The following is a 72,089-nucleotide window of genomic DNA, read 5'->3' on the forward strand; positions in this document are numbered from 1 at the left end:
TATATGTAAATCCCTAAAATTCGGACTTGACACCTATTTAAACATCCTTTAGTCATTGAGGCTAAACCCTAGCAAGCCTCTACAGCCCCATTTCGTCCCTTAACCTCAAATTTCCATGTGAGAGTGTTTCTTGAGCTTAGAAAGTGTATAAGTGGCCATTTTAGAGATTATCCAAGAAGGAGAAGATAGTGGGAAGCTCGATGTGGCATTGAGCTTCAAGATCCTGCATCTAGATCATCTTGAGGAGCTTCTGGAGGTATAAAGCCTTAACCTTATCATCTTATTCATTAGATTGAGTTAGGGTTTGCTATATTGTCCCCTTTTGTGTTCATGAATCATCTCTTGTGAGTTTGAGCAACTTTAGAGCTTAGGAAGAGTAGATTTGAGGTCCCTTGGTTCATTGGTACCATAAAAATGTAGTCTTGATGGGTGTTTTGAGCTCAAGCATGACTTAAGACCCTTGGAAAGGTCTTAATGGGTTGTAAAGGGTTGTTGGGAACATATGGAGCATGCAAAGGCATAAAGTTGCCAAGTTTTTGCCTTAGGACATCTTAATGGACTCAGATCTAAACTTGGACATTGAAATCCTAAGTATTAAGCACTCAGTGGTCAAATGTGCACATCTTGCTTGTACGTCGTGCGTACATTAGCGCATGTAGCGAGTACTGCTTGAAGGCATAATATGATGAGCGTACTGGAGGGGTACACAGGGCGTACGCACTCAATTTCGGTTTTGGGCTTCGTGTGCGCTTGTAAGCCCTTTGGGTCTCGTCATATTTTGGGTTAGTGGTCCGATTTTTATGCTTTGGGCCATGGTTGTTTTGGTTGGCCCTTATTGGGCCAAGTGGCCCATTAATATATTTGGACATGGATTTCGGGTCCATTAGCATATGGAAGACTCTTGGGTCATTATGAAAAGACTTGGGCTAAGAATGTGTTTGGACTTAAAAGGAAGGCCCATTTGAGGAGTTGGGCCCAATTTGGAAAATTGGGCCATTAGAGGGCTTTTATGGACTTTATAGTTTTGGGCCTTGTCGGTTTTGGACTTGGTACGTAGTTATGAATCTTGTTGGGACAGGGGTAAAATGTTCAATTTACCCCCAACTATGGATTATGGATCATGGTTTGGGACCCAATTGTTAATTGGGCAATATTTGGGTATTGACAGCTTGAGGAGTTTTCAGGGCAACAACTAAGGATTTCTTGCAGGGAGTTTCAGTAATATGAAGTGAGTCTCCTCACCATACCAATGGGTCGAAGGCACCAAGGCCGACCCATTTTGTGATATGTGGTACACTAGTTGATGTAGTGATATGTGGTATGCTAGTTGGTTATATGTTATGTGGTATGCTAGTTGTTTATGTGATATTTGCATGAAAAACCATGGGGGAGCCCATGACACCTGGATGTAAGACCACGTGGAGGAGTCCATTGCTTTCCAAGTAAAGACCATGGGGGAGCCCATGGTACTTGGATGTCAGACCATGTAGGGGAGCCCAAGGCTTTCCCGGTAAAGACCATGGGTTGAGCCCATGGCACATAGGTGTAAGACTATGTAGGGGAGCCTATGGCATCTTGGAGTAAGACCCTAGGAAGAGCCCACATCATCCTTATATGTTTATATGCATGGCTTATGTGATTGATATGGATTATATGATTATGTGGTTTATGTCGGGTATGCTCTGGGGAGCTCACTAAGCTTCGGGCTAACAGTTTTGTTTATGGTTTCAGGTATCTTTGGTTTGGAAAGTAAGGTTCGGGCTTGATCATAGTGCACACACTTGTGTTTTCCTCAATATGTGATTTTGGGACGAACTCTGATAAATGTTTTTAATTAGCAATGTTGTTTGGAATGCTTGGATTTAGAAGATATATGTGTTTTGACTAATAAAAAATAAAAAATTTACCCTGGATTTTTGGGTCGTTACAAGTTGGTATCAGAGCCTTGGTTTGAGGGATTCGGACATACTTCGGGTGTGTCTCAACTCAAACTGAGGTTTTGGTAAAGTTTTCAAAAGAAAAATGTTTTGAGAAAAGAAACTTTCTAAGATAAGAAAAGTGTATGGTGCATGCAATCAGCCGAGCTCAAGTAAGTTTTCCCAGAATACCCACATATGTTATCTGTTATGACTTGATTTATGAATTTATGAATCGCATGCTAGTTAGGGTTAGGAGAGATGCCTTTATATATTGTATGAGCTGGTAGACTTGCATGCTAGTGATGAGTAGTTAGTGATAGATTGGCCTAATATGTGTTGCTTTTTGCCTTGGGGATACTGGATGTTATGTTGGAATGAGAATGACTATTGGTATTAGTAACTGCTAAGTGTATGATTTGAAAATTATATACGGTTAGGGTCTTAAAGCCTTATAATAACCGATTTGGCCTTATTTCATGTTCCTTGTCTAGTTGTGGTCCTAGGGTAGAGTCTATTATTTGACAGTCTCTTAGATCCTGTTTTGTGTATAATTTGCATGCATAAGGCAGCCGGTAGTGAGGGTAGATGTGGATAGAATGAGTTGTGGTATGTGGGCTGAATATTCTATGATAGTTTCATGGGTAGGAGAGTTACTGCACGAATGTTGCTTGCTTTGTGCTTTGTGGAACTATTGCATGATGGGAGTCAGCTACTAAGTAAATATGACGATATTTCAGGAGGTGGATGGCTTGCATTATAGGGAGTTCTTCAGCCGTTGATGCCAGGGTGAGTTTGGGAACCTAGGAAAGCCCAGGATATGAGCTAGTGAGTTAGTGGGGTGGTTCGGTGGGTTTGGGAACCTAGGAGTTGCTTCTGTGGGTATCGTACTATTGTTTAGCGGATATTTGGTGCATCAGTGGAGTAGGTGACTTAGAGGATTCGGGTGGATTGTTGAGGAAAGTACGGATAGGTGTGGAAGGTTTCTTGTTATTTACTACTAAAAGCACTGGATCCATACTCGAATCGGTTAGAGTCTTGGAAAATCTAAGAAGCTTATGGGAAGGAGAATTCTTGGTTATGCGTAGACCGTGGGAGTAGTCACTTTGCGGGATGAGGACGAGCACACATAGGGAAAGACCAGGGTTTGGTCCCGACTCCGGTGGTGAGCCAGTTAGCGCAAGGAATGATCAGGGATTTGGGTTCGTGTTGCACTAAGGAGATGTAAAGTTTTTCCACACTAATCCCTACCCCTTAGGAGCTAAGGTTTGGTTCGCTTTGGATCTCTTGTATCAGGCACAAGGATTGACTGTGCAATCTATTACACTTTCGGGATTGGAAGCTGTTTGTAGCTCGGTTTTGGGTAGAGTTTGCTCCAGCTATTGCAGCTCATCTTTTGATGATTGAGTTGGTGATGGCACCAGGGTGCCAGACCCTGATGATATGAACCCCAGATTCTGAGGGCGAGATATCAATTTCGAGTATCTCGTAGATAGAGGATCAGGTCAGATGCATTTAGTGGAGGGTCTGGGGAAGAGACCCAAGATTTCTGAACAGGATTGGAGAGGCCAGCAGGGTCGGGTTCGGTGTAGCGTGTGCTAGAAAGGCACCATAAAGCTTGTCAATCCAGAAGTATGGGTTGATACGAGCATAGCAGATTGATCATGTCAGTAGAGATTATTCCCAAAGGGGCAAGAGAATCCATTTCTCCAACAGGTGGTTCGATGGGTGTGTTATCGTTTATGAACCTTTCGGTGGATATCGGTTTCTTGTTGCCTGGAATCTTATAGTATGTAGGGTTCGCGTTGTCCTTGGTCTGTGATTATGTCATCGTTGTATTGTATCTTCGGGGAGTATCTTACGTCTTTTGCATGCCATGAATCATTAGTGGGTTATTGATGGGTAATTTCTCGTATAGCAAGCTCCAAGTGTCGGTTGCATGTTGGGTGGTAGTCGAGATCAGTTCAGGGGCGTTGTGTGGAGGTTTACGGTCAGGATTCAACGGGTTAACTCTTTTGTATCTTTAGGGTTTAGTAGTCTTTCCAGTGATGTTGATTGGCGTTTAGGGGCGACTAGGGAGGTGGTCCATTGCTGAGGTTTTAGTTTAGGCTTTAACCCCCAGGGTTGCAAGTGTGGGGTGTAGTATCATCTACAATATTTGATATCAATAGTGTTATTGGGCTTCAGAAAGTATTCAGCAGATCTTCAGGGACTTGTGCAGTCTTTTGCGATGGTTAGCGACGGAACAATAGCATAGGTAAGCGCTGATATGCAAAACTCTAAAATTCGGACTTGACACCTATTTAAACATCCTTAAGTCATTGAGGCTAAACCCTAGCAAGCCTCTACAACCCCATTTCGTCCCTTAACCTCAGATTTTGTTGTGAGAGTGTTTCTTGAGCTTAGAAAGTGTATAAGTGGCCATTTTAAAGATTATCTAAAAAGTAGTAAATAGTGGGCAAGCTTGGTGTGGCATTGAGCTTCAAGATCCTGCATCACTACTAGAAAAACAGCCTTTTACGACGCTCATTGCGCTTCGTAAAACGCTCAGACGACGTGCAAATGCGCGTCAAGAAAGGCCCTGTCATAACGAGAGACGACGCGCATTTATGACACGCAATGCATATCATTAAAGCCGCTGTCAAGAAAGGCAATGTCATAAATGAAGATGACACACATTTTTGCGTATCATAATTTTTATTTTTTTTTTTAAATAAAATTATTTATAGATTTACTAATTTTCAAATTAAATTTGCATTTCATTTCTCATAATAGAAAATAAAATACCATATACAAAAAATACAATCCATTGCACAAAAGTTAATGTCATACTAAAATATAATAAATAAGAAAGATAATTCATTGCACTAACATGTCAAATACAAATAACCATCCCTAACTATATAACCTAATACTACATTGCTATTAAGGGACATCATCATAACTCACTGAAGGTCATGGAACAATGTTCTCGTCATCAACTCTTACACCAACCTTGCTTTAGTAGATGGTCTTGGAACAATGTTCTCGTCATCAACTTGTATATCTGCCAAAAACTTGAAAAAACAACAAATATTTAATGTTTATATATATAACAAGAACATATTGAAAGTCATAAAATAACACACGCTAAATGTTCATATTGTTTATTATTTTAGATATGAAGATGAAATAGTACTAACTACACAACATATGATCATTGAAAATTGAAAAATTATTCCTCATCAAGCACTCCCAAACTTTGAAGAAAAGAGAAAAGAGAGATTTTGGAACACAGTTTGGTTTTTGTGATCGAAGAGACTTATTTTGAATGTGATAAATTATACTAAAAGCTATGAGAAATACTGCAAACAGAAAATAACTGGTGTCATTGCATCAAAAAAACTTCATTGCACGCTCATGTGGCCAAAAAATGTAATTTACTCGATAGACATTTTCTTGGAACGGGGACCAAAACTGTTACAAAAAACTCGAGCAAAATTGCAAAAACCAGTTATACTTAAGGACCAAAATGTAATTTACTATTTATTATATTTGAAGTGTTTACATAAATGTATATAGTAATTTAGTATAAAAGGTAAAGATATTTAGTATTAACTAACAAAAGAAATAACTCTCATAGGGTGAAATGCAATGGCATTTACAGGGTAAACAATGTCTCTTCCAGCTTCTGATTTCCTTTGACACTTGAATGCATATCTGAATAAATCTTAAAACCATCAATTTCCAACACTAGAAACTAAAAGTAGCTGAAAGACAATTGTTTGTAAAAGTTGAAATATATTTTTTGTTTATGAAATGTGTAACAAAAAAATACATACTTTTTGGCTTGACCAGTCTCAGTAAGCTCAAAAAACTCCATTGCAACACGACCTTCCACAGAGCTAAGTGCATACCTTGCAAAACATTATCTTTCATCAATTAGGGTTTAGGGTTTTTTAAGATTTGGGGTTTAAAATTAGGTCAAAATACTAGTGCCATTAGGATAACATTGAACACATCTAGTTTGATATTTCAATGAAGACTCTCTTCTTTGTTCAGGTTGAGACATATTCCTCAAATCATACACATTAACATGTCTTCCAGTAGTTGCCACCACTACACGGTTTCCAACAAGTGATATAGAATAAACTCTCTCTGGTTGTCCATATGTCCCCACAAGAGCACGCTCCTGTGCACCTCCACCACGTGGGTCCCAACACTTCAAAGTTTTGTCTAAACTCCCTGTAATCACTTGCCCAAAAAAACACCAACATGTCACACACCTTTAACAAGAAAAAGAATTAAAAAAAGATAAAAAAATGATGAGAAGAATGAAACTAACCAGTTGCATAAGAGTAATCGATACAACGAACAGGGGCATCATGGCGTCCCAAAAGATCCTCCCTTTCGTGGTCAAAAACAAGCCTGAGAGATGTAAAAGGAATGTAGCTTGAAACTTAGTCAAGAAAAGGATAAGTCAATAATCCAAGAAAGTATATGCATCATTTAGTCATACTTTACTATGATCTCGTCTTAGGGGCTGCAGCTAAATTGTTAATAAGCACTAACTGGAACATGCACGGATGGATAAATAAAAACCCAAGACTAATATGGCACTAATATTAAATCAGATTGATCTTTTGCTCAAGGAAAGTAAATTGCTCCCAAACATAATAATAGCGGTGAAATGAAAGGAGTTTTATTAATATGAAAATTAAAACCCTGTCATTAGTATCAACACATCAAGACCAGATTTTACCATTTCATCTTTGTTTTCACCTTAATGATAATTGTTGTGTTCCAAATTTGTTAAATCCTGCTTGAATTGAATGAAAATAATATGTCATAGTTTTTTCTTTGTTCTGTAAGTAGATATTCTTTTCACTAGGGTTTAAGCTATAATCATTGTTAAAACTGATAAGCCCCCACATTTCTGTTATCTTTTTGCCTAGGGGTAGAATGGTCTTTTTTGGTATTATGGCTGTTATTGGCTGTTTTGTTAGTGGGAACAAGAGAAGAAAGGTATTAAAATACAATATATGTTATACAAGCATGGCATGGGATGTAATTTTTTCAAAGCATGGGAGGATTGGATTTAATGGTTATTAAATTCCAGAAAAGGACAAGAAAATGGAAGTAGTTTGGATGTTGCAAAATGTATCGATGTTTGTTTGGTGGGATTAATAAAAGGTTTGTTAATATATATATATATATATATATATATATATATATATATATATATATATATATATATATATATATATATTCTATGTAAATAAAATGTATAGTTAACAAAAAAAGAGAAAATATACCTGGGTGTAGTTGAGAAAATTCTTTTGCAACTCAGTCATAATGAGTGAAATGTCTTTCTTAGAGTCAAGAATGAGTTGCGCCTTTGCCTTTTCTCCTGAAATCACATATTTAGTTTTTGTGTCTAGACCTGATTGAATGCAAAATTAAATAAATAAATAATAAAAGTCAACCATGTGATGAAATTGAGAGTTTAATCAACTGTAGAATTATGTATATATTTACAAGCATTGACTTTGTAAAAAGCCCTGCTTATCTTCATTAATGTAGAATTAATACCACCTCAAACACCATTGTCCGAAGAGATTGTCACGATCACATTCTTCTTCACACTCACACCTGTCATAAAACAATAAATAAAATTTAATTCTGTTTCATTTTCTACCATTAATAAAATTATAAATAAAATTTAATTGTGTTTCATTTTCTACCATTGACAGTTTCCTAACATGTAAATGGAGACAAGACTCAAACAGAGATAGGAGGCTTCATGGTACACCCTTTACCCTTCCTTATATTAGTTATGCTTAAATGCAAATAAATAAATAAATAAATAAATAAAGCCTGGATCTGCTACTTCATGAGCGAATTCATTCCCCAATGTTTCATCATTTCAATGTTCAGATCTAAGAATCTTGACAGCAACATGCTCACCAAGGTACTCTCCATGGAATCTTTCAACAAATAAAATAACTGATATTAAGATACTTGTAAGAATTAGGAATGCAATTGGAAAAAAAAACAGTGTACACGTACAAATATCCACAAGATCCAGATGCAATCTTTTCTCCAATCTTCAATGATGCTCTGTTTATTTCTTCATCTCCAAAATGGGCTTCAGTGGCTAAAGCTTTATGTACAGCTGATATAGAATCTGAAGAAAAACCAGACCACGAACCCTACAATGTAAACAGTAATCCAGTTTGTGCATATGTTTTGTCTTAAAATAAGACCCCAATACCATTAAAAAAACACCATGTGATGAAAATCGTAGTAAATGGAAAAAGATTTTACCTCGCTTCTAGAAATTGCTTTCTCCATGGCTTCGTGTAAAGCAATTGATTCCTGAACACAAGGTTGCAGAATCAGAAACAGTTATATATGAGTATTTTGATGTTAGAAAAGAAGAGGAAGAAGAACCTAAAAACGCCATCCATCTACCAGAAATGATGTTAGAAAAGAAGAGGAAGAAGAATGAGAATCTGAACATATGAGGAAAACAGCCGTGTGAGGGATGTGGAGGCACACCTGCAGCAGATGATGAATCTCTGGAGGCACACATGTAGTAGATGATCAAGTTCCTCATTCTATTGCTTTGAATGGCTCTGGAGGCACACCTGAAGTAAATGATGAATCTCAAACCATGTGATCTTGATAGAAAAATAAAAACTGAATACAAATTAGGGATCACATAATCAAATCTCGAAAATTAAATCACCTTTCAGAAAACGGTGGAGCAAGTATCCTTAGAGGATTTGAGTTTAGGTGACCGACGTTTGTCTCGGGGAAGGGAGAAGAATCGGTAAGTGCCAAAGGGAGATAGGAACGGAAGGAGGCGAGATCTAGGGTTCGAGTATGAGATGTAGAATAGTGGAGTTTTTGTTGAGCCGTGGTCGCCATAGAGATGTAGAATGGAAGGAGGCGAGATCTAGGGTTCGAGTATGAGAAAGAATTATTATAGAGTCGTCGGTGATCGGATATCATCAGTCGTACTCCAGACTCTTAGATCCTTGGGTTCGATGGTGAAGGCGGCGACTTAGGATTTGCAAAGAGAAGGGAAGGATAGACCGATCGACCGGTGGAGATGTAGAAGAGAGAACGTGCAGTAGAGGAAGGCGGGGCAAGTTCTTGAAAAAAACCCTAAAAAAGGAAGGCGGGGTTTTTAAGTAATTGGGATTTCATTTTTCCCTCCGGATGGAACGCACTGCTATTAAATTTATAAAGCGACAGTATTAGACGACACACGTTTTATTATAGGTGCCCTCCGTGTTTTTTTTAGACACTAATTTCAGGGCACGCAAAAATGCGTGTTCTAAATCCTTTAAATTTTAAGAGAGATGACATTATTTTTAGGGCACCCACAAATATGCGTACTCTATCAGCGAGTGTCATTGTTTGCGCGTCATTAAAGGGCTTTTTTCTAGTAGTGCATCTAGATCATCTTGAGGAGCTTCTGGAGGTATAAAGCCTTAACCTTGTCATTTATTCATTAGATTGAGTTAGGGTTTGCTATATTGTCCCTTATGTGTTCATGAATCATCTCTTGGGAGTTTGAGCAACTCCAGAGCTTAGGAAAAGTAGATCTGAGGTCCTATGGTTCATTAGTACCATAAAAATGTAGACTTGATGGGTGTTTTGACCTCATGCATGAGTTAGGACCCTTGGAAATGTCTCAAATGGTTGTAAAGGGTTGTTGGGAGCATATGGAGCATGAAATGGCATAAAGTTGCCAAGTTTATACCTTGGGACATCTTAATGGACTCAGATCTAAAGTTGGACGTTGAAATCCCAAGTATTAAGCACTTAATGGTCAAATGTGAACATCCTGATTGTACGTCGTGCGTAAATTAGCATACGCAGGGCGTAGTGCTTGAAGGGATAGTATGTTGAGTGTATTGAAGGGGCATGCAGGGCGTATGCACTCCAATAGGGTTTTGGGCTTCATATTGGCTTGTAATCCCTTTGGGCCTTATTCAACTTTGGGCCTGGTCATATTTCAGGTTAGTGGTCCGATTTATATGCTTTGGGCCATCATTGTTGTGGTTGGGCCTTATTGGGCCAAATTGCCAATTAATAGATTTGGACATGGATTTCAGGCCCATTAGTAAAGAGAAGACTCTTGGGCCATTATAAAAGGACTTGGGCTAAGAATGTGTTTGGGCTTAAAAGGAAGGCCTATTTGAGGGGTTGGGCCCAATTTGGAAAATTGGGCCATTAGTGGGCTTTTATGGACTTTATAGATTTGGGCCTTGTCAGTTTTAGACTTGGGACGTAGTTATGAATCTTGTTGGGCCAGGTGTAAAATGGTCAATTTATCCCCAAGTATGGATTATGGATCATGGTTTGGGACCCAATTGCTAATTGGGCGCTATTTTGGTATTGATAGCTCGAGGAGTTGTCAGGGCAGCAGCTAAGGATTTCTTGCAGGGAGTTTCAGCAGTGCGATGTGAGTCTCCTCACCATACAAATGGGTCGAAGGCTCCAAGTCCGGCCCATTTTGTGATAAGTGGTACACGAGTTGATGTAGTGATATGTGGTATGCTAGTTGGTTATATGTTGTGTGGTATGCTAGTTGTTTATGTGATATTTTCATGAAAGACCATGGGGGAGCCCATGGCACTTTGATGTAAGACCACGTGGGGGAGCCCATGGTTTTCCAAGTAAAGACCGTAGGGGGAGCCCATGGCACTTGGATGTCAGACCATGTGGGGGAGCCCATAACTTTCCAGGTAAAGACCATGGGGGAGCCCATGTCACATAGGTGTAAGGCTATTTTGGGGAGCCCATGACATCTGGGAGTAAGTCCCAGGGAAGAGCCCACCACATCCTTATATGTTTATATGCATGCCTTATATGATTGATATTGATTATATGATTATGTGTTTTATATGAAGTATGTTATGGGGAACTCACTAAGCTTCGTGCTTACAGTTTTGTTTATGGTTTCAGGTATCATTGGTTTGGAAAGGAAGGGCCCATCTTGATCGCAGTGCACACACCCATGTTTTCCGCAATGTGATTTTGGGACGAACTCTGATAAATTTTTTTTATTGGCAATGTTTTTGGAATGCTTGGATTTAGAAGATATCTGTGTTTTGACTATAATAAAAAATGAAAATTTTACCGTGGATTTTTGGGTCATTACAAGTTGGTATCAGAGCCTTGATTTTAGGGATTCTGACATACTTTCGGGTTTGTCTGAACTCAAACTGAGGATTTAGTAATGTTTTGAAAAGAAAAATATTTTGAGAAAAGAAACTTCCTAAGATAAGAAAAGGGTGTGGTGTATGCAATCAACCAATCTCAAGTAAGTTTTCCCAGAATACTCACATATGTTATCTGTTATGACTAGATTTATGAATCTGTAAACCACATGCTAGTTAGGCTAGGAGAGATGCCTTTATATGTTGTATGAGTTGGTAGACTTGTATGCTAGTGTTGAGTAGTGAGCGATAGATTGGCCTGATACGTGATGCTTGTAGCCTTGGGGATACTGGATGCTATGTTGGAATGAGAATGACTGTTGGTATTAGTAATTGTTTAGTGTATGCTTTGAAAATTGTATACAGTTAGAGTCTTATAGCCTTAGAATAACTTATTTGGCCTTATTTCTTATTCCTTGTCTGGTTGAGGTCCTAGGGTAAAGTCTATTATTCGACAGTCTTTTAGATCTTTTTCTGTGTATAATTTGCATGCATAACGCTGCCGGCAGTGAGGGTAGATGTGGATAGCATGAGTTGTGGTATGTGGACTGAATGTTGTATGATAGTTTTATGGGTTGAAGAGTTTATGCACGAATGTTGCTTGCTTTTTGCTTTGTGGAACTCTTGAATGATGTGATCCAGCTACTAAGTGAATATGACGATATTCAGGAGGCAGATGGTTGGCGTTATGGGGAGTTCTTCAGCAGATAATGGCAGGGTGAGGTTGGGAACCTAGGAAACTTAGGATATGCTCCAGTGAATTAGTGGGGCGGTTCGGTGGGGCTGGGATCCTAGGAGTCGCTTCGGTGGGTATCGTACTGCTGTTTAGCAGATATTTGGTGCATCAGTGGAGTAGGTGACTTAGAGGATTCAGGAGGATTGCAGAGGAAATCGTGGATAGGTGTCGAAGGTAGTATTGCGCCCGTACTACTGAAAGTACATGATCTATACTCAAATCGGTGGGATTCTTGGAGAATCTAAGAAGATTATGGGAAGGAGAATTCTTGGTTACGCGTGGACCGTGGGAGAAGCCACTTTGCAGGATGAGGATAAGCATGCATGGGGAAAGACCAGGGTTTGGTCCCATCTCCGAAGGTGAGATGGTTAGTGGAAGGAATGCTCGGGGATTTGGGTTCGCGTTGGACTAAGGAGATGAAAAGTGCTTTCCGCACTGGTCCCTACCCCTTAGGAGCTAAGGTTCAGTTCGCTTTGGATCTCTTGTATCGGGCAACAAGGATTGATTGTGCGATCCATTGTTCTTTCGGTATTGGAGAGTATGTCTTAGGAGTTGTTTGTAATCCGAGTTAGGGTAGAGTTTGCTCCAGCTATTTCATCTTAGTTGTTGACGATTTAACTGGTGAGGCAGCCAGGGTGCCAGACCCTGAATCATATAAACCTAGAGTCCGAGGGCAGGATATCAATTTGGGGTATCTCGGGAAGAGAGGGCAGGATTTCTGAACAGAGTTGGAGAGGCTAGTAGGGTCAGGGTCGGTGCAGCGCGTGCGAGAAAGGCATCATAGAGCTTGCCAATCCAACTTGTAACATCCATAAAAATCATGCCAAATAAAAACTTTTTAAATCATCCCAAAACCAACAGTTATTACAAATTTGTTTTCAAAATAGTTCCATATCAAATTCTTAGAAACAAAGTCATAAAATGTGAGGAGTTGTACGATCAAACCTTTGCCTTCCCGCGATCATCCGAAGTACCTAAAACCAAAACTAAAATTGTAAGCCCGAAGGTTAGTGAGTTCCCCTAAAATACCAATACACAAAAAAAGCACATATACAAATAACGGCATGTAATGGGTCCACAGCTCTACAGACTGGATCCCCTCCCCCCCCCCCCCCCCCCCGGTTGGGCCTACAGTGTGAGTCTGGCTTGCCTTTCAGGCCCACAGCTCACATTTGGCTTGCCTCCGAGCCCACAACATAAGTATGGTTTGCTTTCGATCTCACAGCTTTTGACTGGCTTGCCCCCTTCAGTCCTAAGACTAAAATGTAACCGATCATCCCTCAGTAAGAAGAAGGAAGGAGAGTCGAGGTTTGGTCGACTGACTCTGGAGATGAAGAGGTTCGCAAACCTACTCGTGGAAGGAGCTTCATAGAGAAGAATGAAGTTTTGCAGTTCAATGGAAGGTTTTTGATGGTTACCAATGAAGTGTTAGAGATAAGAGGTTATGCAACTGATGGTGGACGTAGCGTTGATAGTTGTTTCGCTGCGAAAACCAGTTCTCGAGTAGATAACCGAGTGCGAGCAGGTGATCAACACGGTAAACTCTATTCTTGAATCTTTGAATATACTTGTGTCTAGATATGAAACTGAATTCAATGACTTAAAATACACATTTTCAAGTTTCAGTGATAGTTTAAAACAAACTCGCCTAACAAATTCTAACTTAACCGATCAACTCGGCAAGGTTTCGTCAAAAAGTGAAGAGAGACGCATGTGGATTGAAAAGTTGGAATCTGATTTGTCTAAGTCTAGGGATGAGTCAATTTATTTTCAAAGGGGTAATTTAGGTCTTTTAAAACAATGTAACATTTTTTGTTTGATTGACAAAAGACTTTATTTTAATATTACTCAGTTGCATCTTAATTTTGAGATTAGAAAGAAAATTCACAAAATGATTTTGCCATTCCTTTAATTAAGAGAGGACGAAATAGATGTTGACTGCTACAGGTGCAAATCCATCGTCTCATCAGACGAAGTCTCAGATGCATATAGAGTTGGACTGGACAAAATTGAATCTTTCATACAGTCCAAAGACCACAAAAACATGCTTAAACAACTTTTGGATGAAAAAAGACAAAGAGCAAATCAAATCCGGAACTGTACAAAAATTTGATTCATTAAGCACCAAGTTGAGTTCATAAAATAAACTTGATGTTGAAAACATTTCTAAATTCGAAGACGAAAGTGATATGAGTGAAATCTACGTAGAGGATGATGTTGACTGCTCTGGATTTGTTAAAAGCGAACCTGAACCTACAAAAGTTTTAATTTCTGAAAATTCATTTGAGTTCACGCGTATTTCTGAGAACAAATCCAAAGTTTTGACAGAAAAAGCAGTTGTTTTCCAAAAGGTTCGTACTATACCTAAACAAGTTTTTACAACTAAAGGACTGAACAAAAATCAAACAGTTGAATTAAAGTCCATGGTTGAAGATGATAACAAAGATGGTAACTAATGGTCTGCTCCCATCGACGATGCAGACGAAACCAAAGGTCTATCTAAAATGACCTCGTGGAAAATGAAGAGCCGATACGCAACAGAACCCCTAAACAAAGTCAATTCAAGCTACAAAAAGGGAAGTCCCAGTGGAAATAAGAACGTTCCAAGTGAAACATCGTCAGTTCGAACCGAAACCCCTACCAGAAAGCAAAAACCTAGGGCTAGTATTCACAAATCCTCTGAGCAGCTCGCAGCTCAAAAACGACAAAGGAATGCTAGATACAACAAAAATCTCAAGGAAAGAACGCAGTTATGGCAGTCTAAGAATCCCAACTTTGTTCATAAAGAAAAATCCAATCCAAATGCAAAAGTCTCTTCACCTGCAAAACCGAATAATTCTTAACGAAATCAATATCCACAAGTTTCAAATCAATTTTTTTTTTAAATACCATCCTTTCCAAATCATGCGAAACCTATGCAGAAAAACAAATTTCACTTCTCTCTTAACATGAATGTTTCACATTCAGCCAAGACTTCGCAGGATGTCAAAGGCAAAGGAAAGATAGTTTCGGAGCCTAAAGTTCCTCTCAAAAGATCTGAAACTAATCTCAAGAAAAATTAGAAGAAATTTGTCAAGCAGAAAATCCTAAATAAACAAAAGAAAATCCTCTAAGGATACGAACTCAAAAGACAATAGAATTATTGTTTTTCAAATCATAAAGAAAGATAAAACAACCTTAATAAAACGAACTTATCTGGTTGATCTTGCTATTACTTTTCCTGTGAAAACCTCAAGAGGACCCAAACAACTTTGGGTTCCTAAATCTGCTTGATTTTAGCAGGTAATTCGTGACAAGCAGTTTGACTCTGAATGGTACATAGACAGTGGTTTCTCGTGTCACATGACAGGTAGGAAGGAGGATCCGCGAGAGTTTAGAGCACTAAAATATGGAGGAAGAGTAAACTATGGCAACAATTCAGTTTGTGAAATCAAGGGTTATGGGATGATAACCAATGAAGTGCTTTCAATTCGCAAGGTCGCGTATGTGGAAGGACTGCAACATAACCTCATTAGTGTTTCACAGCTAGTAGTTGGTACAGGACTAAAAGTATCATTTGATGACAAAGGATCAGAGATAATCGAAAACAAGTCCAAGACTGTGATCTTGAAGTCAAAACGAAAAGGAAAAATGTATCCGCTGAATCTGAATTCCGTCAAAAGGAAGCCTGCGATTTGCTTAATTACGAAAGCACCCACGGATGATAACTAGCTATGGCACCGAAGACTCTTGCATCTGTTGGGTCATAATTATTGGTTTATACTTTGCTTTTCTAGGAAAATATATTTTTTCTATAATATAATATGTAATATTGTGGCTGTGTACGACTGCACATGTGTGTGCGGCCGCACACCCTGTGTACGGCCGCACACGCGTGTGCAGCTGTACACTCGTGTGCTGCTGGTGGCCCATGTCTCATATATATAGGGTGAGGAGTGCATGTGGGAGTGTACGGTTAGAAGAGAAAAGGCAAGAGAAGAGAGAGAAAGTAAGAGAGAATTAAAGTGTGTGTGAGAGAGAATCTATGTGTATGGAGCATCACTCAATTTATTGAATACATCATTAGATTCATATTCTTCTTCTTCTCTTTCTCTTCTATTTTGATCTGACATCATCCAATTGATTGGGATTTCACACCATCAATTGGATCTGATTGATACACAAGCAGTTTTGGGGACTTACAATTGGTATCAGAAAATAGACCCTTCAACTTTGGGTACGTTACACAGACTCAGATTGCACGTTATCACTTGTTAATATCACTTTCCAAAACATCTCCCTCAAGCACATTCCATAACCAACATACTTTCTTTTTGTTTTTCTGATTTTCTAATGTTTTTGGATTTTTTTAAATTTTCTAATTTTTGTTTTGGTTTTATTTAATTTATCTATGTTTTTGGATTTTCTAATTTTTCTATGTTTTTGGATTTTCTAATTTTTCTATGTTTTTGGATTTTCTAATTTTCATGTTTTTGGATTTTCGAATTTTCTCCCCCAAAATTTGTGCATAAAAAAATGAAAAAACAATGCGCAAATTTATCCTAAGATAGACATAAAAAAATTAATCCTCAAAACGGATCATTTTTAGAAAATTAACCAGCACATCGAATCGAGCTTTGTTAAACGGTTTGGTGAACAGATTTGCTACATTACTATCAGAGCGGACCTGTTCTAGCCAAATGAGCGAAGGCTCATAACATTCTCTGATAAAATGAATCTTGATGTCAATGTGCTTGGTTTTTGAGTGTTGGACCGGGTTTTTGGCAATTTGGATCGCAGCCTCATTATCACAGAAAAGAGTGGTTTCTTGAAAATTCAAACCGTAGTCCAACAGCTGATGTTGGATCCAGATAACTTGTGAACAACAAGCAGACGCAGCGACATACTCCGCTTCTGCTGTTGAGGTGGAAACGGTATGCTGCTTCTTACACTGCCATGAAACCAATCTATCGCCCAGAAATTGGCATCCTCCTGAATTCAATTTTCTATCAAGCTCACACCCTCCATAGTTGTTGTCTGCAAAAGCGTAAAGGTCAAATTCTGGATTTTTCGGATACCAAAGACCCAGTTTTGGGCACCCTTTGAGATACCAAAAAATCCGTTTAACAGCAAGTAAATGAGAGATTTTAGGATTAGCCTGGTAGCGAGCACATTGACAGACCGCAAACATTATGTCTGGGTGACTGGCAGTTAGATACATGAATGATCCGATCATTGATCGATAGTGTGTCTGATCTACGGATTCACCCTCAAGATCAGGGGTCAAAAGAGGTCTTTCCGCCATGGGTGTAAGAGCAGGTTTCACGTCTCGAAACCCGAACTTCTCCAGTACATCATCCACATACTTTTCTTGGTGAATAAGGATTCCGGTTGAAGATTGTTGGACCTAAAGCCCCAGAAACATGGTCATCTCCCCAAGCGAACTCATCTCGAACCGCTTCTTCATCACAGCTTCAAACTCTTTCCAAAGTTGTTGGCTTGTCGACCCGAAAATAATGTCGTCTACATAAATTTGAACAAGTATTTGATTGGGACCGACATGTTTGAGGAATAGGGTTTGATCAATGGTGCCTCGGGAATAGCCGTGGTTGAGCAAATGTTGAGTCAGGGTAGCATACCGAGCTCTAGGAGCTCGATGCAATCCATACAGAGCTTTGTCTAACTTGTAAACATGATTGGGAAGTTTGGAGTTAACGAAACCGGGTGGTTGGTCAACGTAAATCTCCTCCTTGACCTTGTCGTACAAGAAAGTTGTCTTGACATCCATTTGGTATATGGTGAAGTTCATGTAGGAAGCATAAGCAAGGAAGATACGAATGGCTTCCAAACGAGTAACTGGAGCATAAACTTCCGTATAATCAAGACCCTCATCTTGCCGAAACCCTCAAACCACTAATCTCGCCTTTTTGTGCACAATTACACCGGAGTCGTGTTGTTTATTCCGAAAGACTCATCGGGTGTCAAGAGATTTCTTTCCTTTTGGCAGCTCCACCAACTTCCAAACCCCGAGCTTCTCGAATTGATTCAGTTCATCATGCATGGCTTCAACCCAACTGGGCTCATTCAGAGCCATTTCGATAGATTTGGGCTCTATCTGAGAAATGAAGCAAGAGTAGAGACACGTGTTAACATCCCCACTTTGACTTCTCGTTTGAACGTTGTCGCCCAGCTGGCCAATGACGTTCTCAATTGGATGGTCGTGCTGAATGCGTGCAGGGATCTCATAGCTGATATCATTGATAGGGACTGGAAGAGTATGAATGTTAACCACTCCATCATTTGTTGTTTGATTCACAGAAGATGAACAAAGTTCGTTCGGAGGATCTGCTACAAACTCTTCAGCAATACTTTTTGGAAAAAGAAGTTCCATCAGATTTGAAGTTACAGCGGAAGTCTTGTGGTTCATGAACTCTCTTTCCACCGGAGTTAGAGTAGTAGCAACAGCATCAGGAAAGGTTGTTGAGGAGAAGACTCAGAAGATTCAGTGTGAACAGAGGGCACCATTGGAGGATCAGAAGAAATCAGTGGTGGTCGGTTGACGAATTCGTCTTTTTCATCTTCAATAATGATCTTCGGATTTTATGTAGATCCTTCTTGATTATCTGAGGACACATTGAATGATTTGAAAAGAGATGTGTAGTCAAATAGCCAATCAGGACCCACTCTTGCATCTGTCTCATTTTCTTCGAGCCAACGAACATCGAAAGATTATACAATCTATTTTGTCTTCTTGTTGTAATCCCTGTAAGCAGTTCGAGCAGCATATCCAACAAAGTAACAGTCATCGGCTTTTGCATTGAATTTGGGGTTGGTTTATATCCTTTCACTCATATTCGATCAAAGCGTTTTTAGTTGAAATTCACATCTACCAGATCGTTTTCCGGTTGGAATTGGAGTGATTGATTCTGATGGAGCAATGTTAATCCAAAATCTATCAGGTAATTGCAAAACTCTTGGATGGTAAATCAAGAACCCTAAATTTCAAAACCCCAAGAATCCCAGTTTCATCAATCAAAGTATAAATCCAAAATCTTACATCGATCCCGTTACATTATCAACTCCTCTTATCCAATGGCAAAACACTTTTCGACGATGGTGTATTGTACCATGAGAATTCTTCACCATCAACGGTGCACCTCCTGCTTTGTCTCCATGGAGGTAAGGGTGGGTTTGGGCCGTTACTTCGTGGAGCGGCGACGAAAGCTGGTCAGAAGAAGATGAATAACTTCGATGCGTGTCGGGATATGAGTGGTCGGAGGCTAAGGCACGTGAACGCGGAGAAGAAGGTGGAGGAATGGTTGGCTGAAGAGAAAGAGCAGAAGCTTGAGAAGGTGGCGGAGTAATTCATTAAAAAGAAAGTTAAGATGGTGAAAAAGGTCGGCGGTGGCGATGGGGCGGAAAAGTATGTAGAGAAGTATCGAAAGGATTCAGCCAAATGTATGGAGGATCTTGATAAGTCGGTTAAGGAATCACTTGCTGGTGGATTTCGAAAATCAAAGAGAACGGTTGTGGGGATAGACGTGGAGGATGGTAGTGGTTCGAAATCTAAGAAACTTAAGATCTGGATGGGAAAGCGAAAAGTGGATGACAATGACAGTGATGAGATAGATGAGGATGATAGTGATGATGAGAATGAGAAATCCGTGGTTACCAACAATGAGAACCAATCAGATTCCAATAAGGAAGCAGATGGAAGTTTAGCATCTGTTACTGGTGGGAAACTTGAAGGAGAATCATCAGTTGGTTGTTCATCCGAGAGTGCATCAGAGGAAGAAAAGGAGAGTGTTGCAGAAGGACAAGTGAGATCCATTAAAGATTCAAATGATGAAGTTCCTCATCATGAAGGGGTTGATGCATCAATGATACATGAAGAGATCATTGTAAATGAAACAACAATATTGGGAGTTGAATCTGAGAAATCCACCAAAGCTGAGTTTGGTGACTTGGAAGAAAAAGAGTGTGAACTTCCAAGAGCTTCAACTGTGCAAAATGATGTAGAAGAGAAAATTTCTGATTCTAAATTAGGAGTCAAGTCTCCTCCTGTCTTGGAGAAGCCAATAAATTTTGAGGAGTTCAACTCAGCAGTAGAAATGGAGGTTGTTGGTATGGAAAGGCTTAAATCTGAGCTTCAAGAAAGGGGATTAAAGAGGAGGAGATTGGTGGGTCCAAAAATATGGTTTATATTTTGCTTTTCTATGAAAATATATTTTTCTATAATGTAATATGTAATTTTGTGGCTGTGTACAACTACACATGTGTGTGCGGCCGCACACCCTATGTATGGCCGCACACGCGTGTGCAGCTGTACACTTGTGTGTTGCTGGTGGCCCATGTCTCATATATATAGGTTGAGGAGTGCATGTGAGTGTATGGTTAGAAGAGAGAAGGCTAGAGAAGAGAGAGAAAGTTAGAGAGAAGAAGTGTGTGTGAGAGAGAATCTATTGTAAGGAGCATCAATCATATTCATTCAATACATCATAGATTCATCTTCTTCTTCTTCTTCTTCTTCTTCTTCTTCTTCTCATTCTCTTCTATACTGATCTAACATCATCCAATTGATTGGGATTCTGCACCATCAGTTGGATCTGATTGATACACAAGCAATTTTGGGGACTTACAATTGGTATCAAAGCAAGGTTGTATCAGTCGATTTTGTCAGATCTGGAGCTTATTTGATCTTATTTTGAAAAGATAATTGCGTTTTTGGATAGATCTCAGAAAAATAAGGGGGGTTTTTTCTTTGCATTTTTCATAAAAACGAGTTTTTGATCGAGTTTTGGAGCAAAAAAGGGGTGAAAAACGTCATTTTTTTCACGAATCTGTTGAAGGTGTGCGGCTCAGCAGCCCCGGTGTGCGGCCTCAGATTGTGCGGCTCGGACGTGTGTGGTCTCGGTGTGCGGTCCAACATCTTCACTTCGGCCTCGCATCAGCATCCTCGCACATTGCATCGCAGCAGCCTCGCCTCGGATCCTCGGCCTCGCTTCATCCTCGCATTAAAAATAGAAGCGGATTTGGGGATTGCCGGGAATCAAACCCGAGATCTCTAGTTAAGCATCCCAGCGCCTTACCAACTCGTCTAGGAGGCTCCTTGTTTCATACATCCGAAATTTAGAATATAACTCATCCTTTTCGCATATAATTTCGCAAATTGACATTTTCAACCCCAAAAATTCAAAATTTTATTTTTAAAATCCTTTTTCAACCCAAAAATTTTAGTTTTTAAATTTTAACTTTTATTTTTGACTTTTTACTTAAAATGACTTTTAAAAGTTGACCTTTGACTTTAAATTTTGACTTTCTCGTTTGACTTTTTATTTTTCAAATTTGGCTTTTCGGTTTGACTTTTCAAGTTTGACTTTTAAGGTTGACTTTCTCGGTTTTTAAGTCAAAGGGCAATTAAAAATATAAAAAAAATTTAAAAATTAAAAAAAATGAGTTCCACATCAATTTCGGTAAATGAAGTTTCATGTACTCCATCTTGTAAAGCTACGATTAAATTTCTTCGCGAACAAATTGATTTGCTAAAAAGAGAAAATGAGGACCTTAAATATGAAGGCTATACTCTAAGGAAAGATCAGAAATTGTTAAAAGCACAACTAGAAGCAAAAACCAAAGACTTTCGGAAGCTAAGGAAGACTACAACAACAAGTGTGAAAATTACGATCACATTAAAGGCAAACTTGCTGCTATAACTGAAGAACTTGACACTTTGAAAATAAAGTGTGGAAAAACAGATGTTAGTTTCAAAAATTACATTGCGTCAAGTAAGACAGTCGAGTCCCTATTTGAAAATCAATTGAGATTCAAAGATAATCAAAACAAGGGTCTAGGGTATGATAGTGTTCCTCCCCCTTTCAATCATAACTATATATCCATACCTTTGACTCAGGAAGAGATTGACCGAGAACCATTTATGGTATATGGTAAACCAGTTGTTGAACAGGCAACTGAGGATGTTGAGTTGAACAATACTAATGCTTCTATTTCATGTGCAGGTAAAGTAGCAGAGGATGAGAACAAGGAGAACACCATTGAACAAACCAACATCTCCTTGAACTCTGAATCTGTTGCTTCGAACTCAGCTGCTTCTGATCAACATGTTGTTGGTAAATACATGCCACCAATTCCAGCGAATCAGGGTGCCTGCTGCAAGTGTGCATGTGCGAACAACAAGAGACAAGGCATGGACAAGCCACCAGGGGCAGGAAGAAACAACTCCACAGTAAAGAAAAAGACATGCTTTCACTGTGGAACACCTGGACACATTGCCAGAAATTGTCCAAATCGCGCATACGTTCCCTACTATGCACACGGCTGGCAGAACGCGCAAAGTGGGAGATTCTACAAAAGAAACCCTTCCAGGTCACGTTCAGATAATGGTGACTGGAACATGCAGAAGGCTAAGAATCAAACCCACAAGGCCAAGAATCTAAATCCCAAAGGCAAGAAGGGAATGTCGGCCAAGAAGCCAAATCCAAGAGATGCTCCCATGAAGTCAAAATCAAAGTCATCTCAACGGCCGACATCAAGTTCAAAAGAAAGTACTGAGCCACCCATCAGATCGAAAAAGAAATGGGTTAAACCCAACTACAAATGGGTTCCAAACGCTCACTCTCCCAAATCTTCTAACGATTCTAACATTTCTACATCTTCTGTTTGTGATAAAACAGGATATGTTATGGAAGAGAGTATCGTGCAAGGATGAAAAAGGACAATTCAGTTTCAAAATGGACTGGGTTCCAAAGACCAACTGATCCCACTCTGTGTCGGAGCAGCTATGGAGGCATATCATCAGACTTCGGTTTGTTGGTTGTGGCTGTTCCTGGCACTTTATAGGGGACATCTCTCAACTGTACAACATTCAGACATTGTTTGAGAGTATGTGTCCTTTGCGGGAAGGGAAGAAAGGAAGGGGTCACTCATGGGGATTGTGCTTAACGATGTGAAGAATTTTCGGATCTGTTCTGAGATTACGCGTGCTGTTCTCAGACCTTCTGGATGCAAATTCAATCGGTGACTTACGATTTGAGTTTTCTTCTCTATACTCCTAAGTTTATCTTAAGCTTATTCGCTTTAAAGACTAATTTTTGTTTTAGGATAGTTTAAATTTGCACATTTACTTTCGTTTCTCTCCTATGCACAAATTTAGGAGGAGAAATAAAAACAAAAAATAATTAGAAAATTTTAAAAAATAAAAATCCAAAAACATTAGAAAATCATAAAAACAAAAAGAAATTATGTTGGTTTTGGGAAGTGATATTATCAAGTGATAACAGGCAATCTAAGTCTGCGTAACGTACCCAAAGTTGAAGGGTCTATGCTCTGGTTTGATGCGTCGGTAGGCACGAAAGATTCTAAATGGACTTGACTAGGCAGAGTTGAACTTAAGAAATTCTTAGTCTTGACAAATTTTGACCTAGTTAGATCCGTTCAGCCTGACAATACGACGCTCGGATATGTTGAGCAGGGAGATATATATATATATATATATATATATATATATATATATATATATATATATATATATATATATATATATATATATATATATATATGGGAATCTATTCGTCACATTAATTGAACCCGTATCTGGAACCGTGGTTTAACTTTTCCTCCATGTGCGGATTTTGTCCTTAATTCCGGTATTGATGGGGCAACTGGTAAATTCTGATAAATTAGGTCTGTAGAAAATCATTTTCTTTCTTTCTGTTTGTTAGTCATATGTTACCTCCTCTGCGTGATTGGAAGAGATCCGACCTGGACTGTAACATATGCAACTCTATTTCTCTGCATATTATACATATATATATATATATATATATACATATGAAATTCCTCCTATCTGTTAGCCATATGTTGTCTCATTTGCATGACTAACAATCCGACCTGGTACACAGCATATGCACTATAAATGATAATACTCTGAATCTATCTTCTCCCCTAATGATGGTCTGCTCATCCGATGTAAGGAGTACTCTGGAATTCTTTGATTACTGGGGCATATCAGGAAGCGGGAAACACGTTCCAGTACAATTAAAATTGAACACTCAAAGATTGTCAATAGATCTCGCTGCTCAATTTAGGTGGACAACAATATCCCTGGTCGTCGTCAGATGAATGGTCCTTAAGATATTATAGTATCTAGAAACTTAGGATCAGATATAATATCTAGGAATTTAGGATCACATTGTCTTGTCACATATAGTATGTCCTAATTTTGTCACAATTTTTCATGTTTAAGTGGACAACAATAACGACGATCGACCAGACAAATACGTGAAGATAGAAGGTACCGACAAGCGGATAAAGGTTGTCTAAAAACTTTGGTCCCAAATCATTCTTAAAGTTAGATATCATTTTATTTTTATTTTAGGGGGAGAATTAAAAATAATTCAAAAATCAAACAAAAATCAGAAAATTAAAAAAAAAATCCAAAAAATAGTGTTATTTCTTGTTCAAAAAAATCAGAAAATCCAAAAATATTTTTGTTTCTGTTTTTATTTTTCCAGAAAATATCAAAAATCCAAAAATATTCTTTTGTGTGCTAATTTTTTTCTTTTAGTTTTGTTTTGTCTTGAAAAGTGATTTCAGGCGTAGATGAGACTTGTGGAGACTGTATTGAAGATCATCTGAGCCAAGGCTTCATCCGTGAGCATCGAAGAATTTTCATTCGAAGGAGCAAGAAATGAATATTATTCTTTCAATCTTCAATCTGTCAACCCCAGAAGCATGGTGAAATTGTACTTGAAGATTATGTGACAGATTGCATTTAAGCCTCCTCAATCAATTTGTTGGTATCTATGAACCTGCTGAAGTGATCCAGAAGATTCGTTCTCTATGTTCTCTCTGAAGATTCTCAAGTTGAAAGTGCTATCTTTCAAGAATCTTTTCATCAAGCCTCCTCACCCAATGTGCATTCAATGTCAAATTCTGCAGAAAGCCCAACTACTCAAGATAAAGTCATTTATTGAAGATTCATATGTTCATCTTGATGTTGTGAAGAAATTTGAAGATTAAAGTTGAAGCCAAAGCTCCCATTGAAGATTGACAAGAAAAGCCAGCTACTTTTTAGGGGGAGCTTGTTGGGTCATTTAGAAAAGAAAGCTATAAACCAAGGGAAAGATTGTTGGGTTATAATTATTGGTTTATACTTTGATTTTCTAGGAAAATATATTTTTTTCTATAATATAATATGTAATATTGTGGCTGTTTATGGCTGCACATGTGTGTGCGGCCGCACACGCGTCTGCAGCTGTACACTTGTGTGCTGCTGGTGACCCATGTCTCATATATATATATATATATATATATATATATATATATATATATAGGGTGAGGAGTGCATGTGGGAGTGTACGGTTAGAAGAGAAAAGGCAAGAGAAGAGAGAGAAAGTAAGAGAGAAGTAAAGTGTGTGTGAGAGAATCTATGTGTACGGAGCATCACTCAATTTATTGAATACATCATTAGATTCATATTCTTCTTCTTCTCCTTCTCTTCTATTTTGATCTGACATCATCCAATTGATTGGGATTCCGCACCATCAATTGGATCTGATTGATACACAAGAAATTTTGGGGACTTACAGCATCTTAATTTCAAAGATATTAACAAGCTAGTTCTTAGTGACCAAGTGCGAGGACTTCCTCTCCTAAAGTATGATAAAGATAATCTTTGTGCAACATGCGAAATGGGGAAATAGAGCAGGAAGAGTCATCCAACGATTTTGAATACGAAAGTCATTGGGCCACTTGAACTTTTGCATATAGACCTTTATGGTCCTTCTGCAATTGAAAGCATTGGTGGTAACAAATATATTCACGTAATTGTAGATAATTTTTCTAGATTCACTTGGGTGCATTTTCTTCAACAGAAATCAGAAGACACTCCTAAGCTCAAGTACTTCATAAAGCAGATAGAGCTACAATTGCGAAAGCTAGTTCGTAACGTTCACAGTAACAACAGTATGGAATTCAAAAACCAAGCATTTGAAGAATTCCTGAATACGAAAGGAGTACCTCATAATTTTTCAACTCCTTATACTCCTCAACAAAATGGAGTCGTTGACAGACGAAACCGTTCGTTGTACGAAGCTGCGAGAACCTTGTTGCCATTCGTGAATCTGGCAGTGTCTCCTATATTCAGTAATTTCTTCAGGAGTAGATTTAGTTTCATCAATCTCGTTTGGCTCCTTTTCGAGAACGTATTCCTTGTCCTTGAACCTCAAGTCCATTCTAATGTTGCGGATCCAATCATTAAAGTTAGAACCATCAAAGGTGACCTTCGAGCAGATGCTCAAGAGCGAGAAGTGGTTGGAAGATCCAGAAGCATTGTTTGAAGTTGACATCTGAAAATGAAAAAGGATAAGATATGATTAGATAAGAAAATCCTTAATATAACACCCAAATAAAATATTAAGGCTAGTACCTGACTAAATAATTCACAATTCAGAAGAGGTATGTTGTAATCTAATTTCAAATTATTTAAAGGTAGGTAAATGACGATTTACCAATTTCACCACCAAGAAAACAAAATTTTAAGCGAATTAAGTTTTAAACGAAATTCCTAGGTCTTTTGGGTTTCATTGAACCACTCATTATAGCCCCAAACCAGCCTCCTTCACTTCCCAGAGACTTATTCCTGAAACCCTATCCTCCTTGAAGTGTGTGTGAGTGATCCTAGCCTTGTGAAGGATCTTTTGGTGCATTTTGGAGCAAGGAGAATAAGGAGAAGGTAGAAGAGCTCAAGGAAGAAGAAGTAGATCTAGAATACACTCCTCTTTGGCCGTCCCTTTTGGTAATAAAGCTTCCATCTTGATTATTGTGCTAATAGATCTAGTTTGTCCCCAAATTGTTGGTTTCAAGCTCAACCCCCCCCCCCCCCCCCCCCAAATCCTTTGTGATAAAGCCTTGTGATCGAGTCATATCTCAGATCTAGCCTCTCTTGAGCTCCAGAAGCTCAAGGAGACCACCTTTTGGCAGCCATGGCTTTGTTTTAGTCAAGTAACCCCCCCCCCCCATAATAGCGAAGTATGAGTGTTATTGCTTCATTTCATCTTGGATACACGTAAAGTTAGCAACTTTACGTGTTCAGATAGTCCCAGAAGCTTAGATCTACGAATTGGATGCACTAAGGTTGATTAGAATCGACTGTTTGGAATCTACATTCAAAGGACTCGGCGAGGCGTTCTTCTGAATCGACGAGTCAGGTCGCGAGTCTTAGACTCCCGGTTCAGTAGTAGCGAGCCTATGTAGTGAGTAGAGTAAGGACTCAGTGAGTCAAGACTTGGATCTGGAAGTTGGCGGACTCGATGAGTTGTTCATACGACTCGACGAGTCATAGACTGGGTGTGTTCTTCTGTTGAACGGGAACTCGACGAGTTGTTCATACAACTCGACGAGTCGGATGAAGTTAGACTCGATGTTAGTATCGAAGAAGAACCCTTCGAGTCTTTACCAAACTCGACGAGTAGAAGCGGGTAGAGGATTAGAATAGATGATAGGGACTCGGCGAGTTGGCGGCCCAACTCGGCGAGTTCGGTCAACTGAAAGTTGACTTTGACCGGGAAGTTGACTTGACAGGGGTAAATAGTCATTTTACCCTGAGATTAGTTATCAGTATTTGATTTAGTGTTTATGGGATTTGTAGTCGGGGAGTTCCGGAGCAGCAGTCAGACAGTTTCAGATCTAGCATCTCAGTAGCCAGCGTTACGAGGTGAGTTTCCTTCCAGTAGGAACGGGTCTACGGCTACAATGTCGACCCGTTTAGTCAGCAGTAGTTCCGGACTTCGGTCCGATGCAGTAGTTCAGTATGCTTGATGTCTTTGTGATTCAAGCATGTCTTTGTGTTATGTGTTCCAGACTTCGGTCCGATGCAGTATGCAGTATATGTGTTTATCCTAGTAGTTATGATTATGCTATGCTATGATCAGTCAGTTTCCGGACTTCGGTCTGATGCAGTTTCCGGACTTCGATCCGATGCAGAGGGCAAGGCCCTGGTTAGTCTCCGGACTTCGGTCCGATGCAGTTTCCGGACTTTGGTCCGATGCAGAGGGCAAGGCCCTGGTTAGTTTTCGGACTTCGGTCTGATGCAGTTTTCGGACTTCGGTCCGATGCAGAAGTCAAGGCCCTGGTTAGTTTCCGGACTTTGGTCCGATGCAGTTTCTGGACTTCGGTCCGATGCAGTTTCCGGATTTGGTCTGATGCAGTGGGCAAGTCCCAGTATGTGTTTATATGTTATTGTATGGTATGTGGTAGTTCGGGGGAGCTCACAAAGTTTCGTGCTTACAGTTTTCAGTTTTGGTTTCAGGTACTTCCGCTAGCAAGGGGAAGAGCTCGGGATGATGGCATGGCACACACCACAGTTACAGTTTTTATCCTGGGAGTTTTATTCAGTCATTTTGATATGATATTGATTTTAGTTTGATTTGATACATTTATTAGGGGTGTTCGTTTGGATGGATCGGTTTAATCCGATCCGATCAAGTGAATTCAAATTAATTTCGATTTTCAAAACATACATCCAAATAGTACAAACTAAATTCAAATCCGATCCGATCCAACCAAATTATAATTCGGTTGGATCGGTTTTTTACAATTCGGTTTTCAAGAATTAAGACATTCCAACAAATATATAACTTTAGTATTAACTTACTTTATAATATAAGCTAAAAAATATTGTTTAATTAGTTGTCAATTAAAACTTATAAACAACTATCAAGAAAAATATATTATAGTTTACTACTTTATTGACAATTTTTTTATAAGAAGTACGTATTAAAGTGTTATAATAGATGAAAATTTTTAATATACTAAAAGAACAATTTAGTAAATTTATAAATTATTAAAGATATATATTAAAAATAACAAAATAATAAATTGCAATTCGTTTTTTTCTTTTTTGGATTATTCGGTTTTTATTTTATAAACCAAAACCAATCCGAAATCCAAAATAATAATTTGGTTTTGATAAAAACCAATCCAAAAATCTGAATATCCAAACCAAATAGTCCGATCCAAATTGTTCAATTGGACAATTCGGTTTCATCCAAATAGTGAACAGTCCTAATATTTATTATGGCATTTCGAGACATGCGATGCATGGTTGGTTTTGTTATATAACATTTGATGTTGTGGCTTTTAGTATTGTTAAAACAAAATTTTTTTGTGTTGTATTTTTGGGATGTTACATACGAGCTACCCATTTCCACCCTTTATTAGTCCATATCAGGGTGTCGATTAACCACACACGCTCCACTAACAACTTTTATAAAGTTCAATGTGCAATTTCATGGATTAGTATAAAATTCACATTTTCCTAAAGTAACTCAGATTTGGGAATTTTATAAAAACATGTAGTTACTTTGTATATCATTATACTTATTAATGAGATTTTAGTGTCCTGTCAAACTCGTTCACCAATCAAGGAAGTGGTGGGTGAGAGTGGACACCCACTCAACCGCCATTTTATAGGCAGTTTCCTTATACACCCCTTATAATCGGCTTCATGAATGAGGCCTACTAACATTAAGACTGACTTTTCTTATACATATATATATATAAATATTAACTTTTAATTTTACAATATATAATGGTGTATTTTAAACCTTTTAAAATACTAAGGTTCTTAAATTTCAAATTTCAAAATTAAACTATTTAATTTAAATTTTAAATCTTAAAACCAAGGATGTAATTTTTAAAACTTTTCAAAAATACTAGGTTAAATTTTTAATAATTAAATTAACAAATTAATTTTATCTTTATCAAAACTTAACCCCAATCATGAATTCATGATAAGGATACAAAACTACTGATTAAAATATCCCATTTTAAACAATTAAAACGACTTTAAGGTAATTATCTTAATCAAACCATTTAACAATTATCAAAATCGAAAATTCAGGATCTGACAGTGCAACTCGCCGAGTTGGGAAATGCACTCGTCGAGTTGATGTCAACCCATCGAGTTCCAAGATGAACTCGCCGAGTTCGATGAGCAGAATGACGATTTTGTTCCCTTCTCCATTGAATAATTCACAATTGCATCATATTCAACAAAAAACTAATCCTAGGCTCTGATACCACTGATGGGTTTTGAGCATAACAATAATTCCTAAGTGTGCATGCAACCCTAATGCTTTGGATCTAGGTTTTCTCTAATTGAACATGAAAACTTGAACACAAAAAGGAGAAACCCTAGGAAGTGTATATAATTTTTGAAATTTATATAAAACTAAGGTTAGGTTTACATGCCTTGATTGTTATATTGTAATAACAATAATTCCCTTGTAGATCTTAAAGTTTGAGAACTTACAGTCATAAGTGTAACACCTCTAATGGATCACAAACACACAAAGCAAGCGAATGATATGAGAGAGAAGGGATAGATCAAATTTTCGGATATTGCTTCTTCCAAAGAGTGGCCGAAAATCATAGTCCTAAGGATTCTTTATATAGTGCACTAAGGATGCTATGGATTAACCCTAGTTTCAAATATGGTAATTATCCACCTCCTTTAATTATCCATATATGATAAGATACTCTAGAAACTCTAGAATAATCTTACATGTATCATCGCAAAACCTTCCATGCTTCCCTAGGAAGTGTAACACCGTAAATTTCAAAACAATTTTTCACATTTTATAAAAACACAAATCATTTAACATTCATAAAAACATTAATGTTTGAAACCCAATCCATGCTATATAAAATTCCCAAGATCTGATAACATAAAATCCCGTGTGTGTGTACTGATCAAGCCGGCGCCTTCCCACGGTCATCACTAGTACCTGAAACAAATAACACCAACACTGTAAGCACAAAGCTTAGTGAGTTCCCCAAAATACCACACATAACACATATTAGCCACTCGAGGCTATAACTCTGTGGGTCCGTGGACCCTACTCTGTGAACCCTCTGGTTCTAACTCTGTGAACCTTCCGGTTCCAACTCTATAAACATGCACAACATAAATCACATAGAAATAATGCAGTACAACACATAACATACATATAGCATACAAATACTCTGTCACATAACTCTGATTACCTACTCAAGGTAAAGTATAGTGAGAAGACTCACCTCGCGTATCTCGATAACTCGCAAATCCCGGAAATCACTCGCGCTCGATCCCCCGAGCTATAATCCTCCTATAACACAATATATCTCTAATTAACACTTTCACAACTAAGGTTGACTACCCCTATCAAGTCAACACTGGTCAACGGTCAACTTTGATCGGACTCGGCGAGTGCACTAGAGCGACTCAGTGAGTCTATACGTGTTCACTGACTCCCTAGGATCCTCTCTTGACATGCTGAGTACTTCCCTGACTCGACGAGTTCCACCTGGCATGAATCGCGGGGCCACCACGACTCAACTCGCCGAGTCTCAAGAACAAGTCGACGAGTTCTAGCTTGACTCAGTCCACCCGTCAACCCTCTCTGACTCTCCCTGACTCACTGAGTCAACCCCTTAACTCGGCAAGACCACTCGCTGAGTGGTTATGGACAATATTCATGCTACTCGCCGAGTCTGTTCTTCGGACTCGGCGAGTCTATGCCATGCATAAACTCAAACTCACTCCTGAGGTCAGATCCGTTCCAATAACTCATAGATCCAGTCCTTCCAAGCACATACATCACGTAAAGTTACAATCTTGGTGCTCATGCAAAGGTCCAAAGGCCTTATTTGATGATATGGTCTCTAGAATGCTATTCTAAGCTCATGGCCTCCATTAACACTCATAAAGCTTTAGGGAAAAGAGTCTTTGGACCTCTTTGGGTCCAGATCTAAAGCACCAACACAAGAAGAGGCCAATTACTCCATGGATCATTCCACAAAGAAACCCTAACTCTAAGATTTACACCAAGGACTGAGAAAGGAACGAATGGTTACCTCAAATGAAGTCTCTGAGCTCAGGAATCACTGGATTAGCACCTCCTTTGGTCTCCTCTTGCCTTGATCCTCTTCTATATGCAAAAACACCCACAAATAGTCAAGGATCTTCCTCTTCTCTCTCACAAAACGCTCAAGGACTCTTTAGGGTTCTCTCTGGGGTTGGTGGCCGCAAATGACAGCCATAAGCCCCTTTAAATAGGTCTCATACCCTGGAAATTAGGGTTTCATTAAACAGCATGGACTCGCCGAGTCCACCTTTTGGACTCGCCGAGTCCGGACGTGAACCCTTGCCCAAACCGTAATCATACTCGGCGAGTTTGAGCTCCAACTCGCCGAGTCTCCCCACAAATCACCAAAAATTATAAGAATAAATAATACCTAGGAATCCGGGCTGTTACAGGAAGCTTCTAGACCCTTTTTCTCAACTATTAAACAATTGCACTTTTAGTCATTACACTATTAATTAATTCATTTAATCCCAAAATCAATTCCAAATCAGTTTCTGATTAAATATTAACTAATAACATCATTACTAATTAATATATTATTTCCATAACATATTAATAAATCATTAATTCCAATTTATTAATCAAATTAATGAATTCTTCCTCTTCCTCAATTAATCATCTTGTCTAGTTGCACGTGTGAAGGAAACCCAAAAGGATCATGGCACTATCAATTCAATTACATACCAATTATAGTTATGGGCTTATACACCTAATCCATATAATTGCAAGTATGACTTCAAAACTGATAAGCAATCGTAACTCTTAGAGCTTTTATCAAACTCAGATCGAGTCAGTTGCGTGTCCTGAAATAAAGGATCATATAATCCTCTCTTCTGCAAGATATCAAGTGCACAAATGACATGGTACAAAATCATTCTCATTGCTCAACAGTTTGTTTCCCAATTTTTTATTTGCAATGGCAAAGAACTTAATCGAACACATCAATTTAGTCCTGATAGGGCCCGACACATAAATCAACACCAAATCATCGAGGGGCCCAAGATATCGCTTTTCCCCTTTAGGGAAAAAGGAACAGATAAACTTTGACTCATATTCTTGTACTATTTACTCATCAAATCATGCATAACAATATGTTTTATAACACCAAGTTACTAATGTGTTTTATAACACCAAGCGAAAGAGCTCGGGATGACCGCATTTCACACACCACATTGTTCCGTATTTTATATGACTCTGATGTACTTGGACTCTTATTTCACTAAGGTTTTATAATATTGTTTTCGATAATAGTTTATTAATATAAAAATCAAAATTTTTGGTTTTAATGTTTGGGACGTTATATATATATATATATATATATATATATATATATATATATATATATATATATATATATATATATATATATATATATATATATATATATATATATATATATATAGAGAGAGAGAGAGAGAGAGGGAGGGAGAGAGAGAGAGGGGGGGAGAGAGGTAAGTCTGATTGAGAAAATAAAAAAGGTTGAGAATGGGGGAATCATTCTCAGCCAATTATTTATTTTTGCCACAAAACGCTCCGGCGTACCGGGCCGACAGAGGATGAGTAATATTTCATATATGGATATAAATATATGTGTATTCATATATGAACACACCACCTCCCTCCACCACAAACCACAACGACCGCCGCCACCTCCGTCACCACCACCACCAACCACCGCCACCTCCGCCGCCACCCACCGCTACCATATTCATATATGAATAACTAGTTCCGCTATACTTATTCATATATGAATATACATATTCATATATAAATACACTTTTTCATAAATGAATATACCTTTCCATATAGGTATTCATATATGAATATGACATGTTTCGTCGGCCCGGTACGCTGAAGCGCTTAAGCAGTGGATTCGAAATAAGTGGCCCAGATTCATTCCTTTATTGTCAACCTTTCTCTCTCTCTCTCTCTCTCTCTATATATATATATATATATATATATATATATATATATATATATATATATATATATATATATATAGGGGACAGTTCAAATAAAAACAATAAATCGTGTGAAAACGTAAAAACACTTTTTTATGTTATTATTCTGCAATGAATTTTATATCGACAACTTTATGTCATTATTCAGCAAAGAATAAATGAATAGTCAAAGGTTAAAAATTAAAATTAGAATTTACAACAAAAATGCACATACATAAGTTTATAATAGAATAATAACATTGTAATGAATATATGACTAATCGAAAGTCAATATTTATATTAGAATTACTTCAACAATAGACATATACAAAATTTATTACTAAATAATAACATAAACATAGTGTTTTTACTTTCTCACATTATTTACTGTTTTTATTTGAACTTACTTCTATATATATATATATATATATATATATATATATATATATATATATATATATATATATATATATATATACATATATATATATATATACATCATACATACTTATAAAGCTAGCATTTTTTCTTGGATCTCATGCATTTGAAACCCCATTCTTTTTTCCTTTCACCATATTCATTTGAAACTCTCATGACTTTTCAATTTCTTTATAATAATAATTATAATTTGGTAATTAGGTTAAATAAATATCAAATCTAAAGTATATTCATATATAAACTAAATTTCAATATTAAAATAGTATCTTTAATTCTACTTATAAAATTATTGTTTTTAACTTTTAACATATTATACTTAATTTATTAGTTTTAATATATTGTTGGATGTAAACCATTATCATTTTAAAGGTATAATTTTTGAACAATTTGTATAAAATACTTAAATTATTAATTAAAATATAACATTATAGGCTCAACTTAAATATAAATTTTATTTAACTTAAACAACCCAAAGATTATTTTAAATAGTTAAAAATGATAAATTATAGTGTCTTTCTAATAATGATTGTAAATTGGTTAATAAGGTTAAATAAATATCAAACCTAAAGTGTAATCATAAATAGACTAAATTTCAATTTTAAAATAATATCTTTACTTCTATTTATAAAGTTATGTCTTTAAATTTTAACATATTATACTTAATTTATTAGATTTACAATGTTGTTGCATGTAAACCATTATCAGTTTAAAGCTGTAATTTTTGAACAGTTTGGACAAAATACTTAAATTGTTAATTTAAATATAACATTACAGTGTAACTTAAATATAAATTTCAGTTCCACTAAAAAAAACCAAATAGTATTTTGTAAATAGTTAAAAGTGATAAATTATAGTGATAAATACAAAAACTAAATTGTAATATCAGTTTAACTAAAATATTTCCTAAATATATTTATATAATCGTTAAAAAATTTCAAATAAGTAGCTTAAAATAACTTATAGTAACAATAGTTCAAAATAACTCTATATAAATGATTATATTGTTACATTTAAAATCAAAAAATAATGTTTGATGTTTTAAATAATTATAATGATAGAAATTAAAACAATAAGCAAATAAATTTTAAAAAATTAGTTAAAAATAACAACTATAAATAATATTAAACCATATATAATATTTAATTTTATTGATGTGTAACTCGCGAGTAGAAGTCATTCAAACGACTGAGATTATGACGTTATAATAGATTTATATATTATCATATAATTAAAAGTAATCAATATATTATATCAAATTAATATACGAATTATTATATCAAATTTAACAACAACGTTAACGTTATATTTTAAAATATATATATATTTGTAACGACTTCAACTATATAGGTGTTTTTCCGCATTACAATGTCGACTCAAATATAAATTTCAGTTCTATTTAAAAAAACTAAAGAATATTTTGTAAATAGTTAAAAGTGATAATTGTAGTGATAAAAGCAAAAACTAAATTGTAATCTCAATTTAACTAAAATATTTCTTAAATATATTTTTATAATCATTAAAAGTTTCCAAATAAGTAGCTTAAAATAACTTACAATAACAATAGTTAAAAACAACTCTATATAAATGATTATATTATTAACTTTAAAATAAAAAAACAATGTTTGATGTTTTAAATAATTATAATGATAGAAATTAAAACGTTAAGCAAATAAATTTTAAAAAATTAATTAACAATAAAAACAACTATAAATAACATCAAATCATATATTATATTTAATTTTATTCATGTATAACTCGCGGGTAGAAGTCATTCAAACGATTGAGATTATGAAGATATAATAAATGTATATATTATCATATAATTCAAAATAATCAATATATTATATCAATTTAGTATATACAAATTATTATATCAAATTTAACAACAACGTTATTGTTATATTTAAAAAATCATATATTTGTAAAGACTTCAACTATATAGGTGTTTCTGCGCAACGCGCGGGCATTCGCCTAATATATATATATATATATATATATATATATATATATATATATATATAGAGAGAGAGAGAGAGAGAGAGAGAGAGAAAATATCAAATGAGAACTACTAAAAGTTAATAACCACTTAAGAACCATTTTTTTTATTAATGTATAACACAAAACTCACTTTCTTCTTTTGTTATATCAGATCTACACACACTACATACACTCTCACAAGGTTATTTTTTTCTCATCTCAAACGTGAAGAACACACAAACATTACCACCAGTTAGCCACCAGCCACCACCTTTGACTGCCACCACGTCCTATCACCGACGAACCACCGTCATCAGATCCACAAGTTTCTTTAGATCTATGATTTATCTCTTTAGATCTATAATTTTCGTCTTCAGATCTACTATTTTCGACTTCAGATCTTCGGTTTTCTCCTCCAGATTATGAGCTCCGGCGAGTGGTGATAACCACCACCTTCTTCCATCACTGTCGATCACCACTTGGTCTCAAATTTGGAGTCAAGAAGTTTTTTTTGGATTAGTGTCTAAGTCCATCACTATTTTGGTATGTACTTAACACGATGGTGCATGGTCCTTTTGGGTTGCCTTCACCAAAGCAACTTGATAGGATGAATTATGGAGAGAAAGGATTAATTATGATTTATTAATATATTATGAGAATAATATATTAAAGGAGAAATCATATTGTTTAATTAATATTAGTCAAGAATTAATAAGAATTAAGTTTATGGCTAAAAGACATTAATTAAACTTAAGGGACTAGAACTGTCAATTGTATGATAGTTGAATATTGAGCTAATGGACTCCATATTAAAGGGGTGGACGAATTCTATGGGGAAACCTATTAGAAATCATCTTAGGCCTGTAAGGAAGGAGTCCATGGGTTGCTTAGGGCTTAAGCATCCAAATTAGGGTTTCCTTGTTTGATAACCCTAATAGCTTCACTATTTAAAGGACCCTTATGGCTCAAAAGCGTGGTGAACTTGTTAATTAGGGTTTCCACACGTTTTGGGCAGCCTCCTTCTCTTCTCCTCTTCATCCTCTTGCTCTTGGTGTTTGTGAACCACTAGAGGAGTGGCATTTGTGACTCTAAGCTTTCTAAAGTCAATACAAGGAGGATTTGAGATCGTTATTGCTACATAACAATCAAGGTATGATCTAAACCCTAATTTATATGTTATATTAATTATCATATACTAGATCTAGGGTTTATAGTGTTGGATGACTTGCATGTACAATAGAGAAACCTAGATCCAAGCATTAGGGTTTGTATGAGCACATAGGATGTTCTTATAGCTAAAACCCATCAGTCGTATCAGAGCCTTGATTGGTTTCTATTGTATTGATGCATTATGTGGTTATTCAAGTTGCAAAATCGTTTTTGGCCTCCCTTCCTGATGAACTCGGCGAGTACCACAGTGTACTCGGCGAGTAGGCCTCAACTCGGCGAGTCCAGTGTGGTACTCGGCGAGTTCAAGCGTCAGATGGAGCTATTTTCGGGATTTCTTGCTGTTTTACTCATGGATACTTGCCTTATCTGTTTTAGATCATTAAAATCCGATTTTATACATATTTATGAGTATATCCTTGATTAAACAAAAGATAATTACCAATTGATTAGATAATAACTTCCTTATATGATAAAGTTTGATTATTTGTATTAACTGGGTAACTTATTTTGCAAGAAATTGAAATTAGGTCAAATATAGATAATGACAAAATTAATTGTTTAATTTATATTATTTCTTATTTGATCATTGTGTTATGAAAAGTTTCAATTTTCCCCTTTAGGTTTTATAGTTTAAATTTGAACTCAAAAGTTTTGTTTTGAAATTTAAATAGTTGAAACCCTAGTGTTTTGAAAAGTCTCAAACTTGCCCTCAAGTTTTGGAATTTGAATTTTGATTAAAAAGTTTGATTTTGAAATATTTAAATTCTAAACCCTAATGTTTTGAAATGTTTCAAAACTTGCCCTCAAGTTTTGGAATTTAAAAGTTGATTAAAGGTTTAATTTAGGAATGTTAAATTCTAAGACCCTAGTGTTGTTTTGAAAAGTTCATATCACACCCTTATGGTTTTATTCATTAATTAAGGTGTATAATTAAAAGAGGTTTAATAAATCCATAAAGTTTTGGTTTATAATATAATTGAATTAAAAGTATAATAGTTAAATTTGACCACCTAATATTTTAAAAGTGTAAAATACACCCTATACTATATATAACATTAAAAGTCTAACATTATATACAGGGTTTAGGTCATTTTTGGTCACTTAACTTTTGGTTTTGTGCTCATTTGGTCACTTAACTCTTTTTAAGTTTTGAAAGGTCATCAAACTTTTGCCTTTGTGCTCATTTAGTCACTTAACTTTTAGTTTGGTCACATTTAGTCACCTAACTTTTAAAATTGTGCTCATTTAGTCACTAAACTTTTACATTTCTTTAAAAGTTTGGTGACTAAATGAGCAAAATTTAAAAGTTAGGTGACCAAATGAGCACAAATCTAAATGTTAAGTGACTAAATGTGACCAAACCAAAAGTTAAGTGACTAAATGAGCACAAAGTCAAAAATTTGATGACCTTTTAAAACTTAAAAATACTTAAGTGACCAAATAAGCACAAAACCAAAAGTTAAGTGACCAAAAATGACCTAAACCCTTATATATATATATATATATATATATATATATATATATATATATATATATATATATATATATATATATATATATATATATATATGAGTAAAAGTCAGTCTTACCGTTAGTAAGCCTCATTCACGAAGTTGGTCTATAAGGGGTGTTTAAGGAAATTGCTTATAAAATGGCGATTGAATGGCTATCCACTCTTACCCACCGCACTCTTGACTAGTGGAGGGTCGTTAGCCGAACGGGTAACATAGGACAGAATCTTCCATTATAAGTATAATGAAGTATATAAGTAACTAAATGTTTTACAAAATTCCCAATCTTAGTTACTTTAGGCAAAAGTGAATTGATGCAATTCCATGAAATTACACTTTGTACCCTTGCGAAGACGTTAGTGGAGCGTGTGTGGTTTACCGGCACACTAAATGGTTCTAAGTAGGGGTGAGCATTTGGACCGGTGGACCGGACCGGACCGGACCGTTTTTTTGGACCCCCGGGCTGGTTCTCGGTTCTAAGATTTCTCGCCGGTCCGGTCCGGTTTTTTTCCCGGTCCGGTCCGGTTTTTACCGGGTTTAGAACTGGTTGGACATGATTAAGATTTTTGTGCCGTTTTTTTAAACGCACATAACTCATTCGTTTTAAGTCAGATTGACCTGCCTTTTTTCCAACATTTAGTTTACAGTTTGTAGATGAATTTAGACTATAATTTTGTTTATTTTGGTATTATATTCACCGAGTTACAATCCTTCAAAGTAGAGCTATCAGAGTTGAAAAAATTCAGCTTTTCAGCAACATTTTGTAAGTTGTGACGTTTTTTAAACACCCATAACTCATTCGTTTTAAGTCGGATTGACCTCCGATTTTTTCCAACATTTAGTTTACAGTTTGTAGATGAGTTTAGGCTATAGTTTTGTTTATTTTGGTATTATATTCACTGAGCTACAATCCTTTAAAGTAGAGCTATCAAAGTTGAAAAAATTCAGCTTTTTAGCAAGATTTTATAATTTGTGACGTTTTTTAAACACCCATAACTCATTCGTTTTAAGTCAGATTGACCTACAGTTTTTTCCAACATTTAGTTTACAATTTGTAGATGAATTTAGACTATAATTTTGTTTATTTCGGTATGATATTCATTGACTTACAATCCTTCAAAGTAGAGCTATCAAAGCTGAAATATTTCAGCTTTTTAGTATTATTTTATACTATAATTCCGAGTCCGCGTTTAACACTTGTGGTAGAGTTGTAAGTGAGTATCAAACTAGTTTATCGACATTGATAGTTGAAGCTTTGTTATGCACCCAAGATTGGGTGATAAAGTTTACAAATCCGATAGTTGACAACGTTTGTGACATCTTGAACGATGATGATATAGCTTTGGGTAAAAAAATTACAATCTTTATTCTTTTTTTATACAATTATTACTTTTTATTAAATACTAACAACATTTTCATTTGGGTTTATGTAGAGATTGCACAAGCTTTAAATATGTTACATATGGATGACAATGATATGGGGAAGAGGCCAATGGAAAATTAGATTATGAGTTTATGAAATTTGTTAGTTTGATTGATTTTAAAGTTTAAACTATGATTTTTGTTGTTATGGTAATACTTTTGTATGTTTGTCTTAAAATTATTTGATTTTTGTTGGTGAACTTGATTTATATGTTAGTTGCTTTTATTTGGAAAATTAATTTTTGCAAATTGCAAGTTATAATATTATACATCAATGTAGATTACTTATTATACTCTATACAATTAAAGTTGTACCGGTCCAAATGGGTCCAAAAACCGGAAAACCCGAACCTAGACCCGGACACGGACACGGACACAGACACGACTCATCCGGTCCGGTCCATGGTCCACAAAATTCTCCATAACCGGTCCGATCCAAGAGCCGGTTCGGTCCGGGCCGGTCCAAATGCTCACCCCTAGTTCTAAGCAAAGGTAACCAAGGGTGACTCAATGTTTGTCATAGTTCGGCGGAGCGTGTGTGGTTTACCGGCACATCGAATAGGTGACTGTAACATGTGGGGGCACCATGTAGATTTGCATGGTTATTCACACCCGATTTATGATCATCGGCATCCCAGTCACAAACTAGAGGGGCATATCGAGATTTAAACATGCTATTGAAAAGTTCAATGAATCTCAAAGGATCTAGGAGTTTTCAAAGCATTTAAAACTTAATCGAATTTTCATTTTCATGGTGGAAAATTAGTGAATCGTCATTCACTTACCTTCAAATGTTCTTCAATTTGGGTTACGGCATCCCTCTCCCGAGTTGTAGAATATTGTGTTGGGTCCTAGCCTTAATATCTCATTTGGGTGATTTATTAAGGACTCAATCAATCAACTAACTTGAATTTGTTTTCTCCCGTTTTGTAGATGTCAGAGTACTACAACTATGGTCTTCCCAAATCCCGTGGAACAAGCATTCCACATAGAGATGATATTCCACAATTCGTTCGAGGAACAAGAAATCATGCTTTACTTCCTCCAACTCCTCCAATTATTCTCCCTAACCCACAAGATCGAAGAATTGAAAGGTTCAATGTCACTAAAGCCCTATTGGAAATGAAACATGAAGATGGTAAACCCGTGTGTGCCCACGTTCTAGGAATGAAATAACACATCGATAGGTTGATAATGTTGGGTGCGTCATTCCCGGATAAGTTGGCTGTGAACTGGGTTCTGTAGTCACTCCCTAAATCATATAATGAGTTCAAAAGAAAGTATTATGTGATGGATCATGACGAAAACCTCATTGACCTAACTTAAATGCTCATTGCTGCTGAATCAGAAATGATTTGGCAAATCAATGGAGCGTGTTTGTTAGGAAAGTCAACCAACCATGCTTCCGAGGATGTTCTAGGAGAACCGACCTGCGTTTGCTGCCAAGAGAAAGGGCGTTGGATACAAGTCTGCCCTAAGAGCCTGAAGATTCCAGAAGATGGGAGAGTCAAAGAGTATGGCTGCGCTTCAGGTAAAAATCCACTATCTAACTCCATTAAGTTCCTATTCGTTGATTCTTAATACATGGTGTGATAAGATTACATTTGAATGTTTTGCAGGATCAGTGAAAAGAGAGGAAGCTTGATGAAAGAGCAAGAGGTAATCACAAAGAAATGGATCTCGATCGCATGGACTTGAAGATTAGATTTGGAGCTTAGAAAGTTATGATAGAATTGTTAGGAATATTTGACTACATAGTTTTTCAGTTGATTTTGCATTGTAAGGACAAATGTTTTCCGCTGCTTTTATGAATAAATAAATTTTGATTTGACTCATTTATTTATTTATTTATTTCCTTGCAATGAAATCGTTATGAAAAATTGATGTTCGTATATTTCTACAATGAGTGGATGTGATTCTTAATTATGTTGTTTGTGGAAATGTCGAGAATTTACCAAATAGGGAGAGTTTCTCATCACCCAAGTTTCAATTGGACAGAAACTTGGAATCATGCAACTTGGTTGCACGATGAATGAGAAATTTCATATTTTGAAATTAGACAAATTCATTGACAAAGTGTCAAGTGAAAGACTAAGAGATCGAGTACACAAAGTTGTGTGTTGATTAAGTCCACCACAAGAGTAACAAAGATATTCGTCATGATTTACTAAAAGATTAGTAAATGTGATTATACTTACAAGATTAAGTGTAATTCTAAATTGATTAAAAACGTTTAAATCAATAGCAGAACAAATAAGAAGAATCAAGTAGGCAGAAAGATAAAAGTTTCTCTATTCTAAGAAGAAGGGAGAGTACTTTTATGCTTTATGATAAGTCTCAATGATTAAAAACCATATCTCAATTGATCCTCTAAGTGAGTCTTAGTACAATTGTATGTCTAAGAAGAGGAATTAAGAATTGAAGAAATGGTTAAATCAAAAGGTCAATCATACTTCGTTCCAAAACAAGTCTTAAAGTTAAGATTGTTATATTGAGTGACAAGTCTTAAAAAGGTTTATAACATTCATCAAATGTAGAGTTTAGAAAAGGGTTTTTCTTATTCTTGCACATTTGAAATTAGAAAGTTTTGATGTCTTGGATAAGACAAAGATCAACCAGGACCAATTTTATGAAATGTTTTGTCTTAATAAAGACTACACTAACTCTTGAATATTTGTTTTTCGAGAAATGTTTATTGACAAGAGAATCTTATATGTCAAGGAGTCAGTGGGAGTCTTAATGGTCTTGAAAAGTTTCAAGAACTAATCAAGAATAAACCTTATCGATCATCACTAGCACACGAGTTAAGGTTTACAACCTATCGTGTAGACATTATCTTGTTTCCGTGTCGTTCCAATCGAGTTAATTATGCATATGAGTTCTATGAGTTCTCATTTGAACGCATAAAAGGCAAGCACCTTGATCAATGAAAAGTACATTGATAGGAAAGGGTGAGCTGCTAAACTACTTGGAAGACATGGTGGGCAGCTGTGTTACCATAAGGCAAGAAATCAAGATTAAGAGTTCGGTCCATATGAGTTTGAATTTGTCGTAAACTTTGGTTTTGACAAATTCGCATTGATAGGAACACATAAACCATTAAAATCTAAGTGTCATAAGATTCCCTCCTTCATGGAAATGACTGTGAGGAAATGCTTTCACTAAGAAAGATTTTAAGCAGATAGTGATTGTGAAAATTGGATTCCCGAATTCGATTATGGTTACGGTATCCTTTTCCATTATTCGAATTGTGAGATTTGGCAATTAGTCTGAATTGTTTAGACACACATATGAGCTATCTAAGACAAAGGTGTATAAGTTCAAGAAGCCTTGATAAAAGATTATCAAAGCATTAAGTATTAGAAACATAAACTTAAGAAATTCAATAAGTATTGTTTTTCTAGAAGTTAAGCTGGTTTCTGAATACATGTCAAAGCTAGTTGGAGCATAAGTGTTATGTTTATAATAATCATCATGATAGTGGGAGCATAAATGTTATTATTGTATGATTATTAAGGCAAGTATTGCAAGGTAGCAATATTAATTATAGAAAACAAGAATCTTGCTTTGCAAAGTTGTAAGGATTGAATAGTTGTTTTGCTATAATTAAGGGAGAGAATATTATGCTTCATTTCAAATCTAAAGGATTAGGTTGTGGAATGTTAATAAATTTAGTCAAGGATAAATAGTGTGTTCTTAAATTTCGATTATGATTACGGCATTCCACTTCATAGTTCGAATTGTGAGAACGTAGCACATAAAATATTATGGCAGAAGATTGATAAAGTATCAAATCTTTATGTAAGACATTATGCATCGTCTCACATACGCTTCGGATATAGGATCGATTGCAAATTCTATAATATTTGACCATTCTAAAATTTTCCAAATGTCTAGCGCATTTAGAGGGAAAAGGACAAGAATCAGTTTTGACTAAGATAATTAAACAACTATCAAAGGACAATCCAACATTCGCCAAGGATTAGTCGCTTGTGAGTAGTTGGAAGTATGATATTGGATGGACCATATCGACATTATTATGAATAGATAAGATTCTATTAAGAATGAGTTGTCATATGGCAAATATGGAAATGTTTCTATATTGGGAGTTGGATATTGAGAGTCTATGTCTGGATTAGAAACTTTTATGCAAGAAAGGATGTTCAAAGGAATGTACTTTGAGTGAGAGACATCACATCTATGGAATTGTCTTGTAACAATCCCCGATAGAGAACTTTGTAATTTTATTGGCAATAGTCATTGTGACTTTAGTGCAGTGATATTATGAAAAGATCATTGCATGAAATGTTAGAATCTAGCATATTCTATAAGTGGCAAGCATTTGATATTCTTTCACTTGTGGAAAGGATTAGGAGTTGTGAAATGAGTATGATTGGAAATGTGCTCATTTGATCTATTTCACAAAGTAAGAACCATAGGTGAGCACTGTGTGCATGCTAAGAGCATGGGACAAGTGTAGTAATAATTCAAGTAAAAAATTGATTACCCGAAACAACAAATAATGAGTAATCGATATGGTGATAAATAAAAGGTGTTTTATTTATACTCAAAGGTTTGAGGCCATATGGGATTAGTATTATTCTTGTGTTTCACTTTGCATGTTTTGACTTCCTAAATAATTTAAACAATCAAATTATTTGAACGGGCCACAGTCGTTCATATGTTGGAAGTAGTTATGAATGAAGACTGTCGTGAATTGGTGTGTGGATTGTCTAAAGTGTATTAGACATAAGCAAATGTTTGCTGCAACGTTCATGAGTGCTTATGAATATGATTTGAGCATTGGATTAAACCCACACTCACTTGGATCACTTCATGGATTTTATCATGAGTGATTGGTGAGACGATAATATCTTATATTCTTGAAACCGAGATGTGTGAGTTGTATCTTGCGAATCGGTTGTACATTGATAATATGTAAATGCACTAGTAACTTGGTGTTATAAAACATATTGTTGTGTGTGATTTGGTGAGTGAGTGCAAGCAAGCATTGAATCAAAGTTTATCCGTTCCTTTTATCCAAAGTAGGGTGAAAGCGATATCTATGGGCCCCTCGATGATTTAGTAATGGCACCTAAGTGCTTGGCCAATCCGGGACTAAATTGATGTGTTCAATTGTAGTCTGTTGTCAGTCGTCATAAATCTGAATTCGGGAAACAGCACATAGACAGAAAGAATGATTTAGATTCATGTCTCAGTCTATACGATATCTAGAATGGAGGAATATATGATCCCTTATCTAAAGGACACGCGTATCTGATAAGATCAGAGTTGACAGCGGTTTTAGAAAGATACAATTGCAGATCAGGATCTGAAGTCATACGCAGAATAGTTGTTAGACTTATCCATAACTATTTTGGTATGTACTTGACCCGATGGTGCATGGTCCTTTTGGGTTGCCTTCACCAAAGCAACTTGATAGGATGAATTATGGAGAAAAAGGATTAATTATGATTTATTAATATATTATGAGAATAATATATTAAAGGAGAAATCATATTGTTTAATTAATATTAGTCAAGAATTAATAAGAATTAAGTTTATGGCTAAAAGACATTAATTAAACTTAAGGGACTAGAACTGTCAATTGTATGATAGTTGAATATTGAGCTAATGGACTCCATATTAAAGGGGTGGACGAATTCTATGGGGAAACCTATTAGAAATCGTCCTAGGCCTTTAAGGAAGGAGTCCATGGGTTGCTTAGGGCTTAAGCATCCAAATTAGGGTTTCCTTGTTTGATAACCCTAATAGCTTCACTATTTAAAGGACCCTTATGGCTCAAAAGCGTGGTGAACTTGTTAATTAGGGTTTCCACACGTTTTGGGCAGCCTCCTTCTCTTCTCCTCTTCATCCTCTTACTCTTGGTGTTTGTGAACCACTAGAGGAGTGGCATTTGTGACTCTAAGCTTTCTAAAGTCAATACAAGGAGGATTTGAGATTGTTATTGCTACATAACAATCAAGGTATGATCTAAACCCTAATTTATATGTTATATTAATTATCATATACTAGATCTAGGGTTTATAGTCTTGGATGACTTGCATGTACAATAGAGAAACCTAGATCCAAGCATTAGGGTTTGTATGAGCACATAGGATGTTCTTATAGCTAAAACCCATCAGTTGTTTCAACTTTACTTTCTCTCTCTAAAACACAAAACATATCAGATCTGATGTGATGTGGTTAGATCTGATAGTTGATCTTATCACCACCGACCATCGCCTAACATCAACTACTTGCTTCGTCGGAACACCAAAAATGTCACACTCTGCTCCAAAGTCCATATCTAGTTTGTCTCCAGATCTTTGACATCCAGATCTGATGGAATACAAGAAAACTTCTCTGATTTGATTCACCAAAACAATGGATCTGACGAAAATCATCACTAACAGATCTGACATCTTGATCTGATGTTACCACCGTTGATGTCACTCAACCTCTACCACAACCAACATCGCACCACCGTTGTTACATACCGTCGGTGCTCATGGATCTGAATAGGAATGGCAACGGGGCGGGGCGTGGTTTCCCAAATCTGCCTCGATATCTTTCGGGTATCTTATCGGGACGCCCAGTTGGGTTCGGGTTTTCCCGTCGGGTTTTGGGTATCTTACTGGGTTTACAACAATTCATATGTTTATTCTGTTTTAGGGTACACCGATGTCTTATAAAAAATACGTGTTCTGGCCTCCCTTTTAAATTAAAAATATGATGAATCACTTTAATAAAATTAACTCAACGTTATATTAAAAATTATTTGATTTAATTTTAGTGTAATACGTCAAAACATAAAAAATGATCATTCACACTAGATTGTTAATAACTAAAAAGATTGTCCACGGTAAGTATTTTATCTTTAAATGCGTGCAATTAACATATATATATATATATATATATATATATATATATATATATGTATGTATAATCGGGGTGGGTCGGGTCGGGGCGAGGATAACCCACTCCCTGCCCCGAACCCGATAACGACCCGTAACCCGACCCGAAATAATCGGGCTTCGGGTTTCCCCGTGGGTTCAGGTTCTTTTGCCATCCCTAGATCTAAAGCAAGGGAACAATCTTAGATATGGACATAAGATGCATTGAAGGTGTTTGATGAAATGCTTCACTAAAAACAAGGTATGTTTTTAAATATTGAATAATATGAATAACTTTTTGAACTACTTTCTTAAGTTGTGAATAAGCGTTTGTTTTATAATTATTAATTTGTTAATGCATGGATTTTATACATATCTGATTGTTTCAGTTAGAAAAAACTTTAAGCTATGAATGCATGATTTTTATAAGTATTAAGTTGTGAATGCATGATTTTTTGTAAGTATTAATTTGTGAATGCATGATTTTTTTCTTAAGTTTTAGTTGTGATTAAATGAATTTTGTATAAGTTTTAAGCAGTATATGTATGAATTTTTATAAGTTTTAATGTGAATTTAAACGTGTTTTTCTTATATTAGTGTTTTTTCAAATAATGTGCATTTAGGTTTTTTTAAGCTATGAATTGTGATGAGTGTGTGAACTGCTATCTAATACAACCTCCAAGCTCCAAACATCATGAGATGTAATTTTTAACATGTAAGTATATTTTATTAAACTGTGAATTTGTATATTAAATTGTGAATTAAGTTTATTAAGTTATGAATTGAGTATATTAAGCTGTTAATTTTTTATGAATTTTATTTTTGCCTCTAAAATATAAGATGAAAAAAGCATTATATATATAGATTTTATTTTCTCTATTTTTTGAATAACATGTAAAATTTAAATTGTAAATATTATATAAATTAAAATTTGAAAGAGATATTATAAAACATAACATTTTCCAAATGTTATTTCACTGTTCTTAAGGTCACTTCCTAACAACAGTGTTGGCGGTGTGGGTTGATAAAGAAGTAGTATGTGGAGTGTGAGACTGAAAAAGGACTGCATTCCAGGACTGCATATGGTATGGGATTGAAAAGGGAAGGTCGCAAGTTTTCTTTGACATCTTCTCCAGTATTCCCTCTTCCTCCACCTAATATTTCTCTTAACTTCTTTTTCTTTAATGTTGTCTCCCATTTCTCTCAGTCGACGAGTCCTTCAACCAACCACCGCATTCTACCACTCATGTCCTATGTATCGCCTTCAACCACCCACCTTTTGCTTCGAACCACCCCCATCTATTCATCTTCACATTTTCATTGTTGCAATCGGCGCTGGAAATTTCTAGGGTTTCGAAATAGAGTTGAATTTGGGGTTTCTTTGTTCCTATTTTGAAGAAAGGAATAAACTGAAAACGAAGGGTTAGTGTTTCTTCAAAACTCATCAACTTTCTTTTCCTTTTCCTTATCGTGATTTCAATTTTTTTGTGTTTTTTAGAGGATAACAATGGGGAACTGAAACCATTTCTGATGAGCATCAAGAATTTTCTCACCATACGTATGTAAGGTATTGGTGATAGTTTTCTCATCAATAATTATGTAGATATTTATATGAATCTTTGAAAGATACATTGAATCGAAAAGTTCTATCATGGCAACTCCGGATTTTTTTGCTGGGAGAAGACGACATTTTCTCACCTGTTTTTCTACTTGATCATACAAAAGGCACTAATATTTGCCCTAATTTTTATCTTCCCTATTACTACAGATCTTTCATTCCCGTACATGGTTGTTGATTGAAGAAGAAAGTAAAGAATAAAGAAAAGGAAAAGGGAAGAATGGTAATTTGGTGTTTCTTTCTACTTTCAGTTTACACACCCAAATTGTTTGATATAATGTCTAAGTGAAGGTTCTCCATTAATATTTAATAGGTTGGACTTAGGAGCTATGTTACGGTGTGATATGATTTTGATAGACTATGTGATACCATCTTTATTCCTCAACTGCTACTCAATGACCACCTCCATATCCGCCAGATCTCATCCCCACCACCGCCACCACTCTTCTAAGCATCTGTTCTTATATCTTTCAATTGTGCAACTCTGAAATGGCACCCTAGAGTTAAAACTCTGCAGCGATTGATAAAAGCTACTGCAATCAATAGAAATCATCTCCTACTCTAAATCTGAGACAAACCAGGTATGTACTCTTTCTTTATAACAAAGCAGGCACCAGTGACAAAGTTTTTTTTTTTATTTAAGGTTATCGATCTTCTAGAATAATAACTGGAGTATATTATGGAGAGGCAGTGATCGCAAAATGGCATGAACGAATTCAAATCAGAATCCTGGATTGAAATATGAATCCAACCTATCTATTTGGCGCCCGATCTAAGCTACTACCGAACAAGATTAAAATTACTTCAACAACAATGTTCTTCATCAATGGTTTGTATGTGTAAATCCCTTGATTTCTTTCATTCTATATCGTTGATAAACCATAAATTTAAAAGGTACTTACTAAAATCTCCTCATATTTGCAGGGGAACACCTTATAATCAACGATAATCATCAATTCATCATCATCTTTGTGAACTTTCAGATGGAGCTCCCTTCAAACTAAAGCTATTGTAGCAACAATTACCCACCATTATGGCCACATAAATGGAGGTCCACGTCATCATAAATTCTATATTTTCAAATTTAGTCTTCAAATGAATACAGTGTGAACACTGGTCACTAAACATGAAACAAACACATTTTCTTAAACATTGTTATTCTTATTTGGTATGAGCAGATGGTTGACATGTAGACACCATACCCTTTTTCAATAGAAAATATGCTAATTCCCCTTTTCTCCAATCTCAAGATCAAACAAATCAACTTCTAATGGGTGCATTATTGGTTTTGACCCCTCCCCAATCACCTTTTTTGTTTTCAGGTAACAAAAAGTACCTAATTTTGATTTAAATTCCATCTCTTCAACCACCAATCGATTTTTTCTAATGTCCTTGAATGATTTTGCATAGAAAAGAACTCCTTTTAACTTATTTGCCAAAGATTATCTCACATTGGCCCCTCTCCAATCATCTTCAAAAAAGAAGTTGACACCTTTATCTACCAGAGAACCAACTTTACCACATCATCAAGTGAGTTCTTTTTGAAAAGTATTTTTCATTTTGTGTGACTTTTTGGTTGATTATATGGGTTGACTTTTTTAGGGTCAAATGAAAGATCCATCTGAAAGTGGCTGGTCAACCCGACAACCATTGTATATTTTCTTTCTAGCAACAAAGACTTTTGAACATAGTTAGTTTTGTAGGAACTAATATTTGTTCTTGAAAAACACAATTGCGTTTTAAAATATAAATTATTTTGATAAAAAGCTATGTATGTGGCCCTGTTAAATTGGTTTGTGTTTCGTTCTTATTTAAATGTCATTTAAGAGTTTATGGCAATTTGGGTTCATGATAAACTAACAATTATAGTTGCTATTCTTATTCTATTTTAGGTGGACTATAGGCTTACTTTTTATCATTCATGTTGTAATATTATACATGTTGATTAAACAATTTCATAACACATACCACAAGTATGCGGTTTTAAAAAATGTGCTCCTAAGGTTTTAAAAACAATTTTTTTAGTTAAACCGATTTGATTACCGATTTCCGGTTCGACTGTTGATTCAACCGGTTCAACCGTTGGTCCACTTCTAATAACTTGATTGATCGAATAGTATTCAGTTTTCCTTGGAAATTGACTCTTTATAATTGACTTTTTAAAAATGTGCTCCTAACGAAGGTTTTAAAAACAAATTTTTTAGTTAAACAGATTTGATGACCGATTTCCGGTTCGACCGTCAATTCAACCGGTTCAACCGTTGGTCCACTTCTAATAACTTGATTGATCGAATAGTATTCAGTTTTCCTTGGAAATTGACTCTTTATAATAGGCTAAAGTGAAATCTAACAACCCAAGTTCAATAAACCAATGCACATGGTTATTTACCGGTTCTATCACACATGTTCAACCAGGTTTAAAAAAAAACATTATGTTCGATCTAGTCTATAAATTTGCATAAAATCGGTGGTTGAACTGTTTTTTCTCCGGTTCGAACCGGTTTTTAAAACATTGCTCCTAACACCACATAAAACATGCTATAATCATATTCATGGCAATTATTATTGTTTTTCAATAGTTGACTCATCATTTAATTTATTTTATGGACTGTGTATACACCAACAATATAAAAGGAAGCTAATGAAAAAAAATATTCAGAAAAAAAAATTAGGACCAAATTTACTTTCAAAGCACAATACATTAATAAGAAAAAATCAATTATATGTTATAACATTGTCTATGGTCTTTAGGCAACCTACTTATGGTTTATGACTTTTTAGCTTTTGAAGCAATCTACTTTCATAATATTTGAGAAAAAACACATTACAAAAGCAATCTACTTTCATAATATTTGAGAAAAAAAAACATTAAAACGACCATTAATGGGATGTTTCATTTATAGCAATGTACTTTAAATAAATTTATTGCTTAAATACCCGCCGCAAGGCGCGGGCTTAAAAACCTCGTTAGCCCACATATCTGAAGGTATAAATATAAATACCAAAATATGGATGTGAATGCATAGTTTTTGTGTATTAAACTGTTAATTTAATATATTAAGTTGTTAACTTTGTATATTAAATTGTAAATTGACTGTATTAGGTTGTGAATTGATTGTATTAAATTGTGATTTTTTTTAATTTTATGTTAAAATATGAATATTTTTATTTATTTTCTTGTGAGTATTTTTTGTGAAGTAAATATGTAAGAATGTATTAATTTTTGTAATTGTTACATTAAACTTTGAATTAATGAATTAATATATTTATTAAACTGTGAATACAGTATTTAAGCTAACAACACATGATTTTATATACATATTTGGTTTGAAATGAATGATGGTTACAACGTTGATATAGATGGTTGGTGCTGACATGTGGTAGTTGGTAGTGGCGGTAGAGTTTGAGTTTGACTCTCCTAAATTAGTGAATTAGTGATATTATGATTGTATTTAAATTGTATTTTTTTGTAGTAAACTATGAATGTACTGTATTAAATTTTGTATTTTGTATAATTTTTTTGTTAAAATATGAATCGATGTATGAATGAAAATATTAGACTGCAAAAATTACAATTTTGTCCTTTTCGTACCAAAAATACAAAAAAAAAATCTGGATTTTAACATTTTTAATATGTATTGTGTACATATTTACTTATAAAATAGGGTTCTTACGGTTCTTAATCTTTTGTGGTTCTCATGTGAAAGCTTATGTAGTGTGTATAGATCTAATATAACAAAAGACGAAAGTGGGTTTTGTGTTATACATTAATAAAAAAATGGTTCTTAAGTGGTTCTTAACTTTTAGTGGTTTTCATTTGATCTTTAGTGGTTATACATTTATTTTTGCTTCTAAAATATAAGATGAAAAAAGCATTATATATAGCTTTTATTTCCCTAATTTTGAATAACATGTAAAATTTAAATTGTGAATATTATATAAATTAAAATTGTTAGGGTGCAAAGTCATGCTTGGATGTATTGTTTTAGGCTTTCCTCTTTGTATGTGTAAATGGGTTGAGTCTTTCCTATAAATAGGAAGTGAGTGACTCCCATTATGTAAGAGTCCATTTGGAGTGTTAGACTAGAGAGAGAATTTGTATACAAGACCCATTTTGTATAATCTTTCTAGATCTAATAAGAGCTTACAAAGATTTATTTACTCCTTGTGTTCTTGAATTTGTATGATGAATCACTAGATCTTTTCTAATTCCGCACATGCCATCATAATCAACACCACTACAATTGGTATCAGAGCGGGTGTTCTTGATTTTCATCAAGAATTGATCCTTGATGGCTATTTTGATTTGGTGATTCTTTTTCTTCATTGATCTTCGTGTTTAGAAAGTGTTTTTGTGTTCTAGAAGTCAAATTTTTCTTTGATTTGATCCATAATTCGACTTTCTCTCTCTAGAATACTTGTTTGTATCACTTTCTCTTTCTAGAAAACCCATTCATAATCACTTTCTCTCTCTAGAAATCTTCAAGTTCTAGTGATCAAAAATGACGGTTTTCTTGGAGCATGTTTCTTGGATTGTGATCATTAAAGATGTCAAATACAAAATCGGTTTAGAACAACTCATTGGATTAATATTGAAAGGCTTAATGATTTCATGGGATACTTTGATTTCTTATGGAGGTTTGAAGGATGATCATGGAGGATTGATTTTTCAGCCACTTTCAAAGATTGAATGCTTGACTCAAATTTGCCATAATCTGAAGAATGAGAGAGATAAAAAGGAAAGAAAGGAAAAAGAATTGTTTGATGAGTATTTCATTTCTCTTGTTGAAAACCCAAGTGATCTTCATGCTCTTATGTTTGTTGAAGATGTTCTTGAAGATCATCATGTTCTTGATGTTCAAGAAAAAGGAGTTCAAGTTGATTCTCAAGATGAAAAAGTTTTTTGCTCAATTGGAGTTCAAACCGATGATGTTTTGTGTTCTTGTGATTCGTTTGAAGGAATGATTCCTTATCGGAAGCCGGTGATCCAAGAAAATCACAAGTATCAAACTCCAAAAGATTTGATTCAAACTCAAAATGTTCATGTTGTTGAAAGTGGGTTTGTTCATGAAGTCAAGTCTTCAAGATGCAAAAAGATGAGAAAGAAAAAGAAGAAGAAGATGAATCGGAAGAACAAGCGGGTTTACTCACAAAAATCGTCAAATGATGTGAAGCCAAAATCCGTGAAGCAAATTTGGGTTCCAAAGCAACAATCTCCAAAAGTTGCATTGAATGTCAAAACCCAAAAGTGTTGGTGGTTCTTTTGAAGATGTTCTTGGATCGACGAAGAACACGAAGAACGAGTTGTACATCTCGCATGGTGGGTGGTACAATGTTCGATTTGGAGATTTTCTCATTCCGACAAAAGAACCAAGATCTTCCAAATTTGATTCGTTTGTTGAAAACAGAACTCGATTCGTCAAAAAAGTATCTCAAATTCTCAAATGGATTCCAAAACATCCATGATTTCGATTCGTACTTCTCGTTTTTCATTTCTGATCGATTTGCCTCATTGGATCTAATCCGTTTCAACCCCATTGTTGATCCAATATTTTTTTTAAGATCAAATTCAATCTAAAATAAAAATCTTAAATTCGTGTTACTGTTCATGCGAATTGGTTTTCAAGCCCAATTTTTTTTCCAATCCATTACTTGAGTGTGTTACTGTTCATCAATCCATTTCATTGAGCCCAATTGTAATATTCGATACTGTTCATTCACTTTCAAACCCGTTCACATATGTATGGATTCAATTGATACAGCCATACGCTTCAACTAGTTGTACATTGGAACTCATACGCATATGTTCTTCTTTCTCTTAATTGACTGCGCTTGAAGACTCTTCTCAATTTCTCGATCATTTTTTTCTTTCTGTTGGATCGATGTAGTTCAAAGATTTATTTTGATTGCTGAATTAAACTTGTGAATCGATTTTCTCTAATTCCCGAAATCGATAATAATCAAGTTAGAGTGAAGAAGTCGGAGATTCATTTTTTTGATTTTGATGAAATTGATCAAGAACTTTCAAATTTTTGTGAAGAATATTTGAAGAACAATTGGTTGAACAAGTTTTGATCTGAAATTTGTGGTTAGATTCGTCAATTTCGTGTTTCTTGATCTTTGACTTTGAAAAGTCAATCACAGAAAAAGTCAACTATGTTTTCTATGGGTTGATTCATGGAATTGAAAGAAGAAATAGATGGATTTGAGTTCAATATGTGATTTGAAAGAAGAAATCGAGTTTAATTTGGAGATTAATTGGTTGGATTTGTGATATTGTTGATGAATGAAGGTTGGGAACGAACCGAGAACAGATGAATGGAATGGATAATTGATGCTTCGCGATGAATCAATGGTTTTGATAGTCGAACTAGGTGTTGGTCAATACTTGCGATTTTTGAAAAGCGAGAACCGAGAACTGATTGGATTTGCGATGTTTGGAATTTAGATTTTGAATGGATTCACGTTTGGTGAAACTTGCGAATTCGTTTTTGATTTTGATTTACTGGAAATTGGATTTGGAATCGATATTGAGGGTCGTTTGTTTTTGGATCGATGTCGATGGATGTTGGATTCATTTTCAATGGAAGATTATTTGATAATAGAAGCTGTGTTTGGTTACACAAAAGCGAAGCTAGATGAATGAAAAACGAAATCGATTCTGTGTTGGTTGAGAACGAATCGAGTGGTTAAAAGATATTGGAGTCGATTTTGAGAATTGGGGAGTACTGTTCGCAAATTTGGGGTTGATCTTGACTGAAACGCGAAGCTTGTTACCAAGAGTCAATAATCGGGATCGATTTTGTGCTTGTTTATGTTTGCAACGAGTCAATAATCTGTATGTGTGATAATCAATTTTGGATTCGCATATAAATTTTTTGGTTCGCATCTGCAATGATGGTTTAGTTCGCATTTGGGAGCAGTTCACACGTAAAAGAAAAAGTATTCGCATTTGGGTGTGTCAAACATAGTTCGCATTTGATGACTGGGAAGTGTTTCATTCGCATTTGGTGAAAATGCGAAACATTTGTAGAAAATGCGAAGTAAAGAACGTGCGAAGTATGTGATTTGGGGAAGAACACAAAGTCTTTTACAGTACAAGTGAATTGGGGAAGAAGAAAGCAATTAGTTTCAAAATTGGTCCCTGGTTTTTTCAAGAAATGACAAAATTGACCCAACTTTGCAAATTTGAAGAACATACAGAAATTGTCAAAACGAGTACCTGCAGTTTCGCATTTTTGACAGTTTATACCCAACTTCGCAAAATGGCAATAAAAGCTGAAAAAATGCAGAATTTTCAGTTTTGGTCCATGCAATTTGTGCGAATTAACGCTTTATGCCCGGTTTCGCAAATGGGCTAGAGTTTCGCATATTTGACTGTTTTTGGCGCAACGGGTCCCTGCAAGTTTCAGAAAGTGACAATTTCTACCCGGATTTTGAAAAATCTTGCAACTTTCACTCAAAAAGTCAAAATTTTTCATAAATTGGAAATATTTTGTGGCTTTTTCGTGATTGTTTTTCCGTGCAAGATTTTTGGTGATTCATTTTTGGTACACATCAAGGGGGAGTATTGTGAAGATTATTCATCGGGCACTTCTCATCCTTAGTGGGTTTTATAATCATTTTTTGATTATAAAAAGGGGGAGAATGATGGGTATTCGAAGCTTCTCGGGTTTGTCGAATATTCATTTGCGGATTTAAAGACCGGTGTTACTTCGAGGGGGAGTTTGGTCTTGATCGCGCTAGCTTGTTGGAGATTAATGCCGGACATCCAATCCTAACTTTGAGGGGGAGAATGTTAGGGTGCAAAGTCATGTTTGGATGTATTGTTTTAGGCTTTCATCTTTGTATGTGTAAATGGGTTGAGTCTTTCCTATAAATAGGAAGTGAGTGACTCCCATTATGTAAGAGTCCATTTGGAGTGTTAGACTAGAGAGAGAATTTGTATACAAGACCCATTTTGTATAATCTTTCTAGATCTAATAAGAGCTTACAAAGATTTATTTACTCCTTGTGTTCTTGCATTTGTATGATGAATCACTAGATCTTTTCTAATTCCGCACATGCCATCATAATCAACACCACTACAAAAATTTGAAAGAAACATTAGCCCACATATCTAAAGATATAAATATAAATACTAAGTACAGAATATGGATGTGAATGTATAGTTTTTGTGTATTAAACTGTGAATTTAATATATTAAGCTGATAATTTTGTGTATAGAATTATAAATTGACCGTATTAAGGTGTGAATTTATTGCATTAAAATGTGATTTTTTGTATGAATTTTATGTTAAAATATGAATATTTGGATTAATTTTCTTGTGAGTATTTTTTATGAAGTAAACATGTAAGAATATATTAGTTTTTATAATTGTTGCATTAAACTCTAAATTAATGAATTAATATGTTTATTAGATTGTAAATATAGTATTTAAGCTAACAATACATGATTTTATATACAGATTTGGTTTGAAATTAATGATGGTTACGACGTTGATATAGATGGTTGGTGCTGACATGTGGTAGTTGGTGGTGGTGGTTTTGGGTTTGACTCTCTTAAATTAGTAAATTAGTGATATTATAATTGTATTTAAATTGTGAATTTTGTGTACTAAATTATGAATGGACAGTATTAAATTTTGTATTTTGTAATCGGTGTATGAATGAAAATATTAAACTGCAAAAATTACAATTTTGTCCTTTTCATGCCAAAAATACAACAAAAAATCCAGATTTTAACATGTTTAATAAGTATTGTGTACATATTTACTTATAAAATGGGGTTTTTACTGTTCTTAATCTTTTGTGGTTCTCGTGTGAGAGTGTATGTGGTGTGTGTAGATCTTATATAACAAAAGACGAAAGTGAGTTTTGTGTTATACATTAATAAAAAATGGTTTTTAACTTTTAGTGGTTTTCATTTGATTTTTTGTATGTGTGTGTCTATATATATATATATATATATATATATATATATATATATATATATATATATATATTATGAAACATTCTTATAAATACAAACAAAATGCAAGATTAGTTATAATTAGGCGTCGTACACCTAATTTGTACCTAAAATCGGTGGCACACTACTGCTATTGCTTCGTACATTTGCTATGTTTAAGCTTATTTTGAAGATTTTCAGGCTGCTAGTTCTATCAACGACAGTGAACCAATTATAAATAAAAGTTCTTTGTCATGTTTTCGAAACGACAAATCCCTTTGTGATTTTGGATTAATACTATTGTAATATATTCGTTAACGAAAAGCAGTTGAAACACATCTGTTGGTAATGACCAAATACGAGTCTTGAGACTAAATTTAGTTAACAATATTTTATACGAACTACCAAATGAGAAAACATAAATTTAATCTGAAATATTATTCAATCGAAAATATGCATGCTTATTTAAAGAATTCAAAAAGACTTATTAGAGTTACTTTGAGAAAAGATATAATATTTGTCTCAGTATATAATTAATTATTTTCTTGTTAATGATTTTCTAGTCGTAAGGCTGATGGGAGTAGTGTTTGACATGTCGGGCTCCACTTCAGCTCTTATAAGGAAGGGTGTCGTTTTGCCAAATTTGGAAGAAGAGAATGATTACATTGGTATATAGATAAAAGATACTATTAGGACATTGTCCTTTGGATAACTCAATTATAAGAACAACCTACTTTCATTTCATCCTATTATAACTCTATAAAAAGAAAATCTTTGCAAGTATAATATTGTATTTGGTTGTTGTACGAAAGTAGGATGCTAACAAAAGTAAATAATTGAAACTACACTTCTATTCGTTAAAAGGAAAACAAAAAATAAAAATAAAAATGTAATATCATCTTGCTCAACCAATTTTTTCAGGTTAAAGAGTATTTTGGTAATTTTGCACCGTCAATGTCTCTCCGGCTTGCTTTGTACATACTGATTGAATCCATTTGCCAAAATAATACAAAAATTACTAAAAATATATAAATAAATAAAATGTGATATTTGTAAACTTAAAAAAAAAACAACTTTAATTTATTATTGTCAGAAACAGGGATCGATAAAACCTTCATAAAATACATTAATGTCTAGTCCTCATTGTAGGCCAATTCAACTCCGAACCAAAATCCAATGTCAGCTACAAATGACAAAATTAAAAATTAAATTTCATGGTTGAGGGGTTCATGATTCATACTTCGTTAAAGTGATCGATTGGCGGGGTATTTTGAGCTCTTTTCGGTTTCAAAATAAATGCTTGAGAAAATTAAAATAATTTTATAAAACTTTAATGATATTATTAAAGGAAGAAATAAATGAAAAGTAGAGTTGGTTTATCAAGTTGTACATCATTCACACCAATATAGATATTACTCAAAATTCAAAATTAACAATGTTTTCAACTCGATACTTGATACTTTAAACTTACTGCATATTTAGTGATGTCTAATTTCACACCACGCAAATTATGCTATTGATTATAGCTCCTGATCCTTTTATGTTGTAACACCCAAAGTTTTGAAGTCCAAGAAAGGAAAGAAAAACCCTAATTTTAAGGGGAGACTCGGCGAGTCCAAGGAGGAACTCGGCGAGTCTGAGCGGGATCCGGGTCGAGGAGTAAGTGACCGACTCGGCGAGTCGGCCAAGGAGACTCAGCGAGTCTGGTCTGTGCGAGGAAAACCCTAATTCCAGGAGTTGTATCCTATATAAAGGGTGTTATGTCCCTCCCTGAGCCTCCATATCATCCCAGAGAACCTGTAAACCCTAGATTTCGTGTGAGCTTCCATCATTTGAGAGAAATAGCTTTGGAGGAAGGAAATTTTGGAAAGGAACTCGAAGATCAAGAAGGTTGCTTCAAAGGAGAGGTGTATATCCAAGATCCACTTCAGTTTGTGTTCATCTTGGAGGTATTAAGCTGCCATTTTCCCTTCTTTGCATCTAGATCTATTTTTGTTATGAGATTTGGGGGTTTTATGGTTGATTGAGACCCAATTCGAGTTAGGGGATTAGATATGTTGTTGCCACTTCAGATCTAGTGTTGGGATGGTCCAATATGTCATAAAGCATCAGGAGATGAGTAGTTGGTGAAGCCCTTTTGTCCTTAAACCAAACCCTAGTATGTTTTAAGCCTAGATCTCTTTAGTTATACGTAAAGTTTGCAACTTTACGTGGGGATTGAGCTTTGGAAGTATGGATCTATGGTTTGGAGTCCCTGCATGACTCAAAAGTCCTCTGCATATTTGGAGATCTGAATGGACTCGGTGAGTCCTTTGAGTGGACTCGGCGAGTAGCATGAGGATTTGAAGAAACTCGACGAGTGGGATGAACAGCTCGTCGAGTCAGATGATGTTGGGCAGGAACTCGGCGAGTTGGATGAACAACTCGGCGAGTCTATTGAAGGTTGTCTTGGACTCGGCGAGTCTGTTCTTGGACTCGGCGAGTCAGGTCGCGAAACCCCAAACCCTTCGAGTTTAGACTCGAATCAGTGAGTCGATTGGAGACTCGGTGAGTTGGACAGGTCAGGACTCGGAAATCGGTAGGCTCGGCGAGTCATGGACTGACTCGGCGAGTCGAGTCGCAAAGAGAAGGACTCTGAACATATGAACTCGGCGAGTCCCTAGGGTGACTCGGCGAGTAGGGTTGACCTGGAAGGTTGACGTTGACCAAGACTTTGACTTTGACCAGAGTTGACTTGGTTATTTGTCGGGGGTCAGTTAGACTCAGTGTTACATTGTTATTGGTAGCTCGGGGAGCGGGTGGAGCAGGAGTTCAGAGAGTTGCCGGGCAGCGGCTAGTGGGATCATCAAGAAGTTCAGCCAGTGCAGGTGAGTTTCCCTTTGTATGAATGGGTCTACGGCCACAATGCCGGCCCATGTAGTTATGATTAGAAGACCCGGGGGTTAGCCCTAGGCATAGTATGCTAGTATGATATTCGGGACGAGGTCCAAATGATAGAGAGCGGGTGCCCAAGGAATGGTTTATGTGATAGTTTATACTTGTTGTCTGTGTAATACTTGTATGTGCCTGGTAGGGAGGTGAGTGTGGGCGAGGTCCCGTATCTCACCAATAGCAGAGTGTGGATGGTGTTCCACATCTCAGTAGCAGCAGAGCAGGGGCGAGGCCCAAGTTAGGGAAGGAGTGGGGGTGGGCTGGGCCCGTACCTCACTATCAGCAGGAGTATGGACGGGGTTCCATGACTCATCAATAGCAGGACAAGGGCGGGGCCCGGAGATAGGCGAGGCCTTAGGACAAGATCCATTAGTATGTGTTTAGATTATGTGATGTGATGTGATATATTTACATGCTATTATATGTTAGTGGGCGAGGCCCTGTGACAGACGAGGCCTAAGTGAAACAGATCTGTATCCGAGCGGGGCTCGAAGCCAAGCGGGGCCTGGAGCGGCGGGGCCGTTGTAGCGGGCAAGGCCCGAGGTAGGGGCGTGGCCCAGTATATGCAGTATGTGGTTATGCATGGTATGTGGTAGGGTGGGGAACTCATTAAGCTTCGTGCTTACGGTTTTCAGTTTTGGTTTCAGGTACTTCCGGTAGCGGAGGGAAGAGCTCGGGGTGATCGCATGGCACACACCATAGTTTAGACAGCCTGGGAATGTTTACTCTGATAACGAACATGTATTTTGGAAAACTAATACTCTGTTTATGTTTTGAAATGATGAATTTGCTTAAAGTAATGTTTTATTAAAAGAAATTTTTAGTCTTGGATTTTGGGACGTTACATATGTATTCATATGTTTCTCAATAAACCAAGCATTCTTTCCAACCACTTGTTGTTTGAACGAATTGCATAATGAAAAAAAAATCAGTCATTGCTAAAAGAATTATCATCTCAAAGTGAACCAACATAATCATCATGAAACTTTGACAAGTGCTCAAAGATGGCTTCTTTGATACACATGACATGTGCCATATTATTTGTTTTTTCTAATTTGAACCTGAGCTATTGAAATTGTTATGCGATAGGAGATGAAGCTTTGAAAGGAGTGTTCATTATGACAAATTTGGAAATTTTGTTGGCATTTTTTATAGTCCAAGTTAATCCATAAGAACCTACATGAAATCACTACAATAAGAGTTAACAAAACCTTAGATATGTGATTTTCATATAAACTAATACACACATAAGTAGTCTAATTATTAGGGTTTAGGCCATTTTTGGTCACTTAACTTTTGGTTTTCTGTTCATTTGGTCACTTAACTCTTTTTAAGTTTAAAAGGTCATCAAACTTTTGACTTTATGTTCATTTAGTCACTTAACTTTTAGATTTGTGCTCATTTAGTCACCTAACTTTTAAAATTGTGCTCATTTAGTCACTAAACTTTTGAAAAAATTTAAAAGTTTAGTGACTAAATGAACACAATTTTAAAAGTTATGTGACTAAATATGACCAAACCAAAAGTTAAGTGACTAAATGAGCACAAAGCCAAAAGTTTGATGACATTTTAAAACTTAAAAAGAGTTAAGTGACCAAATGAACACAAAACCAAAATTTAAGTGACCAAAAATGACCTAAACCCTAATTATTATGCAAACAAATAAAATTTGGAATTAGGTCAAACATGAACCTATGAGAAAGAAGATTTGACCTCCAAGACATTAAGCAATTTATCTACTTGTTCGCTTCCCTTATCTTTTATTCTCTATACACTCAAGTCACAAATGTTCAACAAATTGTAAGAGAAAAGTTCAATTGTTTATACAATTGTAAGAAATCACTTTGTGAATGGAAGTAGATGATAGTGATCAGTTTGTAGGTTTGTTATTATAATTAAAAATCAAGAAGCAACTGAAAAGCAAAAAACAAAATTTGTGGTTTGTATTTCAATCAATGATACATACTATAAAGTGAATACAAATATCATGTATAAAATGGTAGAAGATAAACCCTCGTTGGCCTCACCTCTGGTTTTGTACATCTTGAAAGTCGTTTATCTTTAACCCTCTACATCACTCCCTAACAATATCGTTGTCGTCGAAATTAACAGCCAACGACACCACCACGACTCCGCTTCCGGGTGTTTTAGTGGGATGTCTTGAAGAAGAAACGCAACTAAAGGGCAAAACATTGTAGTCGCTCAAACACACACACACACACAATCTTTTGTAGAGGGAAAGAGACGGTGGAGCAGTTAGTAGAGAGAAGGCGGTGGAAAATAGATCAGTAGAACGACACGTAGTAATGGAGTCCACTTAACCCAAAGACCTCCACTTCCGATCATCCACAGTTTTGGAGAAAACAACGGCCACCAAGAAGCAGCGGTAAAAATCAGAGCAGTAAAAGAAGAATGAGCCGATAAAAAGATAAAAACCAAGCCATAAAAACTGTAGATAAGCTATATTTAGATTTAATTGTATGTATAATGCTAACTTAAAAGGAAAAATTTTAAGTCGTACAATTAAATAAGAAAAAACACCGATCATATATCTATTTGTTTCAACAAGTCTCATAAATAATACATAGTATATAAAATTATGTGATAAATATACAATATTAATAATCAATAACATAACAACAAATTTATTTAACAATCAAACTCTAATATGATGATTATTAGACCAGACAAAACATGACAAGACACGAAAACCCAACACGAACCCGACACAAAATTAGTGTGTTAGGGTCAGAGATTTCGACACGTTTATGTAAACGGGTTGACATGACACGACACGATAATTAAACGGATAGGATTAGGGTCAAGACTTTCAATTTGAAGATGGCTCGAATATGACCCATTTAATTATATATTATTTATTATAAATTTCATATTTTTATAAATATATTATATGTTATAGACTTGTAGTGGGGCAAACTCAATAATTAGAAGTAATATTCAAATTTTCAAAGTTAATTAATTTTAGTCATTCTCAATACATATCCCTTTTACTCCTAAACTTTAACTCTTTTCATTTTTTCTTCTAAATTTCCTATAAATTTTGTCGTTTCATCTCATAACTCCAATGTTCACTTTTTTCTTTTTTTCCTCCACAACTCCTACTTTCCAACCTTTAAAATATTTCAACCCGACATGACACAACATATTTACAAGGCCTAAACCTTAACCCGAAACCCGATACGAAAATAAACGGGTTGACACGGCACGCCACGATAATTAAACGGGTCGGGTTAGGTTCAAGTCCTTTAAACCCGTTTAATGTCTTTACCCGACACGACACGACATGTTTGACAGGTCTAATGATTATAATCTCCTAAAAATTTAAACAACAAATTGTTATTTAAAAAAACACACCTGAATATGATATGGCGAATATCAGCAACTGAATAAGACCACAAATCTGACAATCACGACTCACAAACCACAAATTGTTGTCGGTGTGAAAACTGGAGGAAAAAAAAGTCGCATTCGGCAAAAAAAAAAAAAAAAAAAAAAACGAAAATTTATGGAATATGGGCCATATGCGCCCATGTGGGCTCCTAATGATCCATTCCTAACTTGGGCTGTTGATAAAGAAAAGAAGATTTCGGCAGTCAATCATAAGGGTACAAGTAATAATGTTGGGGATGCAAGATGTATTACAAGTTCATAATTTACAAAACTAATACACATAACAATTTTTCTTGGGATGGTGCGTACCCCCACCGCCTCCGTTTTTGCCTGCTAGGCGACTACCCAACCTAAGTAACTAAAAGAACTTGTAAATAAAAATGACTTCATCAATAACAAACGGATTTTAGAATAAATATTTTATGAAAACATTAAATTTATTCCAAAGGCTTGCAATCACCCATTTACAACAATTATACCAAAGATCCAAGACCTAAATCTTGTAAAATATTATAAGCATGTAAGTCTTAAAGGTTACCAACATAAAATTATTGATAAACTTTTGGTTGGTCAGTTATGTGAGGTGAGGAGATATGTTATTAGCATCGAGCAATTGATGTGTACAAATTATACCTATCAACTTTTAAATTTATAACCTAACAAACTTATACTAACTATGTACCTAGTCAGATTATAGTATAGCTTGGTAAGTCGGGTGTCGATCACAAGGAACGGTATTTAATTAATAAAATAATTACTAAAAGCTAAACTAAAAACAACAACTAAAATGTGGGGGTTATATCTGATTTTACAAGTTCAGAAAAACTTAAATTAAAATAACAAACTAATTACTAAAGTAAACAACTAGAAAGACACTTTAAAACCAAGAATAAAAGATACTCTTGTTTAGCTTCAAATCCCTCATTTTTCCTATGGTTGATTTCAAGTCAATAGATTAATTCCATTAGTTACCAAATAAAAGTTACTAGTCATCATGGTCAAACTAACTAGCATAAGTCAATTTAATAACTTTAACCCAAATGATCATGCAAGTTAAGGATACTAAATTGATTTTAAAGGTAATTTGGACTCTGAATGATAAAATCTACAGACCAGTATTCTATGGTCAAGTCTAGTAATCAAGTAAATATTATGATCAAATACTGTTCTCTAACACATTTAAGCAACTAACTTATCACCTACACTAGGATATAGTCACTCGCTAGCTCTAGCAATTTAATGGTCATAAACAACTAGGTAAATAAATTTTCATGCAATTAAATGTAGTTTAACTAAACAAAACTTGAGACTAGGCAATAAAGATAGAAACTTTAACTAGCTAGGTTTAGATTTATCAAACAATATTTAAAGCAAAACCAACTTCATCAATCCATCAAACAAGAAATCAACACATGGTATTTAGGAGTTCATCTAATCTAAACGAAAGCAAGGGTTTTTAGCTCATAATCACAGCTGGGAAAAACATAAACATAAGGGAAACTAGACTAATCATGATTAAACCAGGCAAATCGGATGTGTAGATGTGAAATCTTGCTCCAATCTCTTTATCCTTTGATCTCTAGTTGAATTATTCCCTCAAAGGGGTCTTGGAAGGGTACTTTTTCGTTAATAGTCGCAGCCTTCAGTCCTCTCTCCTAGAATCGACCTAATGTCCGAGATATATATAGTTACCAAAAATCTCGACACCACGACGTGGTGAAGGCACCACGTCGTGGTCCTCGAGTTTATCCCGTATTCTCCAAGTCGGCGTCAAGAATCGCGAAGATTCCATTCACCACGCCGTGGTGGTGTCACCACATCGTGGTGGTTGAAAATCCGACTTTTCTCAAAAACACGAAAGTCATCCGATATTGTGTCTAGTCTTCATATCATTTTGAATATTATCAATCGGAGTTACGAGTCATGAGATATGGTCAAAATACTGACCAGGGGTCAAGTTGTCCAACAACATCTTTCTTGTGTCTTCTTGCCTAAGCTTGCATTTTCATGCTTCCAGCTTCCATGTTGCTTCTGAGCATGTCTTTTATGCTACATAATATATATATTAAACATAATAAGTACCTTTTGTTCTATAATAAGCATAATTATAGCTAAAAGTATTAAGATATGATGTAAAATATATGTGTAGATATGCACATATCAGCAATCAACTTTTAAAAAAGGTTTGTAGGTTTTAGTCGATCCTTTGATGTTAAATGAAATTGTTGGGTGGTACAAGCAACTTTGGAAAAATCTCATTTTTTTTAAATTAGACTTTGAGAAAACGTAAAACTCAATAAATTGTTATCATTTAGATGAGGGTTTCAAGAGTTTAAGATTAAATGTACGGGTTGTATCCATGCTTGCTTACAATCTTCTACGACCTCCATTTAAGTAAATGGTTCTTTGATGTTAGTGTACATGTATTATTGTATTAGTTGTATAGCCCATTTACTTATTTGTAGATATAGGTTCTCAACCCTTATCCCATGTAAATTATGTATATGTATGTTCCATGTATTCACGTTTGAAGGCAATGAGAGTATTGACCAATATTATTCAATATGGTATCATAAGTAGCATCGGTGTGGTCAACATAAAATCGTACATACCTCTTATTCTTGATCCCGAACACTTGATTTACGACTCATGGATGGGGGTTTTTTTCGACACACTGCCAAGCATATAATGCTCTTGACCGCATCAATGCTACTTATTAAGCAACAAACCCGAGTCCAACCGACCCTAAATGGAAAAATATTGATGTGGTAGTAGGAATATGGATTTACTCCATTTTTTCCTTAGAATGTTATCAACACAATTCTCATCAACGGCTCCAATGATCGTACCGTATGGCTCAACCTCGAGAAACTATTCCAAGACAACAAAGAATCTTGTGACACACAATTGGATCACGAGCTATGTAACATATCCATGGGTAACCTTACCATCACTGCCTATTGTTCCAAGATCAAGACTCTTGCTTCTTGCAAATCTTGATATTAAGGAAAAAGTTCTCGAAATTGAATATTATTAACGGGCCTTTTTCCTGTTTTGAGTCCATTGGTACCATTATCTAGCATCGCTCACTGTTCCTTACTTTTTCCAAGATATACTCCAGGGTATTATTGGATGAGCAACATTTTTCAATCTCCCGAAATGTATCTTCTCCAATTCATGTTGATCACCCCTCCCCTCCTACTATCATTCACACTAGAACCACTAGGAACTCGCAAACCACAACCAATCACCGTCAGAATGATCGTCGACCTCAAAATACTCACCACTGTCAGCCTTCACAGGTGGAGATCAACCAGCCCCACCACCAGCATCACATAAGCTTCATTCTCTTCAATCCCATAATAGTTGTATGATTGGGTTTACTTTTCATCACCAATACATCAGCTTTGATGGTCTTCTCAATTAGGAAACAGTCAACAACAACCAAAAATAGTTCGTTCAAGAACAACAGTTCGAGTATACTTAGCGTAATCCCAACTTGATCTCATTCTCTTTCATATACCCATGTTAATGTATCCCCAAAGGCCCCTGATGGATAATCTCAAACAATCCCCATTTCTTCTCTTTGGTCACAGTTTAGCTCAAAACAACAGCCTGCATCCTTACCTCAAATGTTCACAAGCATGAATCTTCACAAACATGGAGAATGGATTATGGATGTAACGACCCGTCCCCGGTATGATGATTCCATAGTATTTAATTAGAAGTTTGCAAGAGGGACTCGGCGAGTTCATAGCCTGACTCACCGAGTAGGGATGGGATTTCGAGCACGTGTTAGTCGGAGACTCGGCGAGTCCATATTCGGGACTCGGCGAGTCTGCCTGCCTGGGAGAAACCCTAAATCCCCGGGTTGCTCACTATTTAATCCACCTTATAGCCCCAATCTCGCCTCCTTCACCCTCAGAAAGTTGTGAGAAAACCCTAATCCATCCTTGAGTAATCTAAGTGTTCTTGTGTTAAATTTTGAAGGCTTGAAGAAGGAGAAGAAGAAAGGAGCAAGGAGAAGAGGTGTAGAGTAAAGATCCAAGGGCAAATCAGAGTTCTTTGAGGTATTCTTCGGATTCCCTCCTGTTTTATGCTTTTAACCTCCATTAGAACTCTTCTAGATCTAGTTTGATGCTTCTCTTAAGCCTTATGATTGTATGGATGCCCTATTATGTCGAGATATCCTTAGATCTGTTCATTTAGGAGTTGTAGAGCCCAGATCTATTGCCTTTTTGAAGTTATCTTGCATGAAAACCCTAGATCTAGCCTTTATTATGCTTTTTGAGCCATTTTAGCTTCATGGATGCATATGGGCACGTAAAGATAGAATCTTTACGTGCTAATCGAGTTATGGGAGTCCAGATCTATTAGTTTTATGCACTGGATTCAAGCAGAATCGAGTTTTGAGTTGCTGCATGCAAGCGACTCGGCGAGTCGGAAGAACGACTCGGCGAGTCGAGTCGCGAGTCCCCGTTTTTCCCCTTTTGAGTGATGACGAGTGGAAGCCTGTGAGTAGTAGAGTGGATTCAGTGAGTCGAAGAGCAGACTTAGTAATGGAGGGACTCGGCGAGTTGTCCATACAACTCGGCGAGTCCAAGGCAATCTTCTTAAGCTCAAGAACAACTCGTCGAGTTGTTTGTATGACTCGGCGAGTCGGATGAAGACTGTCTGAGTTCTTGGGTAGAGAGAGTACTCGTCGAGTCGATGCCATACTCGACGAGTAGCCACGAGTGGGGTTGTGAAATGAGATTAGAGACTCGGCGAGTTGGTGGCCCAACTCGGCGAGTCAGGTCAACTGTGGGTTGACTTTGAACGGGAAAGTTGACTTTGACCAAGGGTAAAAGAGTCATTTTACCCCAGTGCAGTGTTTAGTATTTGATTGAGTGTGTTTATGGCCTTGTAGCCGGGGAGATACCGGAGCAGCAGCGGTTAGCTTCCAGAGCCATTCACACAGCAGCCAGTTCACGAGGTGAGTTTCCTTCCAGTAGTAACGGGTCTAAGGCCACAATGTCGGCCCGTTTAGCTAGCAGTCAGCTTCGGACCTCGATCCGATGTAGTAGTTAGTATGTTTGATGCCTTCGTGGTTCAGACAGGATATGTGTTTATGCCAGTTGATATGTTTATGCTATGTTCAGTCAGCTTCGGACTTCGGTCCGATGTAGGGGACAGAGGTCCAGTCAGCTTCGGACTCCGGTCCGATGTAGGGGACGTAGGTCCCAGTCAGCTTCGGACTTCGGTCCGATGTCTCAGTCAGCTTCGGACTTCGGTCTGATGTCCTAGTCAGCTTCGGACTCGGTTCGATGTAGGGGACGAAGATCCCAGTCAGCTTCGGACTTCGGTCCGATGTTCCAGTCAGCTTCAGACTTCGGTCCGATGTAGGGGGCAAGGCCCCGGTTAGCCGGACTTCGGTCCGATGCAGTGGGCAAGGCCCAGTATGTGTTTTATATGTTTGTGTGGTATGTGGTAGTTTGGGGGAGCTCACTAAGCTTCGTGCTTACAGTTTCAGTTTTGGTTTCAGGTACTTCCGCAAGCAGAGGGAAGGGCTCGGGATGATGGCATCGCACACACCACAGCCACAGTTTTTATCCTGGGAGTTGATCAATTATCTTATATATGTTTTGATACAGTTATGACACCGTTTTCTCATTTGTATTTTAGTATGGTTCTGAGATTTGCAACGCATGGTTTTATTATGATATACTCCGTTTTATGATTATGGTTATATTAAAAATGAAATTTTTGGGCCGTATTTTTGGGTCGTTTCAATGGATATGGGTGCTATCGACTACATGTATGCGGATTCGGGTATCCTTGATTCCATTTGTGATAATTGTAACTCTAGCCTTATTTTAAGTGTGTACATATAAAAATTTCATATACTTATGACCATACACTCGTTATTTCCTCTTAAAAATCTCACTTCACTTAAATAGCATTATTGTGATTGAGGTCATCGTCTCAATAAAAAAATAACCTTAAAAACCACTAGATATCTAGGTTAAGTAAGTGTCGAATCTACGAGGAGTTTGTGGTCAAACTTTATGTCAAAATATTCAATGGAAAATATATTACGTGTAATTGTCACGAAAAAGATTTAAGTAAAGATTAAAACAAAAAGCTTGAAACTTTTTTTATTAAAACGAAACTATTATTGAGAAAATTAAGGTACTCCCGACTCACTTGTCAGATAGCTTAGATTTACACACTTTCTTCCCTTATACTCTAGTTTAATTGCTTAGATGTAATTATGGTTTATTATCTTGTAACATATAATTTTGGGTACATAATATGCTTATTCAACTATTTGTCTTACTCCTTATGTCTAATTGGATTAGGAACAATCAGTGAATTGGCAAGAAAATGTCTTACTTTTGGAAATAGTGTCCAATATGATTAACTAGTTGGTACTATTTCCAAATAATAACAGGATCCTTTTGGGTTGTCCTCATGACACAAGTAGCATTAAGGAAATGAAAAAAAAGTTGTTAATTTATTAACGAATAATAAATTAATTAGAAATTATTTTGGTAATTAATTAAATTGTTTTTAATTAATTAAAGGATTTGAATATTAATTAAATCATTTGGGTGAATTGGAATATTCTATAACCCTCATGAAAGAAAGATGGAACGAAATCTAGAAGGATATTCTAGATTTTGATTGGTTTTAAATAAGGAAAGGCTAAACCCTAAGAATTTGAATATCTTGAGGATTTATCTACTGCCTATAAATAGAGGGCTTGGGATTAAACCTTAGAGAAAAACATTTAGAGCCTCTAATTTTTGTTCTCCCGTCTCTCTTTCTTTTCCATATAAAAATATTATAACCCCTCTCTATGGTTATAGGATTTTCGCATAAACCCTAATAGAGTTTGTCTTGTGTTTGACTACATTAGAGGAGTTATACTTTGGGATCTTCATCCATTGTAAGGTTGTCATTCACATGATCATGTAAGGATCAAGAAGTAAGTATTTTATCATTCTTTTAGTTTGATTTAAAGTATGTTGCTAAAACTAGTAAAACCTATATTCTTAGATGCATGTGCACTTAGGTAAATCTTTTGATTATTCTGCTACCTTTAGAGAGTGCACTTCATGCAATAAATCCCCAACAGTGGTATTAATGCCAAAAGGTTTTGGTTTTTTGCACTTCTTTGTAAAATTGAAATCAAAATTTTTGAATATGGACATTACGTAGCACGTAATCAGGCTTTTTCCATATTTTCAAATTTTTGGTATTTTTTCAAAATTTTAGTATAAACTGCTTGATTAAAATATTATTTTAATTGCTTAATTCAGAATATTCGAATAATGAGATTAGTTTTGAATATTATTTAAATAGAGTTTAAATTTGAATATTATTTAAACGTGAATATTTATATTGAATGTTATTTTAATTGTTTAAATTTGAATATTCTAATTTTAAGATTAATTTGAAATATTATCTAATTAGATTTAAATTTGAATATTTAATTAATTAAATTTGAATATTATTTAAACTTGAATTAAAATCTAAATATTTATCTTGAACTTCATATAATAAGAGAATTAAAATAGAAGGACAATTATAAATTTAAAAGGTTTATATTTAGTATATGGTATAGTTCACTATATGTATTACAATTATATCACATGTGTCTTCAAGTGTTTAATTAAAAACATTATCATTGAATCAAGACTAGGTGCACTCACTCTAATACTGGTAGATCGCTATGATTCCTAATGAGGTCGATTTTTAATATGCTTCGTGCTTACCTTCCTCACCGTCTTTTTGTATCTTGAGAGTGGAGTTACCGAAAGGGTTCGATCGGATTTTGTTTCAAGATTAAAAGTATTAATCCAATAATAAAACAAAATTCTCTCTCTCTCTCTCTCTCTCTCTCTCTCTCTCTATATATATATATATATATATATATATATATATACACACACACACACACACACACACAAGATAGTTTGAGGGTCGTGGGTAATTTGGGCATTTCCTTCAATACTATCAGGACAATCACAAATAAAGTACAATACCATAATACACAGATAATTTAAAAA

General features: G+C 35.7%; 2 long non-coding RNA genes and 1 pseudogene across 4 annotated transcripts; all 3 read left to right on the forward strand.

Annotated features, from left to right (window-relative positions):
• The first annotated feature begins 18,775 nt into the window (after positions 1–18,775).
• LOC111908326 (uncharacterized) lies at positions 18,776–26,203 on the forward strand (annotated as a pseudogene).
• Positions 26,204–48,018: 21,815 nt separating this feature from the next.
• On the forward strand, positions 48,019–49,519 carry LOC111908351 (uncharacterized). Of its 3 annotated transcripts, none has more exons than XR_008225498.1 (5): positions 48,019–48,231; positions 48,333–48,547; positions 48,624–48,692; positions 48,894–48,966; positions 49,057–49,519. It is a non-coding gene; the product is annotated as an uncharacterized LOC111908351 (long non-coding RNA). The 3 variants fall into 3 exon arrangements; XR_008225499.1 differs by having other exon boundaries at positions 48,019–48,210; XR_006185647.2 differs by having other exon boundaries at positions 48,019–48,547; positions 49,057–49,516.
• Positions 49,520–49,588: 69 nt separating this feature from the next.
• Positions 49,589–50,582, forward strand: LOC128127602 (uncharacterized). The gene is made up of 3 exons (XR_008225500.1): positions 49,589–50,065; positions 50,159–50,273; positions 50,346–50,582. It is a non-coding gene; the product is annotated as an uncharacterized LOC128127602 (long non-coding RNA).
• Positions 50,583–72,089: the final 21,507 nt, after the last annotated feature.

This window comes from Lactuca sativa, chromosome 8 (assembly GCF_002870075.4).
Source record: "Lactuca sativa cultivar Salinas chromosome 8, Lsat_Salinas_v11, whole genome shotgun sequence".
NCBI lineage: Eukaryota > Viridiplantae > Streptophyta > Magnoliopsida > Asterales > Asteraceae > Lactuca > Lactuca sativa.